General features: G+C 32.0%; 3 protein-coding genes, 1 long non-coding RNA gene and 2 other non-coding genes across 6 annotated transcripts; 5 read left to right on the top strand and 1 right to left on the bottom strand.

Moving 5' to 3' along the window:
* The first annotated feature begins 19,705 nt into the window (after window positions 1-19,705).
* LOC114163219 (uncharacterized) lies at window positions 19,706-20,731 on the top strand. Its single transcript, XR_003599389.2, has 2 exons — window positions 19,706-20,095; window positions 20,237-20,731. It is a non-coding gene; the product is annotated as an uncharacterized LOC114163219 (long non-coding RNA).
* LOC114165523 (U6 spliceosomal RNA) lies at window positions 19,955-20,057 on the top strand. Its single transcript, XR_003599726.1, has one exon. It is a non-coding gene; the product is annotated as a U6 spliceosomal RNA (small nuclear RNA).
* On the top strand, window positions 20,497-20,722 carry LOC114165451 (small nucleolar RNA U3). Its single transcript, XR_003599711.1, has one exon. It is a non-coding gene; the product is annotated as a small nucleolar RNA U3 (small nucleolar RNA).
* A 3,204-nt stretch (window positions 20,732-23,935) lies between the features above and the next one.
* Window positions 23,936-28,866, bottom strand: BPM4 (BTB-POZ and MATH domain 4). Its single transcript, XM_028070926.2, has 5 exons — window positions 28,260-28,866; window positions 26,690-27,035; window positions 26,261-26,540; window positions 24,776-25,054; window positions 23,936-24,365 (listed from the first exon to the last, which is right to left on the bottom strand). The coding sequence occupies exons 1-4, from the start codon at window positions 28,652-28,654 to the stop codon at window positions 24,780-24,782; spliced, it is 1,296 nt and encodes a 431-aa protein (XP_027926727.1). The 5' UTR covers window positions 28,655-28,866; the 3' UTR covers window positions 23,936-24,365; window positions 24,776-24,779.
* Window positions 28,867-36,356: 7,490 nt separating this feature from the next.
* On the top strand, window positions 36,357-38,339 carry LOC114163368 (BTB/POZ and MATH domain-containing protein 4-like). The gene is made up of 4 exons (XM_028047644.2): window positions 36,357-36,932; window positions 37,087-37,429; window positions 37,504-37,783; window positions 37,936-38,339. Exons 1-4 carry the CDS (start codon window positions 36,529-36,531, stop codon window positions 38,232-38,234), a joined length of 1,326 nt encoding a protein of 441 aa, XP_027903445.1. The 5' UTR covers window positions 36,357-36,528; the 3' UTR covers window positions 38,235-38,339.
* Window positions 38,340-49,669: 11,330 nt separating this feature from the next.
* On the top strand, window positions 49,670-51,169 carry LOC114190217 (BTB/POZ and MATH domain-containing protein 4-like). The gene is made up of 4 exons (XM_028079018.2): window positions 49,670-50,038; window positions 50,131-50,470; window positions 50,602-50,881; window positions 50,954-51,169. Exons 1-4 carry the CDS (start codon window positions 49,674-49,676, stop codon window positions 51,166-51,168), a joined length of 1,200 nt encoding a protein of 399 aa, XP_027934819.1. The 5' UTR covers window positions 49,670-49,673; the 3' UTR covers window position 51,169.
* Window positions 51,170-51,461: the final 292 nt, after the last annotated feature.

Genomic DNA, 51,461 nt, shown 5'->3' with positions numbered 1-51,461 from the left:
AGACTCTTGAATCACACAAGAATCACAACAGCACAGCTAGACACCTCTTGCAAACTTGGAAAACCACCAGGCACACACACAAAACTTGAGAAAGATCAAACCTTAGTGGTAGCATAACCCTGCCTAGCACAAACACCTTCTCCAAGCTTCAAACACAAGCAAAATGCTCCAAGAATTTATCCAAGATCAACCAGCTGCAATTTGTATCATCACGAAAGAGAGAGAATTCCTAGGTTTCCAGAATGGTTTCGCACTCAAAAATGGTTTTGCTACTTCTTTTTCGAAAATCACAACACTTATAGTCAAACTATTATGAAATTCAACAGGTTGATTTTCAAATCAATCGGTTGAATTCACTTAACTTAAATGAAATTAGTCGATTAAAAAATAAATCAACTAATTAAATAAGTCATAGTTTAAGATTACTGCAACTAACCTTTTAACCTGTTGAAAATCCATTCAACAGATTAAAAGGCTCAATAAAGACCTTATACATCTAATAAATGCTAAATGGTCTACAAAGAGTATTACGAACATCAAGCTTGTTTTCCTAATGATATATCCATATGGAGGGCACGCGTTCAAGGCTTGTTCAACATGAGAAAAATCAAGTCTTCATGATTTCATCAATGTAGGCATGATTCCAAAGCAATGGCTTCAAGTTACTTCAACAAAGCTTCATCAAATCTTCATGAAATACACCATCCAGGCTTCACGTGTCAACAGTTAGTCAATCTATGCATGACCCACGAAAGTTTCATATGGATGTTGTTGAGAGGATTTTGAGATATTTAAAGTTCACTCCTAAAAAAGAAATTTCGTTCTCAAATCATGGAAACTTAAAGGTAGAAGGGTACACTGATGCAGATTGGGCAGGTTCAAAAGATGATAGAAGATCTATCTCTGGATACTTTACTTTTGTAGGAGGAAATCTTGTAACTTGAAGGAGTAAAAAATAGCTTGTAGTAGCAAGATCTAGTGTTGAAGCAAAATTTAGAGGCATGGCACTAGGTGTATGTGAACTTTTGTGGATTAAAAATCTGCTATCAGATTTGGGCTTTAAACAAAATGAAACTATGAGTTTGTACTGTGATAATACGTCAGCTATAGCGATTGCTCACAATCCGGTGCAACATGATAGAACAAAGCATATGGAGATTGATAGACGTTTCAACAAAGAGAAACTTGAAGCTAGAATAATTTTCTTTCCTTTTGTAAGATCAAAATTGCAATTGGCTGATGTTCTCACTAAAAGAGTGTTAAGCAGAGTATTTAATGAGTCTCTATTCAAGTTAGAAATGTGGGATATCCATGTACCAACTTGAGTGACGGTATTAAGATATATCAAATATTCTATTAACAAATATTATGTAATCAAATATTGTGTTAGCTGTAATTTAGGCATCATTACCTCTGTGAGCAAATCTGTGCAATTGTCATTTCTTTAATAGATGAGGAATTATAACACTCTTGTATGTATATATATGGTACCCTATTCTTTGAAATAATATATCAAAATTATTCTTTAAATCCTTTTTATATTAAAAACTTTTGAGAAATAAAAAAAAACGAGAATAACTTTACGGTGTTTTTTAAAAAAACCCCTGAAACTTACTTGGGGTTCCTAAAATCTCTATTATGTATATTTTTTTATTGGAGGTTATTACAATCTCCACTAAAAAACCTCCAATAAAAATATATAATTTTGTAGTGTGTTTTCATTATTATAAAATTATATATATATATATATATATATATATATATTTGTTTATTCTTGTTACTTTTTATGAATTAGTCACGAGCTATGATGCACTGATACTTCAATTTGAATCATGTATCTGTGTCCGACACGTATCTGTATCCGATACTTGAGAATATTAATCAGTGAAGTATCTCTTTTATAAAGTCATAGTACAATACAATAAAATCTTTGAATTATGATCAATTTTAGTAACAAAAATAATTAGTCACTATATAGTGACCAATTTAAGTATCAATTTAAAAACTAAAAATTATTGGCAACTAAAATAGTTCCAAAAAATTTATAATTAGTCTCTAAATTGTTAATTAAAATACTTTTTATTATGAATTGATTTCTAGATTTGTCACTAACATTACCTACCAAGATTTTGACTACCAAACTAATTTGTTTCTAAATTAGTCACTAACATTAGCTACCAAAGTTTTGGCTACCAAAATAATTAGTCTATAAATTGGTCTCTAATTAGGAAATTGGTCTCTAATATATTTTTGATTACTAAAATTGGTCATTATTTAAGAGTTTTCTTATAGTGGTACTTTTATGATGACAATAATTTATATTTTTTATGTTAATAACTTTAGTACATATAGTTTTAATTTAGATTAACACAATAACAATCATATATTTATTATTTTTTTAAGAGCTATTGTACACACTTTCAATATTCATATATTGCATATCTATCACATATTGTGTGCTATTATTTTCAAAATAAACGTATCGACATATCAGATACGTGTCGTATTTGATACACTATGCATCATAGGTCACGATTCTCCAACCAAGGTTATGAGGTTTCCAAAGTTTCATGAGTTGATATTGCTATATGCTCTCCAAATCTATTTTGCTTAAACAATCTATTAAACATAGTAATTTGATTCAAATGTTGCATGATCAAAAGGACAAATAGTTATGACTTATTTCACCATCTAGAACTCTCTTTAACCACTGCCATCATGCCAAACAAAATTTATGACTTATAGAAAAAAAAATCATTTGAGAAATATTTAGTTTAAACATATGTAAAACAATAGTACCATGGTAAAAAGTTTTCAATCTTTCTTTAGCATAGCCAAATTAAATCCCAGAATTATTATTGCATTAAAAAAAACTATTCTTAGATATTAAGTTATTAGTTATTTCAAACAAACACTGATATTCTAAACTTCAGGTGATCCAATAATCAAAGGCCTACATGTTGTTATTGAAAATGTTTCATTATGATAGAAGAGAATGTGAATCAAAAGCCTAATAAATAAAACACATTCCAACTCAATCCCAACAAAAGTTGTTGAATCTCTCATCATAATAAAATTATTCATTAATATAATATAAACAAACAAACATTTATAACATCTATAAAGTTTTCAAAAGAACTACCTCCTTTATAGAACATCATATTATATTTACATAATTTCAAAATAAAATTATAAATATATATTTATCCTTTTATATCTTTCCAATCTAATTCTACTGAGATCTCTTTCTTAGATCACCGTCTGTTTCTATATAACATATTATAATCATAAAAATTTATACAAACATATAAGATAAGGTAAACTAAAGTTTAAAAAAACTTTAATACATACGCATACACACGTATAAACTTGACTCTACTTCTAAAAGACTCGTGCGTTGAATTAAACTCAACGATTTGCACTTGTTATACTACATTTACTAAGTGTCACTACAACAAAGTTACGTAATAGAAACCCAATCCATTCATATGACTTGGTATATCTACCATACACATTGCATTTTTATACTGCAGACTAGATCATAAAACTTCCTTTGACTCTCATAAATTATTATTTTTATCCATGCAAGTCTGATATTAGTAGAGTCAAGATCTCCTTCAAAGTTTCAAATTCAATACATAACCTAAACATTTCAACATAATAATATCTTCCTCAAAATAATTATATTCTCATCACACTATATGTCGTCTAGCAATCAAAACATCATACACTTTCATTCATATACACTTCATCCATTCATCACTTATCACATTTAATAACATTCACATTTAAATTAATTAAAATAAAAACAAATAATTAAATAACATAGAAGAAAAAAAAAAAATATATATATATATATATATATATATATATATTTTAATTTCTTGTTTCAGCTCAAGTAAAATACTTTTGCTTAAATGAAAAATCCTTAGTTTATTTGAGCGAAAATCTAGCAAAGACATGACTTAATTGTAATATTATTTTTTTTTGAACGAAAATTTATTTGCTCGAACTAAAATAGGACAAACACGAGTCATTTGCATAATTACTTTTACTTTAGCAAATATTTCTTTGTTTGAACAAAATCATGACATAAACTAGGCTTGAATTTCTGTTTTTTTTGCTAGCAAAAATATAATAATTAATCACATCCAATAGAATTTCCAAACCCAAAACAAATTTCAAAGTGTCCTGACATAAATATGAAAATTTGCAACCTTTACATAATCAAAGTATTACTGAAGTTTTAATATGCTCAAATCATTAAACTCAAATCAATTGTATCTCTAATACTTTCAATTCGAATTCAAATTCAAACAACCAATTTAATCAATAATTTTCACAATAATTTAAACTTCGAACAATTTACACATGTCAACATCTTTTGACAACCTTTACATCATCAAAATCAACATGTATTTCTAATACTTTTAACTCGAATTCAAATTCAAACAACCAATTTAATCAGTAATTTTCCCAATTATTTAAACTTTGAATAATTTACACATGTCAACATCTTTCAACAACCTTTATATCATCAAAATCGATATTGAAATATCAAACTATCACAATCTTATTATTTATACATTCAAAAGATATGTAAGCTTAACAATTATCATCGAATATTATCCATGCATAAAATATTTACTATTGTGATACTTCATATCTTCTACCTTAATTAAGGTACTATAAAAAGAACAAGAACTTCAGTGTCCTATTAAGGCTGTTTGTTCAAGCTCAAGTTTAATTCTTCCAAAATATTTTAATCAATAATTTGAACATACTACATTAATCTTGAACTAAGAAAGAATTATTTTCATCCTATGAAACCACATGCATGCAAAACTTCTCAAAATTAACTAAAAAAAAAAAAGAACTTACTCCAAAATAAATTCTAACAAAAAAAAAATCTATTATTCACCAATATATCTACAATAAACTCTAACCTAATAAAGAATTAACAATTTCTTAAAAAATTAAAAAAATAGAAAAAGAAATGGTAAAAAATTATTTTTGAAGGAATAACAGTTTACCTAAAATAAACTTTAAGTAATTAACTTTTTTATTTATAAATTTTATACTTAAATAATAAAATATCACACTTCATCTTCATAATACCACTCTTATTTTTAAACAAGTTTTTAGATTCTTACATTAAAACTATATTTGATATTTTTAACCATTCCTATTGATGGATTGAATAATTATTGATAAAAAAAAATCATTTTATTGGGCTAGAATATTGTAATGCTAAAGATTTGATAATGTTATAAACGTGTAGCGGAATGATTAGCATTTGGACAAAAATTAAGAGTGAGGGTGAATTGGGTTCTTAATCAAAATTGTGCTTTTAAAATTTTCCCTTTTTAATATCAAAGTTCAATTAAAATCTTTCCTTTATTTTAATAAACACAATAAAATAAAGAGGGTAGGAAAGAGAAAATTACACAAAATATTTATACTGGTTCGGAACAAAAGACTCTACATCCAGTTGTTAATCTCTTAAAAGCGAGATTAACTCAATCACTAAAATAAACCAAACATACAATCAATGATGAGAAAGATTAAGTTTAGAAAACACCTCTCTTAAATCACACAAGAGATGAAGACAACTCCCTTGAAATCCACGAGGGATGAGAACACCTTCCTTGAATCACACAAGGAATGAAAACCTCCTTTGAATCACACAAAGGATGATTGGTTTCTCCTAGCAACAGCAGCAACACTCAATCACTCAAGATCTCACTTGATGAAAGTTATTGCTCTACCGACACTAGGTTTTTCAGAGCCTTCCCACGAAAAGTTCTCAAGTACTCTGACTTCTCTAACTATGTTTGAAATGAAAGCCTACCACTTTATTTATAGAAGCCTATTTAGAAATTAGGTTAAGAATATAAAAATTTAAGTCACAATTGCCACATATAATCAATTATCATAAGTGATAGTGATAATAGATTATTGCAGAGCAGTTTTTGGAAAACATTATTTCGCGCTGATAATCGATTATCCTTTGAAATAATCGATTATTCCATAGCAGTTTCTTAAAAATTTAAAAGAATACTTATGATAATCGATTATCATAAGTGATAATCGATTATCATAGTGCATTTTGTAAAACTAAGACTTTCTCTCAGTGTTCTTCTGTTTCGGTTTTGTCTTTTGACTTTTGACCTACTAATTTAACTATTTTAAATAACATACACATATTACAAGACTTTAAACAACTCAATTTTTAAGTCTTCAATTAATCTCTAATCTCTTGAATCGAAACATTCTTTAAAGTCTTCAACCTTTTTTTCATATATCATCATTAAGTCTTCCATATTTCTTTATAAGTCATCATCATCAAAACTTTTTATCAGAGAAAGATGTAATTTTTGTTTTCAACAGATAATACATATTTTACTTTAATCGAAAGTTGATTCCTGATTCTTAACCACACATAATGTACCTAAACCCTTGGGCAAACTAATAAATAACAAACTGGCCATATTTATTAGATTCGAACAAGAAGTTAATCCCAATGATAAAATATTAAAACATATAATGCAAAAAGAAAATATGCATCACAATCATACATTTAATTTATTCATTTAATCGACTGATTTACATTTTCTTCTACTAATAAAAATAAATGTATATGTGTTTACCTTTTATTTTATGATTATAAAACATTTTTTTATTAAATTTAGAAAAAATATAAAATATAAAATAAGTATTGAATGAATAATTTTATTATTTTATTACAAATGTATAACTTTTTAAAGAGATATTAAAATTAAAAAGCAATTCTAAATAAAATTAATTATATTAATAAAGATAAAACATGAAAATCAAATGTCTATACTAAACTAGAAATTATAAAGATAAATCTCCTTCATAATAATTATAAATATATTAAAAATATTTTTTTAAAATTACTTAAAAAGAATATATAGTATTTTTAATGATTTTCTTAATTTCTTATATATTTATAATTTTATCTATTTATAATTTAAGTTTTGGTATTTTCTACAAAAAAATATAAATAGTTAAAAATATTTTTGTGTTACAATATAATATCATTATCATAAATCTAAAATATATTTTATACATTCTAAAATATTTTAAACCAAAATCTTAATTATAATTTAAGTTAAATATTTATTTAATCTATAAAATATAAACGTTTATTGTATATTTAACACTTGTCGACCTAATTAATATATATATATATATATATATATATATATATATATAATATAAGAATTGTTTTTTTTTATCCTTAACTAATTTTTTTAAGTTAACTCAATTATTTATCAATTTACTGTGATCATTTCTTTAAATATAATCGATTTTCTTTATCTTTTCTCCAAATTTAACTATTTTTAGTTAAAAAATTACTTGTAAAATAAATAAAACTTATATATAACAAAATTATAAAAAATATTTATATTTATACATATAAAAAATTATTTTGTGCACACAAATTGTAACATCCCATTTAATAGTTTTTCACACTATCAAACAAAACATTATATCATGGTCTGACATAGAAGATAGTAGAGTTAACAGGTATATATACACATAGTATATAAGTCTGGTACAGTCATCCAAAACATAAAAAGGCCTAATTAACTTGTCAAGTTAAGACTCCTCAAAAGTCTGGCTCAAAACTACTACAGCAGTGGGTAGGGGGGTCAATTCCTGCTCTGAAGGGGGGCGTCATCATCTGGACTAGGCTCTACTCACACCATCAATAGGCGATCATAGCAAAGGAGAAGACACAAGAACAAAACCACATGAACAAAAAGGGTAAGCTAACTGAAAGAAAAGGAAGATAATGCAAAACATCATTTACATCACTCATAACACATAGATCAATAATTAAAATTCTAGACTCGATATCCGGATTGTGTAAGCGATATTGGACCCCTTGGTGGCTTGCTCCTGCAACGGTTCCCAGACTCTGCAGAGTCTGGACACAAGGGGTTATCACCCGACCGTTTCCAGGGTAAGTCCCCTTCGCGTCTAGGACTGGATCAAGTCCAAAGACTAGGACCTCCTGCTACTCCTCACGACATAATCCATTCTACTCTATCTGGGCATGAATGATTATTGGAGTTTCAGGATACCAACCAATATGGATTCCACACGTCCTTACACACTAACAACTCACATGAATTTCCCTTGAAATTTCATTCCAACCATCACTCTATATACTCATACTCTTCTAGTCTCATCACACAATACATTAAATAATGATCTATCAAGCATATAAGAGCTTCCTTACACGGAATCACAGTAAAACATGTCATTTTTCCCTTAAAATAGAAGTTGATGTCTTCCACTGCAGTGAATCTCGCTTAAGCTAGGCAATCTAGCCCTGGCGGATAGCCATCTCGCTTAGGCGAGGCTATCTCGCCTAGGTGAGACTCAAACAGTGGCAAGGATTAAAAACTGGGCGAACTCTCGCTCAAGCTAAACTGACTCGCTTAGACGAGAGTTCTCCCTCGCTTAAGCGACTCCAGCTCGCCTAGGCGAGACCTCGCACAATCTCAGGGTTGAGTCTTTTTGATAGTCTCGCTTAGGCGAGAACCACCCGCCTAGGTGAAAATAACAGACCATCCCACTATTTTCACATGCAAGACGCAAATTTCAGGCATACACTCATACACGCATTTCTATCAATCAATTCAGCACACAAACATCATAAAAAACCTAATTTACGGATTAAATGGAAAGAATTTCGGTTAGCTTCCCTTACCTTTTAAAAATTACCACAAGCAAGACTCTAACACAAGGGCACCTCAAATCCTCAACCTAAGGGGCTGAAATTCATAACTCAGGGTGAGTACAAGACCTTAATTCGGTTTTGGTAAGCATCAAATCCCAAAAAATCCCATAATTGAAGAGAATTAAGGGAAACTGAATTTGACTTACCGGAAGGAGGAGATGGCTCAGCTTGAGGAGGAGTTCTTCTCCTGGTTCCGGGTTTCAGCAGCTGTAACAGAGGGGGAGTGATTACAAAAGAAATAAAATGGAGCTTTGCTTGAGAGAGGGCTGTGCAGTTGGTTTAGAGAGAAGGAAAACAAGGAAGGGTGGAGTGTGGTTCTGTGATAGAAGTTGGGGAAGAAGAGAGTGTATAGAGAGGGGGAGTTAGTGGGTCCTTACATTCTCCCCAACAACAGAATTTTCGTCCCGAAAAATTAAAACTCACCAGAGAACAGGTGCGGATATGACTTCTTCATATCTTCTTCAAGTTCCCAAATGGAATCACCAGTTCTCTTGTCCCAGATAACCTGAATTAGACTGATGGATTTCCCCCTTCGCTGTCTTGTCTGACTATCACCAAGACTAACAGGTTGTACCTCCACTGAAAGATCTCCTCTAATCTGCAAATCTTCTGCCTCAAGCACATGTGAGGGGTCAGACACATATCTTCTGAGCTGAGAGACATGAAATACTGAGTGAAGGTTGGATAGCTGAGGGGGTAAGGCGATTTCATAAGCCACTGGTCCAATCCTCCTCAGAATCTGGTATGGACCAATGAACTTAGGAGATAACTTCCTTGAGCGAATAGCCCTCCCCACACCGGTGGTCAGGGTAATTCTCAAGAAAATGTGATCTCCAACAGCAAACTCCAAAGGTCTTCTCCTCTGATCGGTATAGGATTTCTGTCTGCTCTGAGACGCCTTCATCCTTTCTTGTATTAACTTGACCTTCTCAGTGGTCTGCCTTAGTAACTCAGGCCCTACCATCACAGACTCTCCATCTTGGTACCAGCACAAAGGAGTTTTGCACCTTCTGCCATAAAGAGCTTCATATGGTGCCATGCCAATGCCTGCATGGAAACTGTTATTATAGGTAAACTCCACCAAAGGCAGGACCTCGTCCCATGCACTAAGATGATCCAGTACGCACGTCCACAAGAGGTCCTCAAGAGACTGTATTGTCCTCTCGGACTGGCCGTCTGTCTGGGGATGGTAAGCCGAGCTCATCGATAGCCTGCTGCCCATGGCACTCTGCAACGCCTGCCAAAAACGGGAGGTGAAACGTGGATCCCTATTAGAGACTATGCTCGACGGCACCCCATGGAGCCTCACAATCTCACTAATATACAACTATGCCAGCTTTGTCATGGACATCCTCAGATTTACTGCCAGGAAATGGGCACTCTTGGTCAGACGGTCTACTACCACCCATATGGCATCATGGCTCCTCACCGTCTGTGGCAAATGGGTAACAAAATCCATAGCAATGCTATCCTATTTCCACTCCGGGATCTCTAACTGCTGTAGCATCCCTCCAGGCCTCTGGTGTTCTGCCTTAGCCTTCTGACAGGTCAAGCAGGATGACACATACCGAGCTACATCTGACTTCATTCCTGACCACCAGAAAGATTCTTTCAGATCATGGTACATTTTAGTCATGCCTGGATGCATGCTAAAACGACTCTTGTGCCCCTCTTCGAGAATCATGCCCTTCACCTCCAAATCCTCAGGTATGCAGATCCTGCCTCTGAATCTTAACACCCCATCACTCCCTACCACAAAGTCCTTGGCCTTCTCAGTGCCAAGCAATTCCACGGTCCTCTGCAACTTAGGATCAGATAATTGCCTCTCCTTTATTAGGACGAGGAAATCACTAGACACTGTAAGAAGGTTGCATCTAATGACATCTTCTCCTAAAATCATCTATAGCCGCATGTCTCTAAATTGCTCCACCAAATCCAACTCTCTGGCCATCATATAAGATGCGTGAACTATTTTTCGGCTTAGGGCATCGGCCACAACATTCGCTTTCCTCGGGTGGTATAACAACTCGAAGTCGAAGTCCTTTAAGAACTCCATCTACCGTCTTTGCCTCATGTTCAACTCTTTCTGGTCGAACAGATACTTTAGGCTCTGGTGGTCACTGAAAACCTGGAATTGAGCGCCATACAGATAGTGTCTCCAGATTTTCAATGCAAACACCACGGCCGCTAACTCGAGATCGTGTGTGGGGTAGTTCTTCTCATGACTTTTAAGCTGCCTAGAGGCGTAGGCAACCACTCTCCTTTCTTGCATTAGAACGCACCCTAATCCCTGATGGGAGGCATCACAGTAGACTTCGAAGTGTCTACTGGTATCAGGGATCACCAACACAGGAGCACTGGTCAGCTTCTGCTTCAACTCCTGGAAGCTATTTTCACACCGATCGGTCCAGGCGAAAGGCTGATCCTTACGAGTCAACTGTGTCAAAGGTGCCACGATTTTTGAGAATCCCTCAATGAACCTTCTGTAGTACCCTGCCAGTCCCACAAAGCTCCTAATCTCAGTCGTTGATTTAGGACGCTTCCATTTTAACACAGCCTCAACTTTGGATGGGTCCACGGATATGCCCTGAGCTGAGATCACATGCCCTAAAAATTGAACCGTGGTCATCCAAAACTCGCACTTAGACAGTTTCGCATAGAGCTGCTTCTCTCTTAGGATGCTCAGAACGATCCTCAGATGCTCTGCATGTTCTTCATGAGTTCTGGAGTATATAAAGATATCGTCTATGAAAACCACCACAAACTTGTCTAGAAAAGGCCTGAAGATTCGATTCATATAATCCATGAACAAGACATAGGCGTTAGTCACACCGAAAGGCATCACTACGTACTCGTAGTGTCCATATCTGGATCTGAAAGCGGTCTTCTGCACGTCATCAGACTTAACTCTAATCTGATGGTATCTGGATCTCAAGTCAATCTTTGAAAACACAACAGCGCCGTGCAGCTGATCCATCAAGTTGTCTATCCTTGGCAGAGGATATTTGTTCTTGATGGTTAGCTTGTTGACCTGCCGGTAATCAACACAAAGCCTAGAGCTGCCATCCTTCTTCTTGACCAATAACACCGACGCTCCCCAAGGCGACACGCTGGGCCTGATGAATTGTTTCTTCAGCAGTTCCTCAATCTGCTTTTTCAACTCTGCCAGCTCAGCAGGAGCCATCCGGTAAGGTGCTATTGATACTGGCCCTGCTCCAAGCACCAGATCAATAGAGAACTCAATCTCCCTAGAAGGGGGCAAGCCGTGCACCTCATCAGGGAAAACATCAGGGAATTCCCTCACCACTGACGTTTCAACGTGTCTATCCCCACTCTCAACAGACAGTTGAGTGAGAATCAAGAAACACTGAGACCCCTCCTTTATGGCTTGATCCACCTGCTGTGAGGATAACAACATCTCTTCATCTTCCGGGTTGGGAAACAACACCTTCTTCTCATTACAATCAATAAGAATGCAATTAACAGATAGCCAATCCATTCCCAAGATCACATCCAGGCCCTCCAGAGGTAAACAGATGAGGTTCACCCTGTATTTGTGCCCCTCAACCTCGATCAAACATCTAGCACATAACGTCGAGGTTTTGACCATCCCAGAAGCAGGCGTAGACACTACCAGGTCGTACAGAAGTTCCCTAACCGGGAGACCCAACTCCATCACATAGACTCTGACACAAAAGAGTGTGTCGCTCCCGAATCGTATAACACACACAAGCTCCTACCGGCAATCATGCAAGATCCAATGATGAGGTTACCTGATCTGTGTGCCTCTGCACCCGTCATGGCATACACTCGGCCAGCTGCCTGGGGTCTAGCACTTCCCCGTATCTGTTGTGGCTACGACTGCGTTGAAGGTCTGGGCACTGTACCCCTGCCAGTGGGGCAATTTTTGAGGAAGTGGCCTTCCCATCTGTGACATGTCTGCCTACCACCAAGCTGGGGGTAAACACTCCTCATGTGGGGCCCTCCACAATGAAAACATTATGGTATGTGAGAGTGATGCTGAGGAGACTGATGCTGATGTGATTGGGGCGGATGTGGCTGAAGTGGGAATCTCTTAGACCCCTGAGGCGGAAGTCTAGAGTAAGGCTTCCCCTTGTCGTCTTGTCTGCTCATGGACCCAGATGGTCCTCCCACCTTCTGTTGAGACCGTTGTTGAGCTTCAACTTCCGCCTTTAGCTTCTCCATTACCCTCACTTTCTCCACTAAAGTAGGGAACTCCTTTATAGAGAGTGGAGCCACCATGAGTTTAAGATCGTCTCTCAGTCCATTTTCAAATTTCCTACACTGCCAATCTTCAGCCATCTTCAAAGTGTGAAATCTGCCTAGGTGCTTGAACTTTTCAGCGTACTTTGGCACTAACATCTCTCCTTGCATCAGCTGTAAGAACTCCACTTCCTTGGCGTATCTCACACTGTCTGGGAAGTACTCAGCATAAAACTTCTTCTTAAACAACTCCCAGGTGATGGTCTCCCTGCTGCCTTCTAGCATCATCTTCATGTTAGACCACCAATGGACAGCCTCTTCGGCTAGCAGATACTCAGAATAAGCCAACCTGTTTTCTACTGGGCACCGCTTGGCATCATAAATTCGCTTCATATCCCTCATCCACTGGTCTGCCTCATCTGGAGTGGTCTTGCCATCGAAGCGAGACGGATGGTGCTGAAGAAAATCCTCCAAACTCCACTCTTGTACTCGTGGCGGTGGAGCTTTGGAAGATCCAGCTGCAGATCGATTCTCGCTCAGCTGATGCAAGGCTTCCAAGTGTCTCTGCTGAGTCGCCTCTGCTGCAAGCCTAGCAGACTCCATCTGCTGCAAGGCTAAGTTGTGCTAGTTCACCATGTTAGCATTCTGCTGCTGCATGGCTGCCAACATTGCTTCAATTGTCCCCACCAAGTGAGAATTATCCGGGCTAGGAACAGAAGGAGGAGGAGGCATAGGTGCCATAGCTCTGACCACACAAAGAGAGAATCATCAGTCCATCTATCAAACACCACAATTGAACCAAAATACCATGAGAAACACACAACACAAACTAGGTGAGCTCACACCTACAAACCCTAAAGGAACTACTGCTCTGATACCAAAAATGTAACATCCCATTTAATAGTTTTTCACACTATCAAACAAAACATTATATCATGGTCTGACATAGAAGATAGTAGAGTTAACAGTTATATATACACATAGTATATGAGTCTGGTACAGTCATCCAAAACATAAAAAGGCCTAACTAACTTGTCAAGTTAAAACTCCTCAAAAGTCTGGCTCAAAACTACTACAGCAGTGGGTAGGGGGAGGTCAATTCCTGCTCTGAAGGGGGGCGTCATCATCTGGACTAGGCTCTGCTCACACCATCAATAGGCGATCATAGCAAAGGAGAAGACACAAGAACAAAACCACATGAACAAAAAGGGTAAGCTAACTGAAAGAAAAGGAAGATAATGCAAAACATCATTTACATCACTCATAACACATAGATCAATAATTAAAATTCTAGACTCGATATCCGGATTGTGTAAGCGACATTGGAGCTCTTGGTGGCTTGCTCCCGTAACGGTTCCCAGAGTCTGGACACAAGGGGTTATCACCCGACCGTTCTCAGGGTAAGTACCCTTCGCGTCTAGGACTGGATCAAGTCCAAAGACTAGGACCTCCTGCTACTCCTCACGACATAATCCATTCTACTATATCTGGGCGCGAATGATTGTTGGAGTTTCAGGATACCAACCAATATGGATTCCACACGTCCTTACACACTAACAACTCACATGAATTTCCCTTGAAATTCCATTCCAACCATCACTCTATATACTCATACTCTTTTAGTCTCATCACACAATACATTAAATAATGATCTATCAAGCATATAAGAGCTTCCTTGCACGGAATCACAGTAAAACATGTCATTTTTCCCTTAAAACAGAAGTTGATGTCTTCCACTGCAGTGAATCTCGCTTAAGCTAGGCAATCTAGCCCAGGCGAGAAGCCATCTCACTTAGGCGAGGCTATCTCGCCTAGGCGAGACTCAAACAGTGGCAAGGATTAAAAACTTGGCGAACTCTCGCTCAGGCTAAACTGGCTCGCTTAGACGAGAGTGTCTCTCTCGCTTAAGCGACTCCAGCTCGCCTAGGCGAGACCTCGCTCAGTCTCAGGGGTGAGTCTTTTTGATAGTCTCGCTTAGGCGAGAACCACCCGCCTAGGCGAAAATAACAGACCATCCCACTGTTTTCACATGCAAGAACGCAAATTTCAGGGCAACAATGATCATACACTCATACATGCATTTTTATCAATCAATTCAGCACACAAACATCATACAAAACCTAATTTACGAATTAAATAGAAAGAATTTCGGTTAGCTTTCCTTCCTTTTAAAAATCACCACAAGCAAGACTCTAACACAAGGGCACCTCAAATCCTCAACCTAACGGGCTGAAATTCATAACTCAGGGTGAGTACAAGACCTTAATTCGGTTTTGGTAAGCATCAAATCTCAAAAAATCCCATAATTGAAGAGAATTGAGGGAAACTGAATTTGACTTACCGGAAGGGGGAGATGGCTCAGCTTGAGGAGGAGTTCTTCTCCTGGTTCCGGGTTTCAGCAACTGTAATAGAGGGGGAGTGATTAGAAAGGAAATAAAATGGAGCTTTGCTTGAGAGAGGGTTGTGCAGTTGGTTTAGAGAGAAGGAAAACAGGGAAGGGTGGAGTGTGGTTCTGTGATAGAAGTTGGGAAAGAAGAGAGTGTATAAAGAGGGGGAGTTAGTGGATCCTTACATTTTTCAATCTTATTTTTTGAGAAATTATTATTTTAAATTAAAATAATTATATTCATTTTTATCTTTGAAATAACTATTAATATAATTATAATTATTTTTATAAATTAAAATAACTATTTATTATAAAAAATATTTAATAATAAAAAATTTAAATTATTTATTTTTAATGAAAATTAATTTATATTTTAATAATTTGAATAGAATAAAAAAATAGACCCGTGTATCTCCCTCTAATTAATGATTAAACGAAAAGAAAGTTAGCATTTTAGAAATTAAATTGAAATAAAATAATTATATTATAAAATTCATAAATTCTAAAACAACGGGTAAGGATGAGTAATTAAAAAATATAAATAAATAATATTTTTAACGACAAGAAGTTTGATTTTGTTTGATACAATTTTAAATGTTGTCACACTGACACAGGACTTTTGTAGACGACAAAAATGAACATTGTCTTAATATAAATCACTGCTAATGTATGTTGCCATTTTTGCATAAAAAAATATGAAACATCCATTTGCAGATTCGACAGCCAGAAACATCAAATCACAAATCACTCAGTTATGAGTTGTCATCACAGTCACGTGTTTGTGTGTCAAATCAGCATAGTGGAGGAGTGAGTGTCTAAAATAATAAGAAAAACAAAATAACTTGTGTACACACGACTTCTTTTTTTAATAAATTAAACTTTGTGTTTATCTATTTAATAAACATTTCAATAAATGCTATTCTTTTAAAAAATCTATTTTATTTTTGAATATATAATTTTTAATAGATAAAATATGATAATGGTAAAATATTTTTGATATTATTATTATTATTATTATTTACTATTATTTTATTAATTATTATATTTAAATAATATATTTATAGTTTAATTATATGCATCGTAATAGCTGTAATTTGGTTAATGATAAGTGGTCTTAATATTCGTTACGGTGACGGTGAATTATTATTATTATTAAAATTGTCAGAGGTATTTTTACATAAATCATTTTATAGTATAAAAACTCAGAAAAAAATAAAAAAAGAACAAAACACTACTTTTTAACAACAGTAAACCATTATAAAAAAAATATTATTGGAGAATTTAATGTTCCATAAAAATGTTAACAGGAATATCAACACATCACTTAAAGTGATTGAATTTTTTTTTTATATATTTTGAATGTTTTTATAAGCATGGATGCCTCTATATTAATAATTATATTCCTTATATTATTAATATGAAAATTTTACACTACGTAATAAGAAATTTATTTTGTAAAAAAGATTATAAACAATCAGGTAAGATTACAGAATGAAAAAGATGTCACCGGTAGCAAATTTTGAACAAAAAATGGAAGGAGACCGAGTTATATTTTTTATTTTTAATTAAAAAATATTATTTTTTCTATTAAAAGATATATACGATAGTAGAATTTAACAAAATATTATAAGAAATAATAATATATTAATTATTGAATCAGAATTAAAGTTTAATTATAATGTTGTTCTACGTTTAATAATATATTAATAATGTTGTTTTACGTTATTTCAATGATTTAAAATTTTTTAATAATTAAATCATAATTAAAGTTTGTTATAATATCCTTTGAATATAAATTAACATACTATTTGTTAAAGATTCAGCCTCCATTTTATTTCTCAACATGTTCTTGATTATTTTCACTATAACAAAAAATCTTTCCGTTATAGTTATAAAAATGGGAAAAGTCATGATATGGACCCCATTTTATATAAGCTTTTCGTATGTCGTCAATTTGATTTGGTGGGTATTGCGTTCTAAAGAATTTTCAAATTTATTATGTATAACTCTAGAAACTTTAGAGAGCTTTTTCATTTTCTTCAGTTATTGGATTATCAAAGAGTTTCTCAAGTTTAGTTGACATAGATACATTTTTTTCATCTTCATCACAAGTTTTCCTCTTGAAATAAAAATCAATTTTTTACTCTTTATCATAATTTTTCTAATATGAATTTGCCACCTCTCACCTATTTAGTAAAAGAAAAAATTATGAATACTCCAACCTAAATCTCAAAACCAAAACTCCCCATTTTAAGAAAATTCACAACTTTTAAATAATTAGCTTCTCTTATCTTAAATAGATTCCTTACTGCTCTTCCCTCACACAAGTTCTTCCCTTATACAACTTCAAAGTCTTAAATAATCCCATTTTCACAAAGAAGAGTTTGATCAATAATTAGATCATGGTTTTATTATCTACAACGAATAGAGATCTGCCTATAATATAGAAAAGTCACATACAAGAGGAAAACATATTGTTTTGAATAAAATCAACCTACTCAAAAGAAGAAATTGTCCAATCAAAACTATTTCTTAACTCCTTAATTTCTCCTTGGTGCAATTTGATTTTGAAAATAATGAAAAATTGATGGTGAAAATTGAGATAGAAAAAAAATTTGAAAAAGGAAGGTACAAAGAAGAGAGAAACCAGCTAAAAGAGAACAAAGAATAACAAAAAGAAGGAAAAACACATATTTTTCAAATTTTGAAAAAGAATTTTTAAACTAAATTAATATAAATAATAAAATAATATACAAATATATTTTTAAAATATACATAAATTAAAAAATCATTGGGGAGCCGTGGGCCCCCTCGTCCCTTAGAAGGACCGCCCTGGATGTTATTATTATGATGAAAAACAATTTTGAGTGGTGGTTTCTAGTCTGATAATGTCATTTTGTGTCTTAATTAAGTTGTACTTAATTTATGTATCACAATTAATTTATGTCTCCAATTGTATCGTTTAATGTCCTGTGTGTAATACAAGATCGAAAGACGAGGATGTTGATTGGAGCGAGTGAACCGACCAATAAACTTTATTTTTCTCGGAATATTCTGAAAGTGCATTAACGTTTGACAATAAATTGATATGTGGTTTAAACATTTGAGTCAATTTAGTAGAAATAATAATAATAGAACATGTGATGTTAATCCACTAGTTAAACAATATAGGAATATTTTTTACTAAGTAAGCATAATACAAATTGTTTATTTGAATCGATTGATTGTGATTTATGGGACCTTATCGCACTCCTTGATCATGCGATGCATAATATTACTTAACAATTGTATATGACTATTCACGTATATTTTGGGTTTATTTGGTATATAATAAAATTAAAGTTGTGTTTATGTTTATAAACTTTGTTGCCTTTCTCTATAGACAATTTGCTCAAAAATTAAAAAAGTACGAAGTGATAATGACATTGAATTTAATTGTTTGCATGATTTTTTTTCTGAAGAATGAAATTGTGTTTCGCCATCTTGTGCGATTACACCACACATAAAAAAAAAGAAGATGAGAATGTGAAAAGAAAACATTAACATGTTATGTTATGAGTATGGCATGAACACTCAAATTTTAAAATTACTTATCAATACAATTTTTAGGTGAATGTGTATTAACTGCATGTTATTTAATTAATGGCACACAATCTAATGTGCTTAATTGTCTAACATCTTATAAAAAAATATTTGTTAAATTACATAAATTTAATAACATTAAAGTTTTTGAGTGCTTATGTTATGCAAATCATCAATCTGATTTTCATTTTTCTATTGCAAAATTCTTAAACGCGGGATTAATAAAATCGGATGAGCTTGCAATTAATTAATGAATAAAAATTAAATCAAATGAATAAATGAATAAATGAATAATTCTGTGTTGAAGCCTAACATTTCGTACATCTTTAAAAGGCGTTTAAACTGTGTTTATCTTTTACTCTAAATAGTGTGAAGTGTTGAATGTATTTATTACTATGCATCGGGTGAAGAAAACTTCCATCAATTTTCTAAGTTAATGCTTTGAATGATCGGTTAAATCACCCACGAAACAGTCTCTTCATTTCTTTTCGAAAAAAGTTGTAAGAAGTAAGAATACTAATACTTATAAAAATTCATTTGATGTATTATTATATAAATTATGGTTTACAGTTAATTTAAAACATACGATGAAGATTATAATTATTCTGAAAAATTCATTGATGTATAATAATATCGGTTAATAATCTAACTGCAATAATATAAAAACCAAAGAAGATAAATGGTGATAGGAAAAGTAAATAGAAAAAATGTAAAATGAAAAGTAGGGTAATGATAAGACTAGGAGAGGCAGCTACGCTAGCAGAGTGTTTATGAGTGTTAAGAGGGAAATCCTCTTACCTTATCATTGTGTTTCAAATGCATTAAAAAGAAAAACTCTTCCTCTGCTCAGCTTTCGGAACAACCAATCCTTTACACCTTTTTCTGTATGCTCTAGTTTCCTTCCTCTTATTTTCCGTTAGAGTCCCACACCGTATACTTTCACTAGAGGTTTAGTGTTTATATAGATACAGACTGCATCCAAGCTTGTCCCTTCGGGGACATCCGATAAAATTGGAACGATACAGAGAAGATTAGCATGGCCCCTGCGCAAGGATGACACGCACAAATCGAGAAATGGTCCAAATTTTTTTTCCATCTCTTCCGTGTTCGTTTTTATGGAGGTTCAGGTTAGTTTCTTTCAAGTTTTTTATAGATGAAGTATTTTTAGTTTGAAGTTTATCATTGTTGGTAATGCATAGTAATCACAAGTTCTCAACTGGTAAATGTTGAGATTACATCCCCAACTGGTGGTTTAAATGCTTTTACAGGGAGTTCATGATGATTCTAGTATTCAGAGACACTGTTTCACACTGACCCCAACAACCACTACCAGCTCAGAGACAACACCTTGTTTGGCACTATGCAAAATCTTTCTTGACCAAACCTTCCAAAGCCCCCGACTTCCCCCCACCCCCCCCCCCCCCCCCCGAAGCTACACGTTCACAATGACAACAGCAAATATAGTCCCACATCGAAAGACTTTTGGAAAGAAAGTACGTTTATAAAGCAAAACCAAACAACTTTGGCCACGACCTTACTTGAACAGGATCTGTTCTATAGGCTCGTACATCTGTATCCTTAAGTTCTAAGGAGACAGGAACTGCAGTCTGGTGGATGAAACTTGGCCCTGTGATCAGAGCGTGATTAACGGTAGGATGGTGGGCTTTGTTTGTGGACAAGACTTCATCTTCCACCGTAGAGGATCGTTCCCAGTCTTTACGACTTGGGATGGTTGCAGGGTTATCTGACAGACTCCATTTTAACATTTGTTTTTAATTAATTGCTTATATTTTTCTATTTTGTTCTCAATTACTTGTCTAATGATATAAGTCAGTGAATTCTCCTTTCTGCATATGTAAAATGATGCAAAATAATATTATGAATTTTTTTTATGACAAAGAACTTCCCTTGGTATGGAATGTGTTTGTTTTCACTTTTACACTTTCATATTTGTATTTAGTATTTTAAAATTTTAATTAAATTGAAAATAAAGTATAATAATTTATTTACTAAATCTATATTTAATTGTTAACTGAAATAAAGTATTTAAATTTTGTTAAATTTATCACATGTTATAATTTGTATCTCATAAAATTAACACATAGCGTTAAAACGGAAAACCACTACATGTAATAATAGTGTGGTATAAGCCAAAGTATGTTTGTGAAGAGTTATGCTATATAAGTCATTAAATCTATGCTAAATTGAAGGGTTGTGCTATAAAACTTTACACTTTTGTTTAATTCTTGTACCCAACTTCTTTCATTTCACAATGGCATTTTTTCTTCACCTTTTTAGTACTTTTTTATTTTTTCCAATTAATATTATGTGAAAGGGCAAAATGTTGAAATGAAACTTTGACACCTCATGAACACATGAATGAAATTGGTGTTGCCTTCCTTTTAGTTTGTTTTCCTGTTAAATGAACAACAGTTTTAATTGAAGGGACATACAACTTGATTATCATATATTTTATAAGATTCAGGAAATTAATTTTTGAGGCATTTTGACCCTTTTTCACATTTATGCATAAGACAATAATTGTACATAATTATTTGCGCCTGAAAGTATAAAACTAATTAAAGAAACATAAGTAGGAAATGGTATAGGAAAATAATTTACTTAACTATTTGTTGAAGAAATGATAAATCTAACTAAAGAAAGTGTATGATGTTCTAAAAAATATAAGAGTCGTTCAAAGTAAATGGTTTGACTTCTAAAAGTAATAGAGAAATTGTTAAATAAATTATTATTTTTTTATGAAAATGTTTTACCTTTTATTATATTATTGTTAATTTTTAGTAGATAACAAAATGGATCATGACGGGTTAATCTGTCCAAATGGATCGAGACAGAGGTTTAATGAAATAATATTTAGTTAAATAATATATAAGCTATTTAACAAAATGTTAGTCCAATGATTTAAGTCTATCCAACATAACTCTTATCGTAAGTTGAACAGAGTCACTTTACCTTACTCATTTTAGTGAGTTGCTGCTCTATTGAGACTTCTACATTTTATGAGTTAACTCCTTTGTAAATATACTAATAGATAAATAAATTTTCCACCCAATTTTCTGTGATATTATTATGGGTATCTTTATGTAATATGATTATGGGTAACAAATTAAAAATAAGAATTTAGAAAAACTATATGAAATTTTTTTATAATAAATTTATGCAAAAAAAAACTTTAATTTATATGAAAAATTAAGTGTTAAGTATGCTTTTAGTCATTGTGCTAACATGTGAAATTGGAATTTGTTTCTTCCTCAAAATTTATATAAAATTTGTCCTCAAACGAAGTTAACTTTTAGGTGACATCTTTAATGATCATGTTGTTGACTGGACTGACATGTCAGAATGCGAGACAACCACGTAATTGACACGTGTAATTTGAAAAAAAAAATTGTTTTATATTTCTCTTTTTTTTTTTTATATTTTTCTTTTAGATTTAGAGGATGTATTTCATGTATTACTAAAATATAAGGATAAATTTTATATGAACTTTAAGGGAGAAAGACGAATTACAATTTTATATATAAAAATATATCAAGTAAAAATATACTTAACATAAACTAATTTATTGATTACTATGTTATATAAATGGTAAATGATAAGACTTATATAAATTAATATTGAGACAAAAATAATTTATTTTACAATTAAGAAAAAAATTCAATTATGTTTGAAATTTTAAAATTTTTCTAAAATTAATATAAATTGGTTGAATAAAGTATTTATTAAAATATTAAGTATTTTCTAAATTTAAGAAAACTAAAACTTATTATAAATTAATATATTATTCAATAAATGTAGATTAAATTATTTTAAAAATTATTTGTACATTATATATTCACTAAGTGAATTTTAGTGAGTTCATCACAATTTTTGTAATATATTAATTAGGCTTAATTACATTTTGAATTCTAATAAATTTGAAAATTATTAATTGAGTCTTTATAGATAAGTGAAAATAAATTTAAAAATTATTAATTGAGTCTTTATAGATAAGTGACAGTTAATTTTGTAATGTGACAATTATCGTCACATCATATTTTGTTACAAAAGATCTGATGATGAAATCCTTTTCAAATATTAAATTAAACAAAAATTATTTTTAAACTTAATTAAAATTAAAAGTTAAAATTTTCAAATTACAAAATATAAAACATGTAACACTTACAAAATTAATAAATTAAAAATTTAAAAAATCAACAAATTACTAAAAAGTTAAAAATTATAAAAATAAATAATTTCATAATAGCAAAATTATAAAATATACGAATATAAAATTACATAACTATAAAAATTCTTACCAAATTATAAAATTAAGAGATTTTGAAATTGTAAAATTGTGAAACTATGAAAATAAAAATTTATTAAATTATTAAAATATTAAATAAATTTTATAGTATATTTAAAACATAATAAAATTTAATTAAAAAAAATTAAATTTACATATTTAATTGATTCAAAATTTTTAAAATGAACTAATTTCAATTTTTATTAAAAGTTGAAAAACTAAAACTATATTTAATCTTCAAATAAAAGAAAAAGTTAGGGGACGCATGTTTCAGGTTTTTGACAAAGATGTAACATATTTTCATAACCAAATCTTCTTTACAGAAAGTTGGGATGTGATATATTGCGTAGGTAAAATACACCTGAATCATCATAGGGTAAAATATGATAAAAGAAATTCTTAACTATCTATTTAAAGTATTCAACTACCGACATTTTCTTCATATTATACTTCCTATGTATAAACAACAGGCTAAACTACACTATCAATTTTCCTATTGCACCGTTTAATATATTTTAATTAAATAAATTTATCTCAAAAACTCCCATCGAATTGAAATTATTTACAGTACAAATAATCTTTACAAAATCCTATTTAATACTTCAATAACATAAATTAAAATTATTTTTCAAAATATATAAAAATCACAAGACATTAATACTTCACACAAATAATTAAGCTTACAAATACAATTATAATGTAAAGGTTTGATGAAAATCATCCGATACCATTCATGGTAAAATAGTTAACCAGTCTAATTGATCTATGCTCGACAATTCACAAGGATGAAGATTCCAACTGTGTAAAAGATACAGCAATCATGCATGAATAGTCCCGACTTCACCAAACTAACAGAAAAAGATCTAGAAACAAGGTAAACAAGATATTGTTTTGTCACTTCATCTCATTTTGTTAACTGCTACCATTCATTGATGTTAGAAGATACATCACTAACGTTACAATACAAATCTGCTACTCTCAACCAGTCAACCCCCTTAAAAAATGAAAAGAAAAACAATGCTTCATGCAGTGAAATCCCTGCACAGGCTGGTCTTCTACCAAGGACCAATTAACTTGTCCCAACCGAATCCCTGCATGCAATGATTTATGGTTCTCATTATTTTTGAATTTAATAGGACTTGGAAGAAACAAGACAAGACCACAAAATACTGCTAATTGCTCACTTTAATAATTTCTTCATAAAACACAACACAACCACCACCAAGTAAAGCAAGACCAGTTATTCATGAAAATGTTCACAACAAACTTCCTTACAACGATCAATGTTATTACTTATTGCTACCTACCACTACATCCTTGTAATCATATTATCGAAGAAAAAAGAAGTATTATAAGACATTACAATGGTGGCAGTATCTTAGAATCCTTTCTTTACAATGTCTTGCATTCCTCTACCCCTTTGCCAGCCCGCATAATAGGTTAGTATTATCCCTGCAGTAATCTGGCATTTAGGCCTAACTGACAAACGATGGTAGCTTACCTTGTCAAGGTTCTTGCCCTGGACTCCTGTCATTGTTGTTGACACCATCAGAAAGATGAACCCACAAGCTTTGACTCCTGTCAACTCCATTCTCCCAGGTTTGTTGTCTTACACTCCTGTCATTGGTGTCACCACCATCAGAAAACTGGGCCCAGACACTTCGACATTTTCCTTCTCCACTAAATTCCTCCTCGCATCCCGCCACAGTCTTTAGCAGTTCCGATTGCAGTAATGGACAATTTTCCTTAAGATATTCAAAACCATCAGATTGCATCACAGCTGCAAGACAGAAATTAATAAGCGATATAGTTATACATCTGACGCCTTGCTTTATGATCATTTCATGATGTTTAGGCTGTTATTGAAAATGAAAGTACTAGAAGACAATCAGAACGGTGTACAGGATGAAATATTTTATTAGAAAAATGTACTGAGCACAACTTGATATGCATATATTACAAACTTGAGAAGTACTAGTAACTACAGACTACAGAGCGAATACAACTGTAGTGTCTAAGTCAACCAACTTTCTTGAACACATTTTATGAATGATGCATCTTTATTAGATTGACAGTTGTTCAGAATAAAATGTGTGTATTTGAGAACAACGAAGAAATCTATAAATAGCCTATTCAACAGAAACTTCCCAAGGAGAGCGTTGAAAAGTAGGAAGTCCAACACATACATGATAGAAACTAAACATTGGTGCCTCTGCAATGGTTTCTTGCTACCAAATGATCAAAGCATGTCTGCTGATTCGGCTAAAAAATATGGGAATAATACAATCACGGAACAATGTAAAGAACTTACTGCTCAAGAAAAGGATACTTCTCACAAGAACGAGACAGAAAAATTTCAATCACTTTTTTTGGAACTAAGGAGAACACAAGCCCGAAGAAACAACAAACAAACGCTACAGGTTATCAACAACCCCATAACATCCTTCAAAAGGAACATAAAACTTGCCTCAGGAGGTCTATATTCAATCATTGTTCGCCATCAAATTTAAATACCAGCAATTAGGCCATAAAGTTTGCCAGTAACATAAATAGCATAAGATGTAGGACAAGTGGAAAAGGTGAGGCTGTGTCGCTTTGTATTCTTTCCATCTTTACACTATAAATTAAAAGTATTTACATTTCTAGGAAGATAGATAATCATTATTTTCTTGTAGACAATGGAGCCAATTCTTACTTATGAATGAGACTTAATCAAGATTCAAGAAAAGTGTGCTGCTTAACACATTCATAATACCGAGAATTAAAGTTTACTTCCATACAACCAATTATGCCAGTGGGAAAAACTTTCATCAACACAAGAACAAATGAGTTGGTTTATGTTTAAGTTGTATGATCCAGAGGTTTTGTCAAGTAACAAATAGTGCAAACACCAAAACAAGAGCACCTATTACAAGCTAATAAGTGGCTGACTATGAATTCAGGTTTAGACATGAGTGGGACAGATATGTCAAGCAGTAAAACTTACCAACAAGGTTTTCAGCAGAAAACTGTAGACAGACAGACTTCAACTCTGTAGCACGATAGCGATCAGCAAGAGCCAGAATATAGGCTACAGAATCTATAGAAATGTCTTTACAAAGAACAGATTCGCACATCAGCTTAAGTCTGGGCAAGCCATATTTTTCCGCAGCAGCTAACAACTTTGCTGCAAATGATTCAGATACTGAAGGCAAGAATGATGAACGTGACACAAAAAGCTCCTCATCATCTATAAGAGTGTCTCTATAAATAAAATGAAGTAAAGCCTGCTCAACAATAGGACACAAGACACATTAAACAACCAGGTGAATGATATGGCACGGTAAGACTGAATTGATTACCATGCATGTTTCATGGAACAAAAAAATTATGGCGAAAGGATAGATAAAAATGGGCATTGTAACAAATGTCTTACCTTGAAAACCTTAGGTTCCATGTCAGTAACAACTACTTCCTGCTCATCCTCCTCCATCCCATTGAAAAATTCAGTTTCAAACGCAGTTGATCGGGCAGCCAAAACAAGTTTATGAGCATGAAACCTTTCTCCACCTACAGAGAAAGTCACATCTGACCCCTCCTCATTCTCTAACAGCATTCCAAAATGTGACCCAATGTCAGACTCAGGAACGTGTATTGTGTTTAATTTAGAACAATCAATGGATGACACCACCACACCAACAGTGCAGTTTATCTTCAAGCAGTCGTCCTTCAGGAATGTTGAAGCTTCGAGTTGAGCCCGTTTAAAAAATCTCTTATAACCCCTAATAAACACAATCAGTGCACCATTGATCACTCCATATCGCACATCACAAAAATGGATAAAACAGCCAGTAACGCAGCATGGCATCCCAAGCATATTACAAAAACCACAAGGATCTTATTACCATGTTAGAATATCCTAACCATAAACTAATAGCATGACGATCATTATTTTAGAGTAAAATATGGCTTTGGTCCACGAAAATATCCCAAAGCTTGGCCCTGGTCCTTATAAAATTGATAAGTTTTAAAACTCTCTGTTCTAGTTCCTGCAGAGGGACTAAAACTATATCACTCACTCAAGGCAAAATATATAGAGTTAAATTTGTGCAGGAACTAAAACCAAGTTTTGAAAGAATAAACAGTAACACATTTTAACATTTACTTTCTAAAGGGAGAAGTCATCAAGGAAGAACATATATCTAGATTCATCCAACTCTGGAAAGCCCTATATGTTCATGGCAGCATGTTGGAATCTCCCAATGGCATGCTGGCCTTGGTCGTATTGTCCGTGGTAGTATGGGGTCAGAGGGTTTATAACTTTGCTGGCTACATTGGACATTATGATATTACATTCGCATAGCTCACGGGAAGAAACAAAGGTCTTCAAGCTGTTTGGGAGTTGGGGTACAGAAGTTTGCTGCCTTTTCAAACTCCGCTTATGCCACACCATCCATAAAACATCCAAGCCATTAGCACCAATACGCAGGCATAACTAAAACTATCTAAGACCTTTCAAATTGGGATTTGATCCCCTAAAACGAGGAGAATGATGCAATGATAACCATTAATCATAAAATCAACTATTGAAATTATAACTAATTCCAGATTGTGTTACTATATATTTGATTTAATCACTATTTTTAACCATTGATACTCTAATCACCGATTGCAAGAGTGTTTCACTTCAGAAGAGCCAAATCAATCGATTTGAGACAGGGGTGGCAACTTACTCACACTCATTGGGAAGGGAATTATCGCACTAATCTCTGGTGTTTCTTTTGATTTATTACCTCACGCACCAAAACTGAACCCAGCTCTCATTCAGAGACAAGCAAGGCTATAATTAAAAACAAAGCAACCACAGAGAGTAACAATTCATACAATTACACACAAGAATGTATCACCTAACTCCCAATTTCACGATCCCTACCAAACATTACAGTTCAGTTTAACCTAAAGCTCAAATCCACAACCAAACAGAGCGAGAGAACGGCGACACTAACCACATGCTGCCTCGATATTTGAGAGTGTAGGGCCCACTCTCGAGCGAGCGATCGAAGTGGCTGTGCACCTTGTGCTTGCCGTTGCCGCTCTGGTCGAGCAAGGTGAGTTCGAAGAGAGCACGAACGTCGGTGCCTTCGGAAGCGAGCGCAATGAAGACGGAGACATAGGCGGAGTTGTCTTCAGGATTCTTACCGTCGGGATAGAAGTAAATCGCCCACTGGTACCCTCCGACGGTGAAAGTCTCGCTCGCGATGTGTTTTCCGACGCCGATTCCCTTGGCAAGAGAGTAACCCTTGATCACGAACTTGTGCGAACCGTTCACCGTCTCCGTCACCGAACGGGAACTCGTCCGCGACGCCAGGACGCTCCTACTCGCCGCCGCCGGGTTGTACATCTCACGCGCAATTGCAATGATCGATCAATTCAATCCGCGTGACACGACCATGCACGGTTTTCTCGGGAAATGGGGGTTTTCCCGGAAAGTGAAGGAAAACGGATCTGTGTTGATGTTGTTGTTGGTGGTTCGAATCTATCCAGTTCTCGCTTTTGTTTAGCTTCTTTAGTTAAGGAAAAAAAAGAAAATAATGAACAATGATTTGAAGATTTTTCTTTTTTTTTTCTTTTCTTTTCCTTTTATTACTTTGATCTGATCTTGATTCCTGAAGGTTCCGTGCGCATGAGACAATTGGGTTTTCGTCCTCCAAATTATCACCCACTTCCACGTCATAGTGCTGCTAGAGCACAACAGAAACAAATAAAACATTTTTTTTTCTCTTCTGATAGATTTTACTTTTACTTTTCTAGTCATTTTCTTCTTCTTCTTCTGAGGGTTAATTATTATGTTAAATACTATTTTTTATATTGTTATTTAATAATTTTATAATAAATAATATATAATGGGTATTTTATTTGAATGTATTCCATATTTTTATACATCTTAAAATTAAAATAAATAAATAAAATAATAAATGTAATTACTACTAAAAATAACTTCATACTTTAACTAGGTTATAATATAACTGTGTTTTTTTTTATTCGTGCAAATTTGCGAACTTATAATAATACATATAAGGAAGTTTTTTCTATAAATTTTTCTTATAGACATTTCAAATTTCTATTCTATCTTTAATTATATTTTAAAATTGTAAAAAAATAAAAATATTGAATATAATTATCTATTTACTAAAATTAATTGCATAAATACTTCACCTGCTCTACAATTAAATTATTTCAATTTTTTCATGTACATTCGTAATTTACAACAATATATGAAATTCCTATCATGGACACATTCCATGTTATTATTATTATTTTATCTTTAATTATATTTAAAATAATAAAAGAATACAAAATATAAAAAATAAATATTAATCACTTATTTATTAGAAAAGAACGTGGTTTTATGATATGTTCTTTGCGGGACAATGGTTATATATTCTATGTCTTCTTTGTGTGATAATAATGTTGATTTTTTTTTTAAAGAGGACTAATTCTATAGTTGAGGGATCAAAAATATATTTAACCATTTTATTATTACTAGCGAAAATACATGCCTTGTCATGCCTATGTGTTTTCATTTTTAAATTTTCATAGAAATTTGAGTTAAGATAAATAAAAAATATATAATTAACTTTTAAAATAGTTGTTAAATGTAAAATTAGAAAAATAAAATATGTACGCAAAAGAAGTTTTTAAAATCACTATTAAAAGAAAAAAAGTTTCTAAAATAACGATTAAAGGAAGTTTTACGGGATTTGCAATTTTCTTCTTTTGATTTGGTTATTCGGTTTATGAAATCTCCTTATAGTCATTTGCTTAAAGTGATCAAAGTGACTGTAATTACTACAATTATTTGGATAATTTGGAGAGATTTCAAGATCTAACTCTGTTTTTTTTTTCTAATTTTTCATATTAAAGAGCTAGTGCATATGACTGAGATTAAATTTAAGAAGCATACGAGTGGTTTCATCGTTTAAACTATGGAAGATAGGGTGGTTTCATTTATGAACATAGTATGACAAATTCTATATGCCAATTAGCTTATGGTCAGTGACGGATCTTGGTCAAAAAATTTGAAAGAGCCAAAATAATATACTCAAATTTTATATATTTAATTATTATTACTAATATAACAAAAAGCATATATAATTTAGTATTGAAATTCTTGTATGTTTTTCCTTTGTATGTTTTTTCTTAAAAAAAATGATAGTTTTGAAGTTGTATTTGATATGAAACTCATCTTAAATAAGTTTTTCTAATTTCATCTCTTTCCCTAGATATTCTCATATTTGAGAACGTTTTCTTATGATAAGTTTCAAAAAATTAATATGAAAAAACATATATTACATAACTTTTCTTTTTATATTCATAAAAAAAAATATACAAAAAACTCATAAGATAAAAAAAAAACTAAATACCAAACTAATATTTTCCTATGAAGAGAAGAGAAATCAGAGTTACATTTTTTTATCTTAAAAGAGAACGAATGAGAACTAAGAGCGAGAAGAATGAATATTATGTCTAACTTTCTATTTTTTTAAAAACAAAAAACAAAAGAGGAGATGCAATAGTATAAATGAATACAGTGAGAAACTTAGAATGAGAGAGAACACAAAAATATCTCAATATATTTTATTATTCTTTATTATGTTTAATTTTTTATTTTATTATTTATATTTTATAAAAAAATAAAAAACAATCTAAAAATTAAAAAAAATTAAAATACTTTTAAATTTTTTTTTTAAATCTTTGGAGGACCATGGCCCCCCTACGGACATTCTAAGGTCCGCCACTGCTTGTGGTAAATATGGATAGTCACATACTTCTATTCATGTTGAGTTTATGAGGTCATGGAGCATACTTGGAGGGAGATTTTTCATAGTCTTTAATTAGAGAGGAATTCTTTTTTAGCCTATCGTGATTTTTTGGATGAAATAGTAGTTTCTTAGCATTTTACATGGAGATCATAGAGTAACTATTTCACAATCAAGTAATACACATGTTAAAAACAAATTAAGGAAATAACATTTTAAAAAGTAAATAATAAATGTGCTATTTAATATATAAAAATAAATCTATTCAATATATTGATTTTATAACTTAAACAATACATAATAATTAATATTATTTTAAAAAGTAAAACAATAAATGTGCTATTTAATATATGAAAATAAATCTATTCAATATATTGGTTTTATAACTTAAACAATACATAATAATTAATATTATTGAATATGTTGTTCACACATTTAATACTTATTATTAATAAAGTATATATGACTTAATTAGTAATTAAATTATATTTAGGTTTTCTTCTAGTTTATAATATATATATATATATATATATATATATATATTATACTTACCTTAATCTTTTATTTTTTTTAAAAGATTTAATGTGATTTATTTTGTTAAATTCGCGTTAACGTCGTTTGATAGTGTGACATGTTAAAATATGGGTTATCTTCTTTCTTAAAACCTCAATGATTTTAACAAATAATACTTGCAAGTAGAAAATTTGATAAATAACAAACTAAGATTTTAACACGTGGAACTTTCAAACAACAAATAGGATCATGTTGATTTTTTTTTTTTAAAATAGGAACTCATTTGAATAAAAAAAATATAAAAACCAACAAATTACCGATTAAACCTTAATTATTTGTTTCATTAATCTTATTCCACTCTTATACATTTAAACCGTAAAATGAATCTTATATATTTGAACCCTATAGTGAATTGATTTGAATTCACAAAATATTTGCAACACAACATCTCTTTGGTTTGAGTAGACCCACTTATAATCATGTCACTCAATTAATAAAAGAACTTAAATTGTAAAAGCTTAATTAAAAAATATAAAAATTAAAAAAATTTAGGAAATTTAAAATACTCAAATTTATAAGAAACATTAAATTTAATTAAGTTCACAAATATGATTTAATTAAATTTCATAAATTTGTATATTTTCAATTAAATTTTTATTAAATATTTTTTATTTATTGAGTACTCAAATTTTTAATACTTTTTAATACTTTTTCATTAAATCTCTATATTTTTTTTGTTGATGTAACTATTATTTTGTCCTTATCTTGCTTCCTTATATTTAATTGAGTTAATTTTTTAAAAATTGAGATTTGATTGAAACAAAAATTCAAGTGAAAACCAACTTGAAACTTTTCAACCAAACTTGATGAACAAAGTAGTTAAGCCTTTATTTGTATATTTCATGGTTCATGAAAGGTTTTACTTTAAATCGTTTATTTGATGTGGATCTTAATATTATGTTTACTTATTTTTATTTCAATTTTATTGTCAATGGTGTAGACTCATAGGTAAGGGTGATAAAAGAGGTTGTAGCCAGCGGGTCAACCCACTACCTTGTCAAAGCGGGACAGGCTGGATTGTTATTTTGAACATGCCAATCCGTTTTGGTCCAATTTGATTGGCGAGCCAAATGAGGACCACTCACTGACCCATCTTTTTATTAAATTTAAAAACAATAAAAATAATTTAAAAGATTAAATGTTGTATACTATATTATTTTTAAGATATAAATATGTAATATTATTCTCATTTAAATCATTAATACTTACAAATTAAATTCTAATTATTACTATAATATAATAATTTAACATGTAAATTTAATATGTATTTTAACTTATTCAATTAAAAACATTAATTAATTAATTAAAAGCTTAGAAAATATTTATGCAATTAAATATGCTTTTAATATTTATATATATAAACAAATTATAAAAAATTAAAAAAGAAGTGGCAGGCCAACATGCTAGCCCATCAGCCTGCCCTATAGCGAGCGGGTTACAATTACTGACCCATTGTTTGGCGGGCCAGCTCGATCGACCTATTTTTGGTGGCCTAAGGATAAAGCTGTTAAAACGGGTTACTCGGCCCAACCTAACCCGACCCACTACGGGTTGACCACTAAGTGAGCCAACCCAACTTAACTCACTTATTAGCGAGCCAAATTAGATTTTTTACATATAGTTTTTTAATTTAAAAAAATTATTTCCTTTACTTAATCATGCAATTCACACCTTTCAATTTTTAGTCTTCCTAATTTATTGAATTCACATAAATGGATATTCTAATTACTATTTCAATTCAAGACTATTCAACTATTTCATTATATGCAGCGTAAAATACAAAATATCAACATTTTATAATGTTGGGTTGTACAAATTTGAGAAAAGTATAATTAGGGTTCATGCCAATTGCATAAAAAATTCCTAAAATCATAGTTAGGGTTCAAACTAATTTGGGAGAAATATTGTAATGGAAGAATCATAAATCTAACATACATAAATCATACTAGAATACTGACTCATGATATCTTGTGAATATGCATTCTTCATTCTCTTTATTCTCCAATTTTTTTTCTCCTAATCTGTCTTTCTTTTATTTCATGCTTTCTTGATGACTTACTTTGAAAAAACCTTATAACCATATATAGAACCTTAATCCCTTTAATCCAGTTATTAACCAAAGTCCATCAAATTAATTTTTATTTTACTTTTTAAAGAATAATATATATATATACATACATATATATATATATATATATATATATATATATATATATATAATAAAATTAAAAACTTAGGGGAGCCATGGCTCCCCTTTGTCCCAAGCAAGGTCCGCCAATGGGTTGATTCATTGGCTTACTTAATTAAAAAAAATACAATTTTTTTTTGTCTTCCATCCCAAAAAACAAAAGTTTAATTATGATTAAAATCTAAATAAACTTCAATACAATCTAAAATAATGTTTAGTCCTAAATAAAAACCAAAATCACAAAAATATTATGTTTGCATTTGTCAATCCCATATGTTCGCTAAAAAAAACACTCAACCCAACCCAAATACAAAAAAATGGTGTGACCCTTTATCTATAGGTGGGTTGGTGAGCCAACCCGGCTCACCACGGGTTCAACCCAGGTGAGCTGGGTTCTTGGTGGGCTGGGTCAAAAATTAATCCGTACTAAAATTTGTAAAAAAATTTCAATCCAACCTTGCTTGAATTTTGGTGGGTCAGGTTTGTCCACCAGTTCTAACCCACTTTGACAGCTTACCTAAGAGTGGGCTGGACTGGACCAAAACGGGTCAGGCTAGCCTGTGCTTATGGGGTGCAACAAAGATGTGAAATATTGAAACAAGATTATTGTTACCACAATTGTATTATATATTTTTTGTAAGAATTTCACTAAAAAAAATTCTAAATAATGATCAATTTTAGTGACAAAAAATAATTAGTGACTATAATGATCAATTTAGATATCAATTTATAAACCAAAAATTATCGGTAACTAAAATAGTTTCTTAATTAATCACTATAGTGAATTGATATCTAAATAGGTCATTAATATTAGCTATCAAGGTTTTCACTACAAAGAAATTAGTTTCCAAATTGGTCTTTAATGATTAATTTAGTGACTAATTCTTTTGGTAGCCAAAACTTTGATAGCTAATGATAGTGACCAATCTAGAAATTATTTTAGTTACTAATAATTTTTAATTTATAAATTAGTATCTCAATTGGTTACTAAAGTGACTAATTATTTTCTGTCACTAAAATTAGTCATTATTTAAAGATTTTCTTGTAATGTTTATTCATGGGACTTGCCCACAAACGGATCAACAAAATTAACTTACAATACTCATCTGGGACTACTCAATCCAACCCACATTTTACCGGTCAAATGTGGAGTGGACAAATCGAGATGTACTATCCAATATTCTCACCTATTAAAGCAATAAAAACAACTTACCATTTTATATTAACTACAATATTATTTTATTAATCATAAAACTTTACATATCTTAACATAAAAAACATGAAATAAAACAAGGGTCACATAATTGAAATAGGGAAAAATTTAAAGAACAAACACTCAATTAAAAAGTATAAAATATTTTGAGTACGGGTGCAGAAGAATTAATACAAACTCAATTGAAATCAATTATGAAGAACTTAAATAAGCCAACAAATTGAGGAAATAATACTTTTGAAAACGTAAAATAATTAAATGTATTATTTAATACATGAAAATAAATTCATTAAATATATTACTTTTATAATTTAAACAATAAATAATAATTAATAGTATTGAATATATAATTTAATACTTATCTATACCATTATATAAATAGATTAATTTTTTTCGGACGTTTATTTTTTAATTATTTTTAAATTCAAATAATATTTTACTAATTTTATTATAGTTATTTTAATTTTTTTTTAAACTGAAATAATTATTTATAATAAAGAATTACTTACAAAGTAAATAAAAATTATTTATAACAAAAAACTAAAAAAATTATTTATATTTATTTTATAATTATTAGTGAAAACACATGCGTTTCACATGTGTATTCGTATTTTTTAATTTTCATAATAATTTAAGTTAAAATCAATAATATTTACTTTCAAAATATATAATTTATTTTAAAATAATTGCTAAATATAATATTAAAAAAATAAAATATGTATAAAAAAAGATGTTTAAAATAACATAGAAAAATAAAAGAATTTTTAAAATAACGATTACAAGTAAATTATTTATAAAATAATTAATTTTAAGATAATAATTAAAGATAAAATTTAAAAAATGAAATGTGAATAAAAAAAATTGAAATAAAATATATACACTAAAGAGATTTTCAAAATAATGGACGAAGACAAAAAGGTTTTTAGAATAAGAATTAAAAGTAAATTATTTATAAAATAATTAACTTTTAAAATAATAATTAAAAGTAAAATTGAAAAAAATGAAATACGAAAAAAAAATTCTGTATAATTATTAATATAAATATATAGTTATAGATAATTTTATCTTTTTAATATCATAAAAAGTTAAATATATATGCACATCGTATTGTTTTTCGTAATTATCATATGTTTTTACAGTTATTAATAGAAGAGATATATGATATAAAATTTGTAACTAAACCACCTCTTCTCTCCAACAAAACTAGCTGAAAATCCATATTGAAAAAAGGAAAAGGATTCAAGAACCCTAACTAATTAATGTTAAATTAAGTTTTTTTCTGCAACTCGGTAAATCTGATCTTGAAGTCTTTAATTCTTTGCTTAGCAGTTCCTCCTCCGGCTGCTATATATTTGAGTATAATGAACCTCACTCAAACCCTAAACTGAACTCAATTCGAATCGAAAGACAAACATTTGCAACACCATCTCTCTCTCTCTCTACTTTGTGCACACCCATTTTTTCTTCTTCTTTCGAAGAAAATGACGTTGTACTACAACCCAATGACAGAGAGCGGCAAGAATCTGCCATCTCTGACGGATTCATTGTCTGTAACGGAGACAGTGAACGGAACACACAATTTTGAGTTGAAGGGTTACTCTCTAGCGAAGGGAATGGGCATTGGAAAATTCATTGCAAGCGAGACATTCACAGTGGGGGGGCACCAGTGGGCCATATACTTCTACCCGGATGGCAAGGTTCCCAGTGATAATGGTGTTTACGTTTCCATCTTTGTGGCTCTCGTTTCCGAGAGCATCGATGTTCGTGCACTGTTCGAACTCAAGTTGCACGACCAAAGCGGTAAAGGGAATGATTTGGTTTATAGCCACTTCGGTCGGAGCCTCGAGAATGGCCCTTATACTATAAAAAACCGTGGCTGCATTTGGTTAGATATATATAGTCTCAACATTTTCTTTCTTTCATGTGTTCATCTCTTTTTTCTTCTCTCAGAACTTGTGATTTTTGGGATATATAATCAATGTTATTAACCATTGGTGTTGTCTATGAAGTGATGATGAATGTGTTGCTGTTTGTGTTAGGGGATATAAGCGGTTTTTCAAACGAAAAGACCTTGAGACATCAACTTTCGTCAAGGATGACAGCTTGAAGATCAGTTGCACTGTCGGTGTTCTGGTGATGTCGGATTCTTCTTTGTTAAACTCAATTCATGTTCCTGAATCCGACATAGGAACAGATTTGGGGATGCTGTTAGATTATGAAGAGTTATGTGATGTCACTTTCTCCATTAACGGGGCAAAGTTTCGGGCACACAAGCTTATTTTGGGTGCTCGATCAACAGTGCTTGAAACCTGGTTTTCCAATGGGGTAGGGAAGGATAATAGTGAGATAGTTCTCGATGATATGGAACCTAAAGTTTTCAAGGTATTATGTCAGTTTTAATGTGTAATCTCATACCATTTTTCTTGATTATCTAATGATTTTCTTGCTTCTACTAGGCTTTGCTTCACTTTATATACAAAGACACTCTGGTGGAAGATCAAGAGCTGTATTCGTGGCAATCATCATCGTATTCTTCGATACCAGAATCATTTCCTGCGAGGTTATTAGCTGCAGCGGACAAGTTTGCCTTGCCAAGGTTGAAGCTGATGTGTGAATCAATATTTTGTAGAGGCATATCTATATATTCTGTTCCATATATTCTGGTTCTTGCTGATCGTTATCGTGCTACTGAGTTGAAGCCCATCTGTCAAAAGTTTTGTGCTGAAAACTATGAGGGTGAGATTTGCTAATTAACTCTTTTACATAGCATAAGTCTCAAACTGAGTTCACGTTTTACCCTGTAACACATTTTAATCAGTGTGGTTTCTGCTTGATTTGTTAATGTTTGAAAGTTGATTCTCATGTTGTTTTATTACTGTACGTTGCAGCTCTCATGAAATCTGGTGGTTTGGAGTATATCATGCAAAAATGTGTGTTTTTGCGAGCAGAACTGCTAACTATTGCTGCTGGTATGGACAAATTTCTTGTGCCCTATGCTAGGAAACAATCAACCTCAGAAAGAGGTGAAGAAGGTTCAACGATTCACATTTCTGATGCTGTTAGCGAGAACAATAATCCATTAGGTGATGCTGTTAACGAGAGCAATAATCCATTAGGTGATGCTGTTAACGAGAACAATAATCCATTAGGGATTAGTTTTAAGATTTGCAATGCTCAAGGAAATTAGTTGATTTCAAGACAATGATGTACTCTTGATAAAAACAGAAAGACTTGTGTGACATAACAGTAAGACTTTTTAAATAAAAGTTTCACAATGTTTCCTTTCCTTGAATCTATAATAGAATTAATTTAAGAACTCAACATTTAAATTGTTTTCTAGGAGTATATGTTTAAACTAATCTATCTATTTATTATCGAAATTTATGAATATTATTACCCCTTTTGCATTTCATAAATAATTTCTCAAAGTTAAACGACCATTTTATATTATTGGTTTCACTCAGATTCTTTACTTCAAACAGATAATAAAGAAGCAATTGAATAACATGACCCAGTTACATTTTATTAAGTATATAGTGTGTAATCTTCAATTTAATTATCATTAATAATTCAAATAAATAAGATATTTCTGTCCGAATAACACGATTGTGCAAGAAGCTAAAGATCTGGGTAGAAATAATGAACAGAAACTAAAACGGTATATATATATATGGTAAAAGAGGCTTTATAATCGGTCCAATCCTTCTCAAACGGAGACAACCGATCTTTGAAAATTGTTCCTGCAAGGACAATAATGTGATATAAATCTTATCTTATCCTGAGCTGAGAATATCTTGGAGATTACATGCAAAAGAGACTCCAACGATTAAGTCACCAAGAATTCTTAAAATTAAATATTAATTTTTAGTATTAATGGATTGTGTACCTTTAATTGTTGGGGTCTATCTATATTTATAGAATATTCATCACAGATTACCCGGCTCATGAGCTGGGCCTTTATTGGCTCGCTGCAGGGTCTCCTTTGGACTTGTGTGGGCCTGATCAAGGTCCAAGTACTATGCCTATGAATTGATTCTGCGTATTTAGGTGTTATTTCCTAAGTTTAAAGTAGGCGGTCCCTACCGATTTGTAGCCTTAGCCACCATGTATGTATTGTCTTTCTATATAGTTGATTAGTGATCTATACCAAACATGACTATAAGTTGACGGCTAGGGTTGGGTATTTGGTCTTGTTGGTCCTATCTGTGTAGTATAGTACAAAATTCCACAAGAAAAATTAGAAAAATGATATAACTTTAGATCGTTTAGATATACTGAATTATTCTAATAAATTATGTTTTGATGATAATCGTAGAACTCTTTAAAAATGTGAATATGCCTTTATTTTAAAAGAAATGAAGCAACCCGTTTTAATTCAAAAAGCACATAAACGTTTTTTTTTAAATGCATCCTCTCCTTGATCTTTAGCTCCATCTTCTTCTTTTGTTGCTCACTCCCAATTAATCCTTTTGAAAATTCAAGATCGGTGGATAGTTCCTTGCGGAGAGCTCATCAAGATCAAACAATCAATTTCTTGTTTGAGGTAAGTTAGTTTATCTTCCTTTTTCTCGTCTGTTTCATTCTCCTGTGAATGTGAGTTTTTCTTGTTGGCATGTGTCTTTTTGGTCTTCATATTGAGTCTTTGCTAATGAGTGGCTTTGTTGCATGATCAGATCACTTTTTGTCTCTCGGTCGAGGTAGAGGTTTGCAAGTTTGAAAAGGGTGAACCAGGTTAGAATTTCCAACCCGCCAACCTTGTGGCCCGGCCCGCCTAGCCCGCTCAACTGGCAGGCCAACCCATTTAGACCCACCAATCCATTTTTTCTTTTATTTTTTATGTTTAAATATATATATATATATATATAATTTATAAACAAAATTTAAAAAAAAAGTTAAAAGAAAAATTAAAAAAATTAAAAAAATTAAAAAAGGGGGTGGCCCAGCCCGCCCTAAGGTGAGGTGGGTTGAATTGTCCAACTCGTTTCTTAGTGGCGAGCCAACCCAACCTGACCCATTTTTGATAGGCCAAAGGCGTGGCTAGCTGGCCTGTTTTGCCACCCCTACACACAATTGGCAAAATCAATATGGTCTTTTGGGCTTGTAACGTGGTTGGGCTATGAAAGAACTTTGTCTTACAAGACAAACAAGACTCACTACTAAAAAGGATAACAACAATGTATAAGTGCAATGAGTCTAGTTATTCTAGTCTTCTTTTCTTTTTGTTTTTTCTCAACCCAATTTCTTTTTCTTTTCCTTTCCTTTGAGTAAACCTTTGATTGACTTGCTTTGCTACATTATTTTTTGTTTTGAGGTGCCTCAATTTCAAAATGCATTTTGTATTTTTGCATTTTTGGGTATGCTCAAAGCATACCCCAACTTTATTCCTTTTTATCCACTTCAAAGTCACCATTTCCTTTCATGGCACACACACACACATACACACACACACACCTTTGTTGCATCCTTCTCATCAGTAAGAAAGGTTGGGTTACATACATTCTAGACTCAGGGTGCATGTTTCAGGCCAAGGTTCAAAAGGAGTATTTTTCAAAAATTTATGCAAGGTGGTTGTTTGGTCTAGATTATGCAGAAATTTTCACGAGAAAACTTGCCTTTGATCCTTTTTATGCCAATCATGTTTAACAATTATAAAAAATTAGACACAAAACCTATGGCTCAATCACTTATGTGTTTCTCTCATTCTCCCATGATGTGTTTGGCTCACTCAACTCACAAGATCAGATTCACTTTCATGTGTCAACCTTTAACTAAAAGCTGACCTACATTGTGTCAATTTTGCTTTTAAGTACTCATGGTTATTTCTTCTTTCCTTCCTTGCATTCTCAGATTTCAAAACAGTTTTTTAGAGTGTATTTTTCCTTTTCTACTTAGTTCCTAATCCAACCATGTCCAAAAGGTATTTACATCCTATGATACCTAAGACATGCATACTTAATAATAAAAAAAACTACTTCTAACACACAATTTAAAAACTAAAACTAAAATTAAAATGCAAAAAACTTAAAAATAACTTTGTTTTATTGGTTGACGATGATGGTGGTTTCTTCACTAATCTACTGGATTGGATGATTTAGAGGCTCTCTTAAATTCAAAGAACTCATCAGATCCTTGCCCCTCTTCTTTGTCTGTGTTATTGCTGCCTCCTCATTGCTAGAAGGTTGTTGCCTTCTTCTTGTACATTTTTAAATCCTTCAGTAAGGGGTTATTTTTTAGTTTCCTCAAATGCACCAATTTCAATATTGGCGTCTTTTTCTTTTGAAGCATCAACATGTGCATCAGTGCCTTACACATTTTTTGAGCCACCAGCCTCAATGTTGGTGTTGTTGCTTGAGTTGTGTGGTTATGGCTCAAGCGTTGGTTGTGCTTGATTTTCTATTGTTGCACCTTGTGCTTCTAGTGTTGCACCACCAACCCCTTCTTCTTGAAATGGATTGTCCTTAGGCCAAGTTGTGATGCCATAAATTCTTCAAGTGTCATAAACTAAAGAGGTTGGTTAAGTTGTTGTTGAGTAAAATTTTAAAGGATGAATTAGAGGGCCTTTGACCCCTGTAGGTTGCTACTAGCTGATGCTGCACGTGTGAAAGAAGTGACTCAATGGACTTTAGGGAATCTACTAGCTTCTTGGATTGTTGGTGCTAATATTATGCTCTAGCGTTGGGATGAAGTTTTTGCGCTAGGCCTTGCACATTGTCCAATTCATTAATGTAGTTGGTCTGGATATATGTTTTGTTGATTGGCAACCTCAACTTCTTTCTTGGATGAGGTGTGATATCTACCCCCATATTGTCTAGTTCATTAGTGCAGTTGGTTTGGATATGTGTTTTTTTGATTGACAACCTCAACTTCTTTCTTGGATGAAATGAGATATCAACCCCTTGCATTTTGCACAATTCAGTAATGAGGCTTGGGAATGCTAGTGGCTTGGCACTTCCTCTAGATGTGGGTTCTGACATAGTTATCTTGAACATGTCTTATGTGATGATGCTTGCCACATCCAGTGGTAGCCTTGCATGGTGCAAAATATTAAAATATAATGCAAATTCTAGAACAATCTGGAAAAATCTAAGATAGAGTTATTGAAATATAATGAAACTTTTAGAGTATTGGAGAAAAGCTTAGGATAGGAAGAAAAGTCAAGAAAATTCTACTATGTAGAAAAATCTAGAACTATTTGCACAAGTTCTAGCTATAAGTTTATAGAATAATATATGGGTCTATAAATATCTATGTATCCTACCATTTGTAAAAATCAAGAACAACTAACACAACATCCAATATAACTATTCTCAACTACAAAATACACTTCTCCAACTACTACTTTCACACTCTACTATCTACACATTTTCTCTATCCCTTCAATTATCCCTTTAACAACCTTAAAATACTAACAGTGGTACCAGAACTACGTTCGATCATTTATTGGGCGTAGAAAAATTATTCTATTACTTCCAAAACCTTCCTTCTATGCTTCCAAAAGAAGAGAGTTTTTTCCATGGCTTCTAACAATGTTCACTTTTCTTCAGTCCCCTACCAGTTTTTACCGGTGAAAATTTTGACATTTGGAAACTCAAACTAAAGACATATTTTATCTCACAAAAATTGTGGGATATTGTTCAATCTGGTTATACAAAACCAGATAATATTGAGACTCTATCTGAGGAGGAACAAAAAAAGCTAGAAGATTTTGAACAAAAGGATGCCCAAGCATTGTTTGTTCTTCAACAAGCTGTGGGAGAAACTATCGTTAGGGGATCATGGATGCAGAAACTGCAAAAAGGGCATGGGATATTTTGGAAGAAGAATTTGAAGGCAATGAACAAGTATGCTCCGTTAAACTACACTATCTAAGAAGATAATTTGAGACCATCAGAATGAAGGAATTTGAGACCATTAAAGAATACTATGGAAGAATAAAAGAAATAGTGAATAAAATGAAGTTATATGGAAAAGAAATTAAGGAAAAAAGAGTGGTAGAAAAAAATTCTTATCACTCTTACGGAGAAATATGATTCCATAGTAGCTTCTATAGAAACTTCCTCAGATCCATCTTCTCTATCGATAAGTAAATTAGTTGGTCTCCTTGGAGTGCACGAAGCAAGATTACATAATCGTGCTGATACAAATTCAGTCGAAAATACCTTTCAATCAAAGCTCAAATTACAACCCAAAAGGAGAGAAGAAGAAGAAAAGAAAAATATTGAAGAATATTCTAAAAGTAAAGATTCTAGAAATTTCTCTGGAAGCAAGAAAGATAAATATCCTCCGTGTGGCATTTGCAATAAGTCAAGTCATGTAGAAAAAGACTGTTGGCATCGTGGGAAGCCAATATGTCATTATTGCAAGAAGCCTGGTCACATGGAGAAGTATTGTCGTAATAAAAATAAGCATCAAGGAAACTTTGTTGAAGAACATAACCAGGAGCAACGTTTATTCTATGCTAATCAAGAATCTCCAAGTGGGAAAGGAAATTGGTACTTGGACAGTGGATGCAGCAATCACATGGTCAAAGATTAAAGCATCTTCAAAGACATTGATAAATCTATCAATGTCAAAGTTCGACTTGGAAACGGTGCCACAGTGGAATCTCAAGGTAGAGGAACTGTCATGGTGGAGACAAAGAAAGGTACGAAATTCATCAAGGACGTTTTACTAGTTTCCTATCTTAAAGAAAATCTTTTAAGTATTGGCCAAATGATGGAGAATGGGTATTATCTTCACTTTGAGAAAGATACATGCAAAATTTATGACAGTAGAAGGATAGAAATTTGTGAAGTAAAAACGGAGAAGAGAAATAGAAGCTTTCCCATAAGCTTCAAACCTGGAACTAATATTGTCATGAAGGTGGAAGTTGATGACTCATGGCTTTGGCATAGGCAATTTGGCCACTTCAACACACATGCCTTAAAGCTTCTATATCAGAAAAAACATGATGAGGGATCTTCCTTACTTAAAGGAGAATAATGAATCATGCGAAGGATGTCTCCTCGGTAAACAACATTGATTAATATTCTCAACAGACAAAGCATGGACAACAAAAGACTTACCAGAATTGATCCACACTGATGTTTGTGGACCGATGAGGACGCCTTCACATCACAACAATAGGTACTTCATCCTCTTCATTGATGACTTCTCTAGAATGACATGGGTCTATTTCTTAAAGGCAAAGTCAGAAGTCTTCAGAATATTCAAGAAGTTCAAGGCTCTTGTCAAGAAACAAAGTGGAAAACAGATAAAAGTACTTAGAAGTGATCGTGAAAAGGAGTACTCATCTCCTGAGTTTGACAAATTCTACGAAGATGAGAGCATAGAACGACAACTTATAGTCGCATATACTCCACAACAAAATGGTGTGTCGGAGAGAAAGAATCGCACAGTCATGGAGATGGCGAGATCAATGCTGAAGGAGAAAGGACTACCAAATACATTCTGGGCAGAAGCAGTCTACACTGTTGTCTACCTACTCAATAGATGTCCTACTAAATCAGTTCAAGACAAAACTCCAATCGAAGCCTGGAGCGGTAAGAAATCATCAGCTAAACATCTAAGAGTATTTGGATCTGTTTGCTATATTCATGTTCCAGACCAAAAGAGACACAAACTAGAAGACAAGACCGTACGAGGCATCTTCTTGGGATATAGTACACAATCCAAAGGCTACAGAGTCTATAATCTTCAGACAAAGAAGCTAACTATCAATAAAGACATTGAAGTAGATGAAAGCGCTACTTGGAACTGGGAAGAGGAACAAATTGAGAGGAAGACAATATACATGCCCAACAATCAACCAATTACAAGCCAAGAAGATAATGATCAATATACCATTATAACTCCAGAATCTCCTACAACTCCAACATCAATTCAAGATCAAGAAGAATCATCGCATGAATCCACTCCGAGACGAATCAGATCTCTAACAGACATCTACGAATCTTGCAACTTGGCCATACTAGAGCCTGGGTCAAGGCAATGAAAGAAGAGATAAAGACAATAGAGAAAAACAAAACTTGGGAGCTAGCAGATTGTCCAAAAGATAAATATATCATTGGAGTTAAGTGGGTCTTCAAGACAAAGTTAAACCCCGATGGTACCATACACAAACACAAGGCAAGGTTGGTAGCTATGGGTTATTCACAACAACCTGGAGTATACTACAATGAGACATTTGCTTCAGTTGCTTGACTAGACACAATAAGAACTCTAATAGCCCTTGCATCACAAAAAGGATGGAGCATCTACCAATTAGACGTCAAGTCTGCATTCCTCAATGGTGTTCTTGAAGAAGAGATCTATATAGAGCAACCACTAGGATTTGTGGCTAAAGGCCAAGAAGCCAAAGTGTTGAGATTGAAGAAAGCTTTATATGACCTGAAACAAGCTCCTCATGCATGGTACAATAAAATCGATCAATATTTCATCAATCAGGGATTCAGGATGAGCAAGAGTGAGCCTACACTATACATCAAGACCCAAGGTCAACATACTCTTTTACTCTCTATATGTAGATGTCTTATTTATACTAGAACCAATACAAAGATGTTGATGGAGTTTAAAGAAAATATGATGAAGACCTTTGAGATGACTAATCTTAGCTTGATGAGTTATTTCCTCGGCATAGAGGTAAGTCAAAGAAATGATGGAATATTCATCTCACAAAAGAAATATACAAAAGATTTGCTGAAGAAATTTAAGATGTACGGGTGCAAACCTGTAAGCACACCACTAATGATGAATGAGAAACTAAAAAAGGTGGATGGAGCACCAGAAGCCGATGCATCTCGATACAGGAGTCTAGTTGGAAGTCTACTTTATCTGACGGCTACACGACCAAATATCATGTTCGCTACAAGTCTTTTATCAAGATTCATGCAAAACCCAACCAAATACATCTTGGCGTAGGCAAAAGAATTTTAAGATATCTACAAGGAACTAAAGAGTATGATATATGATAAAAATCCATAGGCAATCCAACATTGCTTGGTTATACTGATAGTGATTGGGCAGGGTTAGTGGACGACATGAAGAGCACCTCAGGCTATGCCTTCTCACTTGGATCAGGAATATTCTCTTGGGCGTCAAAGAAGCAAGCCACAGTTGCACAATCAACCGCTGAAGCAGAATATGTGGCAGCCGCTGAAGCAACAAGTCGGGCTATATGGCTCCGAAGAATACTCAAAGATATGGGAGAAAAATAAAGTGGCCCTACTACAATTAATTGCGACAATAAATCAATTATTGCAATGATAAAGAACCCAGTGCATCACAGTCGAACAAAACATATAGCAATTAAATACCACTTCATCATAGAAGTAGAGGCAAATATGAAGATTCAACTTGAGTATTGCCCGACAGAAGATCAAATTGTAGATATTTTCACAAAGGTCTTACCAAGACCAAGATTTGAACTATTACGCGCTATGCTTGGAGTTACCAAATTTGCATCAAGGAGGAGTATTAAAGTATAATGCAAATTCTAGAGCAATCTAGAAAAATCTAAGATAGAGTTATTGAAATATAATGAAACTTCTACAGTATTGGAGAAAAGCTTAGGATAGGAAGAAAAGTCAAGAACATTCTACTATGTAAAAAAATGTAGAATTATTTGCACAAGTTCTAGCTAGAAGTTTCTAGAATAATCTATGGGTCTATAAATACCCATGTATCCTACCATTTGTGAAAATCAAGAACAACTAACACAACATCCAATACAACTACTCTCAACTACAAAATACACTTCTCCAACTACTACTTTCACACTCTACTATCTACACATTTTCTCTATCCCTTCAATTATCCCTTTAACAACCTTAAAATACTAACACAAAAAATCAGTTAGGCTAGTGAAATTGTGAGGCTTTATACATGAGAGTTGGAGGTCACATTTTTAAAGAGGATTGTCATCTAGATTGGTGTGAGTGTTCTCATGCTTTCTCATGGTATCCTTTGAGGTTGTCCTATTCTTCCCAACTCAAAGGTCCTCCCTAGTACATCCAGCATCTCAAAGATGTCACAAAAATAAACAAAACATTAAGATGACTTCACAAAATTTCACAGTCAGCTTTGTTGTTACCGTTGCTAAAAAATAAGAAAAGAAGATTACTGTGGCATAAATTGCAAAAAAGACAATGTTAAAAATTAAATAATTTTACCTCAAATTCTAGAACATTATATGTAAATATTCATAATTATGTTATAATTTTGTTGGCTAATGTAAATGTTCATATGCATATTTTACATCACATAGGAGTATGGTATAAAAATAGTGACGTAACTGACTCCTTCTTACTTCTAACTGATGTACAATTTTATACAAGGATGTTTGTACGAAGCAAAGTGATACAAATTTATACAAGTAATTTTATGATTAATATGATTCTTCAGTAGTTTGACGTTTGTTTCATGTTTCATGTTCTTTAATCATTCTTGAGTATAGTTTCAGAACTTTATGCAAATCATTTCACATATTTTACATAAAAAAAAGTAGTTTTTTATAATTATTTTGTATAAATACATATTTTGTATAAAACAGGTCGATTGTTGTTGACAAATTTTTTTATTATGAGTGAGTATTTATTATTTAGAGACAAAAATATTTTAGATGCAAATATCTAAAAGAATTTTATAAGAGAAAAAAAATTATTCTTAATAAATTGTCTTTATAAATTATAGTTTATCAATATTTTAATCAAATTATGTAATTTTTTTGTTATTTTTTTATATTCTTGTGTTGGTGTAATTTCACATCAAGTGTAATTAGTTTGGTAACTTTTCAACTTTGAATAAAATTTTAGTACAGATCTCCTGACCGCCAAATGACCAAGTCCCTTTTTATTTATTTTTTTTTGCCAATGTAAAAAATGATAAAAAAATTGTTGAAACACATTATATTTTGGCATGATGAGGAGTCTCTAAACAAGGTGTTCACACCATTTATATTAAATTGGAATTTATTTGCATGCACAACATATAAAAAGTTAAAAGTTTTGCTACAAATTTTGTCATATACTTTTTTATTTTAGTTTGAAAAATTATTCAGAAAGAATAGTCTGATGATAAGTTTTTGCAATGTAAATGTTTAAAATTTTCTTAATATTTAATTAAAATAACTTTTCATATAAAAATAATTTAATTATTTTATAAATCTTAAAACTGCCATATATTTTTATATTATTTTATCACTGAAGTTATTCACCATTTATTTATCCAACGTAAACAGCCTCATCTTTTTTTTTTTTTTTAATTAAACATGGAAAGACTTATAAGAGACCTAATCAGATAAACGCGTAAAACGTTTTTTTTTTTTTTAATTAGTTCTTTCCTGTGCATTGAAATTACAAATAAACAAATAATTAATATACTAGCGTTATAGTCAATTAGACGTTATAATTAACATTATATATATATATATATATATATATTTTAATCTCTACAAATTATTCAATTTAGTATTATAATAATAATTATTATTATAACTTTGGAAAAAAACTCAATATACTGTACTATTTGTATCTCAATTAGTACGTGAGTTTTTTTACACGTAGATACAAAAATTATTAAAATTTTAATACAGTAAATAAATAAAGAATAAATAAAATTTTTATCACATTGTAGAATTTCATCTTGAATGTGATAAAATAAAATTTTATTATGATTGTGGAGTTTTCACTCTTGAATTAAAAAAGAACAAATTAAGGTAAAAAATATAATGAGTTCAAAAACAAATTTGTTGTTCTAAATTTAATGCAATTTTTTTACTATTAAATATAAAACAAGTTAATAAACTTATTTATTATTATTAAACATTAACCGTTTTCACATAATTGTCTTAATCTTTTTATTTGCAATGTAAAATAATGCTAACCTAAAACAAACAAATTGAAAAAAATCAATAAATTTATTTTTTTGTTCATTATTTTTTCTTTCTTTGATTTGAACCTTGTTGAACTTGACATACTCAATATAGAGAGCAGCTGCAAATTTTCTGTTGAATGATATTTTTGAAATGACGTTATAATTAGAGAACAAATAGTAAAATGTTAAATATAAATAAGTTGTAAAATATTAATTAATGCATATAAAGTGGGGCAACGTGAATAGATATAATAATGTGACAAAAAAAAACTATCATATAAATTAAAAAAGAAAAAGAAAAAAACATGTTCAATTCATTAACTTTTTACATGAAAATATTAATTTCTTTAATTTATTAATTATTTTTCTGAAAACGTTACTGGTTTATCCATAGACTATCCGTTTCTTATAGGTTATTGTGGAGAATTCAAGAAATGTAATAATAAATTATTATTTTTTATTTTAGTAAAATATTTATTAAGTTTTCTATATTACGTGTTTGGTTTCTCCATCACAATAAATATATATACATTAATTAATTAAATATTAAATGAATGATAAAGCAGAAATGGCACTAATTAATGTTTTCTTGAATTTGCAAGATGATAATTAAATAAAAAATAATAATGGAACTGAAGGAGTATTTATGTGAAGCAGGTGAGTGAAAATGCAGAACTAATCCCCATTAGCAGAAACATCTATATCTATCTGTTGCTCACAGATTCAGCGACCTTGAAGGTAGAAAATGGCTCATATGAATATAAACTGCACAAGTTCAGAATCAGTGACAGGAATAGTAAAGGGTTCACATGAGTTCAAGCTAAAGGGTTATTCTCTGGTTAAGGGAATTGGAGTGGGAAGATTTATTGCAAGTGAGACGTTCAATGTTGGAGGGTATGAGTGGGCTATACACTTCTACCCTGACGGTATAGACACCCACGAACACGCCACAGTTTATGTCTCGGTTTACGTTGCGCTACTTTCCGAGGCTGATGATGTTCGAGCCAAGTTTGAATTGTCCATGCTAGACCAAAGAGGGGAAGGGGTGGACTTTGTCCTTGGTCACTTCAATGGCACCCTCGGGACTAAGCCTCACATTTTATCAACCGGGGATATGTGGTTTGTTTCATCTATTGTTGTTTTAACATTTTCATTTATCTGTTTTTTCTGCATTATTATGTTCTATTATGATGTTGTGTTTGTTTTTTTAGGGGGATTAATCGTTATTACAAACGCTTTCACTTTGAACACTCAACGTACCTCAAAGATGATTGTCTTCAACTAAATTGCACTGTTGGGGTTTTGCCTACCAAAGTAGAGAATTCCATGACTATAGAAGTTCCTGAATCTAACATTGCAAAAAGTTTTGAGATGCTGTTTGAAGATGAACAATCATCTGATGTTACTTTTTCTGTTGGAGGAAACAAGTTTTATGCACATAAGATTGTATTGGCGGCTCGGTCAAGTGTGTTTAAATCTCAGTTTTTCGGTGGAACCGACAAGGTTGATAGAGAGATTCTTGTTAATGACATGGAGCCCAAGGTTTTTAAGGTACCAATGTTAACGACAAGGTCATGTGTGTTTAAATCTCAGTTATTCATTTTTAAGGTTTTATTCGGTGTTGCATATCATATCATATCATTGGTTTGGTTTAGTTATCTAATTTTACTTCTTGTGTCAAGGCTTTACTTCAGTTTATATATAAAGATACTCTTATAGAAGATGAAGAACTCCATTTGTCAGTGTCTTCATCCATGGCTTCTCTCTCAGAATTGTATGTAACAAAGGTTCTGGCTGCTGCACACAAGTACGACTTACCAAGGCTAAAGTTGATGTGTGAATCTGTTCTTTGCAAACATATATCTATAAATTCTGTTGCTCATATTCTGGTTATTTGTGATTGTTATGAGGCCACCGGATTGAAGTCCACATGTCTGCAATTTTCAGCAGAAAACCTTAATGGTGAGTGTTCTTGCTTAGTTCGTTGTTGTTTGACAAAATCATTTGATTGTGATGTGATTTCTCTCATTGCAGCTGTGCTGAAATCTGATGGTTTCAAGCATATTAAAGAAAATTGTCCAGATCTTATATTTGAACTGCTAAAGACTGTGGCAGCAGGAATTGGGCGTGTGAAATCTTCTTATGGTGATGATGACAGTGATGCATCAACACCTGAGCCTAATGAAATAGAAGCTGAGAGCACAAGTTATAATCCTTCCAGTGATGAGGAAAACCATGTGGGTTGGTAGTACAAACTAAACTAAAAGAAACAGTAATGTTTGTCATTGTGCAATGTTGTAATGTTCAATTTGTTTAGTGTTACTTTTGCAAGTTTAATGACATTGTTGTCTTATTTTATATATCTTTTATCTTCTTTTATTTAAATTTTACAGTAGTTTATTGCACAAATTCTTTGTATATAACTGGCCAAAATAAAACATATATATACTGATTAATTTATTTACTTAACTATTTTTTTAAATAAATTATTATAAATAAAACTAAATAGGTATAAAGTTCTTAATTTAGACTAGCACTATTT

The sequence above is a fragment of the Vigna unguiculata genome, chromosome 1 (genome assembly GCF_037176805.1).
Source record: "Vigna unguiculata cultivar grain cowpea cultivar isolate G323 ecotype 2 chromosome 1, ASM3717680v1, whole genome shotgun sequence".
NCBI classification, from domain to species: Eukaryota; Viridiplantae; Streptophyta; class Magnoliopsida; order Fabales; family Fabaceae; genus Vigna; species Vigna unguiculata.
Note: the sequence above shows the minus strand (reverse complement) of the source record. Positions and strands in the feature narration are given on the sequence as shown.

Coding starts and splice junctions, on each gene's coding strand:
- BPM4 (XM_028070926.2), bottom strand. CDS start 28,654: ATGTACAACCCGGCGGCGGCGAGTAGGAGCGTCCTGGCGTCGCGGACG. Junction 27,036..28,259: donor AAATATCGAGGCAGCATGTG/GTTAGTGTCGCC, acceptor TGTGTTTATTAG/GGGTTATAAGAGATTTTTTA. Junction 26,541..26,689: donor TGGAACCTAAGGTTTTCAAG/GTAAGACATTTG, acceptor ATTGTTGAGCAG/GCTTTACTTCATTTTATTTA.
- LOC114163368 (XM_028047644.2), top strand. CDS start 36,529: ATGACGTTGTACTACAACCCAATGACAGAGAGCGGCAAGAATCTGCCA. Junction 37,430..37,503: donor TGGAACCTAAAGTTTTCAAG/GTATTATGTCAG, acceptor TGCTTCTACTAG/GCTTTGCTTCACTTTATATA. Junction 37,784..37,935: donor TTGTGCTGAAAACTATGAGG/GTGAGATTTGCT, acceptor TGTACGTTGCAG/CTCTCATGAAATCTGGTGGT.
- LOC114190217 (XM_028079018.2), top strand. CDS start 49,674: ATGAATATAAACTGCACAAGTTCAGAATCAGTGACAGGAATAGTAAAG. Junction 50,039..50,130: donor TTATCAACCGGGGATATGTG/GTTTGTTTCATC, acceptor TTGTTTTTTTAG/GGGGATTAATCGTTATTACA. Junction 50,882..50,953: donor TTCAGCAGAAAACCTTAATG/GTGAGTGTTCTT, acceptor CTCTCATTGCAG/CTGTGCTGAAATCTGATGGT.